This window comes from Ictidomys tridecemlineatus, chromosome 1 (genome assembly GCF_052094955.1).
Source record: "Ictidomys tridecemlineatus isolate mIctTri1 chromosome 1, mIctTri1.hap1, whole genome shotgun sequence".
Classification (NCBI taxonomy): domain Eukaryota; kingdom Metazoa; phylum Chordata; class Mammalia; order Rodentia; family Sciuridae; genus Ictidomys; species Ictidomys tridecemlineatus.
The window spans coordinates 186,731,192-186,803,280 of NC_135477.1; the positions used below are offsets into that span (position 1 = coordinate 186,731,192).

The window sequence follows — 72,089 nt, forward strand, 5'->3', positions numbered from 1 at the left end:
AATAGATAAATTTGGAGAAAATACGACTCTTTGTTTCTTTGATTCTTTGTATTATTTTTTCTTCTCAATTTAATTAATTTTACCTCTAATTTTTTTCATATTGTCTACTGATTTAAGTGTTGTTTGGTCTTCTTTTTCTAGGGCCTTGAGGTTTAAATTAGATTATTTGGGGTCTTTCTAATTTTTTTTGGTGAGTAACTCTCTATTATAAACTTTACTCTTAGAACTGCCTTCATACTGTTCCAGAGATTTTTCACATGTAATATCTCTATTTACACTTGTTTCTACAATTTATTTATTTGGTTTCTCCTACAATCATTTCCTCGTTTAAAAATGTATTATTTAATCTCCAGGTATTAGAATGGTTCCTATTTTTCTTATTGATTTTTTAATTTTATTCCATTATGATCTGATAGAATGCAAGAAATTATCTCTATTTTTTTTGTATTGGCTAAGACTTGCTTTGTGCCCTAAAATATTATCTATTTTAGAGAAAGTTCCATGTGCTGCAGAGAACAAAGTGAATTCAGTTGTCAATAGATGAAATATTCTACATATGTGTATTAGAATCATTTGAATAGTAGTATTTTTTAGTTTTGAAAAGTCTGTCTTAGTTTATGTCTGGATGACATATCTCATAATGAAAGAGGTGTGTCAAAATCAACCAGTATTGTTGTATTTTTGTCTATTTTATTCTTTATAGAGAGAAGGGTTGTTTTTATGTACATAGATGCACCATTGTTTAGGGCATATGTAGTTATAATTTTTTAATCTTGTCGTTGGATGATTTCCTAACCAGTATGTCTGTTTGTCTCTTCTGCTTAATTTTGGCTTGAAGTCTATTTTGTCTGAGAGTAGCTACCTGGCTTGCTTTCAACTTCAGTTTGCAGGAATCTTTTCCCATCCTTTCACCTTCAATCTGTGAATGTCTTTGCCTATAAAGAAAATTTCTTATAAAGAACCTAGTGTTGTGTCTTTTTTTTTTGGTGTGTGTGTGTGTGTGTGTGTGTGTGTGTTTTGTGGTGCTAAGGACTGAGCCCAGGGCTTCGTGCATATAAAGGAAGCACTCTACCAACTGAGCTATATCTCCAGTCCTGATCTTGTTTTTTAATCCAATCTTCGAATCTCTGTCTTTTGATTGATGAACTTAGACCATTTACATTCAATATTATTATGGAGAGATTATTTTATTTTCTGATATTTTTATTTATTTTTAAGGCTTAATTCAGACTTGATTCTCCTTTAATTGACTATTCTTCCAGTGTAATGCACATCTATGCTGGATTTAATTTTAATTTTTCATTTCTTCTGCATGAAATATTTTACTGAGCATATTTTTTAGTGCAGACTTAGTAGTTATGAGTTATTTTAGTTTCTGCTTAGCATAGAAAGTTTTGTTGCATCTTTAATTCTCAAGGACGACTTTTCTGGGCATAGTAATCTTGGTTGACATTTATTTTCTTCCAGAACTTGGTATATATTATTTCAAACTTTCCTGGTTTTTAAGGTCTAGGTTGAGATATTAATTGAAATTTGAATTGGTTTACTTCTAAATGTGACCGACCATTTCTCTCAGCTTTTTTTCCTGGTTCTAGGGATTAAACTCAGGGGTACTCAACCACTGAGCCACATCTCCAGTCCCATAATTGTATTTTATTTAGAAATAGGGTCTCACTGAGTTGCTTAGCACCTCACTCTTTTTTGAGATTCATTATATTCTTTTATTTTTTATTTATTCTATTCTGTTATATATGACAGCAGAATGCAATGCAATTCATATTACACATATAGAGCACAATTTTTCATGTCTCTGGTTGTACACAAAGTATAGTCACACCCTTCGAGTTTTCATACATGTAATGATGTCTGTCTCACTTCATCAGCTTTCTTACCTCTGAACTCTCTCCCTGCTCCTCCCACCCCTTTTTCCCAGCTAAAGTTCCTCCATTCCACCCATGCTGCCCTCCCATCCCCATTAGAAATCAGCCTTCTTACATCAGAGAAAACATTCAGCATTTGGTTTTGGAGAGATTGGCTTTCTTCACTTAGCATTATCTTCTCTACCTCCATCCATTTACCTTCAAATGTTATTCTCTTTTAATGCTGAATATTATTCCATTGTGTATAGATACCACATTTTCTTTATCCATTCATCTACTGAAGGGTATCTAGGTTGGTTCCTAGGTATATAATATATATGAATATAATATAAATTTAGCTATTGTGAATTGTGCTGCTATAAACATTGATGTGGCTGCATTGCTGTAGTATGCTGATTCTAAGTCCTTTGAGTATAAACCAAGGAGTGGGATAGCTGAGTCAAAAGGTGGTTCCATTCCCAGTTTTTTAAGGAATCTGCATACTGCTTTCCATATTGACCGCACCAATTTGCAGTCCCACCAGCAATGTATGAGTGTGCCTTTTCCCCCACATCCTCACCAATTCTTGTTCTTGCTTGTATTCTTAATAGCTACCATCTGACTGGAGTGAGATGAAATCTTAGAGTAATTTTGATTTGCATTTCCTTGATTATTAGAGATGTTGAACATTTTTTCATATATTTGTTGATTGATTATATATCACTTTCTGAAAAATGTCTGTTCAGTTCCTTGGCCCATTTATTGATGGGATTATTTGTTCTTTTAGTGTTAATGTTTTGGAGTTAGTGCTCTATCTGATGTGTAGCATCTCATTTTTGTTAAGGCTAGCCTTGAACTCACAATTCTGCCTCGGCTTCCCGATCCTCTGGGATTACAGACATGTGCTACTGTGCCTAGCTCTTACAGCTTTTAAAATTTTATCCTTATTCTGTATATTATGCATTAGCATCTTGGAGAGGATCTTTTTTGATTTTGCCTATTTGGAGTTCCATATGCCTTTTGTATTCAGATCTCCATCTCGTTCCCAAGACTCAGAATTTTTTTCTAATAGTATTTCATTGAAATGGTTATACATTCCTTTAGTTAGTATTTCAAACCCTTTATCTACACCAAAAGTTCTTAAATTTGGTCTCTTGATGTTATCCCAGATTTCTTGAATATTCTGGACATGGTCTGTTAATATCTTTATTTTTAGCTTCATTTTTAAGATTGTGTGGTTTTACTTCAAGACTTGAGAATTTATCTTCAAAATGGTCTAATCTATTAGAGATGCTTTTATTGAATTTTTCATTTGATTTATTGAGTCATTTCCAGGATTCCTATTTGGCTTTTTCTCAGAATATCTCTTTATTGAAATTATATTTAACTTAACTTTCTGTGCTTTCTCTTGAAGTTCACTCCTTACATCCTTTGGTAGCTAGTTGAACTTTTTTTTTTTTTTTTTTTTTTTTTTGGTGGTCGGTGGGGGCGGGTAGGATACACGGTTTGAACCCAGGGGCAGTCCACCGCTGAGCCATATCTCCAGCTCTATTTTGTATTTAATTTAGACAGGGTCTCACTGAGCTGCTCAGTGTCTTGAATTTGTTAAGGCTGGCTTTGAACCCACGATCCTCCTGCCTCAGCCTCTGGAGTTGCTGGTATTTCAGATGAGTGCCACTGTGCCCAGAACTAGTTGAACATTTTAACTATGGACTTTATAATTTTTCTCCCACATTCTCCACTGTGGTGTTGATGGAGTCAGTTGTTGATTTGTTGTGAGCTGTTTGGGGTGGTTTGTTCCCTTACTTGTTTATATTCCTTGCATATCTGCCTTTTGTTTGTTGTTGGTTTGAGTTTTGGTATCAGGGATTGAATATAGGGGTGCTTGACCACTGAGCCCCATCCCCAGCACATTTTTCACTTTTTGAGACAAGGACTTGCTAAGTTGCCTAGGGCCTAAGTTACTGAAGGTGGCTTTGAACTTCTGACCCTCTGTGTCAGCCTCCCCAGCTGCTGGGATTACACGTGTGCATGATGGTACACAGATGCCTCTTCTTTCATGCAAGGGACTAGTGAATTTCTCTCTTAAGTGCCCTGGGCTGGGCAAACATCGTGATATTGATACTGTCACTCAATGTGTGTTCTCTGCTGATCCCAGTGTCAGCTCCAAGGTGAGAGAAGACACTCTACCCTATTCACTATGAACACTTTATAGTAAAGCCTCATACCAGTGAACTCTGGAAAAACAAAAACTTGCTGATAGTGTTCTCCACAGTTCTTCTAATCCAGAGGTGAACTTCTCCTAATGTTCCAAAATGAGTTGAAAAATAAGTCATTAGATATAATAAAATTGTTATAACATGATACAAAAGCTAAAAGGGGGAAAAGAAAAAAATGGGGGAAAAAAGAAAGAAAAGAATACAGAAAAAAATTCATGATAAGGTAGAAAGAAGAAAAGGATGGAGTGGGCATTTGAAGCTGTAGCAGATGATGCAAGAAGGTTAGAAGGGATAAGAGGAGCAAGTACAAGCCTGAGCTAAGAAACAAAAAAGAATGATTCTAATTAATAATTCAAAAAATTAAAATAAATATGATCAAATCAAATACTAGGGTCACAATTATCAAATCAAACTCAAGAGTGATATTTACAAGATCAAAGTTGACATTAGAGCTATTAATAGTAAACCTTGCCAGGGTGAAGAAAATTCTCATTGAGTGTTTATGGAGAGCAGTGACTTGGACCATGGCCATTACTGCCTCAGAGCTATGGCTGCACTTTGCCCTGGGAACATTCTGTGCAAAGATGCAGGACAAGACTGCCCAGGAGCTATGGTAATGCCATGCCTGAGGAAATTCTGTGCAAAAGCACAGAACTATATCAGTCTTGACCTTGAGCTCAGACATCAGCTGTCAGGGATAGAGAATTCTGAGCATAACAAGACAACCACAATGTCTTGCAAACACTGTGACCTTCAAGCCTGCCTGTTTTGCAAAAACCCTGGACAATGGGCTTCCTGGGTGCAGCAGGATAATAACAGGATGTTCCTAGCACTGCAACTGTAGGATAGCTGCAAAAATGTTTCTACCTCTGTAACTTTTTTGGGCACAAGGAAGACTCTTGATGACCCACAAGCCTTGAACAATTTACAAGAGAGAAGGTGTCTCTGATTATTAGACCCTCTCCCTCTATAATAAACGTGTGTGTTAGCTCTGGGTCACTGCTCCTCGACCATAGGACATCAGAAGTCAGTGTCCCATCTGACCCCCGTTTTCTCTCTTTAAACATTTATGTATCTCTCTAATCTCCCATTGCCATTTGCCAGTTTGTAGGGTTTGGCAGGTTGTGGCATGTCTTGGTTTGGATTTCATTGGGATTTGGGACCTTTAGAAGATGTCTGTCACTCTTTAGCTCTGGTGACCCTCAGAGTTGTGGGGCACAGGAGCCACTATCCTGATTACCTTGGACTTCCCAGCAGCTGGATTTGCTTTGTCATCCCAGGGCCTGAAGCTTGGAGGGTGTGGTGCTGTTTCAATTGTGCCCAGGAGCTCAGGATGCAGGGCTCTGGCTGTCACTCTGACTGCCACAGGTCACTGCACACCTGCTCCCCCCCACAGGGTCCTCTTCAACTGGCATAGAGCATGGTGGCTGTCTGCAAGCAAGGACCTGTGGTTGTGGGTTCTCCATGAGTGGTCTATGGTGCAGAAGCATCCTCCTTGACCAACAGAACCCCAGGGAATTGCCCCTGCTTCTGGATAAAGAAACCCAGCCATATCAACTGGACTGCAGCTCCCACTGCCTAAGGTTATGAACCAGGGTCCTGCTCCCCTGCACTGATTTGGACCACATCCTGCCCATGTCCAAATGCCCATGGGCTGCTGCCAGTGGTCACAGGTGCCATCCATCTCTGCTGCCTGAGACGGAGATAGCTGTCCCACCTTTTGTCCAAGTCCCCTCTGGGTTGTGACAGTGATGAAGGTGACATTTTTCTCCTCACTCAGGACAGAGGCTGTCTTCCTGATGGATCTGAGCTCTTTGTCTACTGCTGTGAATGTGAGTCCCTGTGTCTGAGCTCCTCTCTGCCCTGGCTGTGCACTGTGGGTTAGACCAGCACATTCTGCATGGGGCTGCTCCTGCCCACTCCCCTTGTCCACGTGGGGGTGCAGTGACTTTGGGCCATAGCAACTCTCTACAAGTTTGTCATAGTTGGATCAGTGAGCTACAGGGGCTATTTGACAGCTGCTCTCCCAAAGTAGAAGGCGCACTTGATTTAAATTCTCCTCAGGCAGCAGGCCAGATGCAGGATCCAGGGGATGGCTGCCTGTGGGGCTGGGCTGTCTGTCCATGATTGGGTGGAACTGCTTGGTCTCTTTCTGTGCCTCCTGCTCCTCCCACACTTACCTTGGCCTGCCTTCTCCAGCTGCGGTGGGGAGGGAGTGATGGGCTTCTCCCCTCTCCTGGTCCAGGTTTGGGGCTGGGGAACTCCGTCCTCATTTTCTGTTCCAGGATCCCAACTTCAAGCCCCACCCCCCAGGCCTCAGAATGTCTACTACTGGGCCTTGGCCCTTTGCTCTGTCACCCACCTTCCTGGCCAGCTGTTCCTCACTGCCCCTTTCTGTGCTGGGGAGGATTGGGGTCACCACTGTGCCTTCTTCCCAGACTGTCCTTTACTTTGAGAATCTGAACACACTGTGTTGACAGGTACTGTTTGGATTAAGCAAGCTTGCTGGTCCTTCCCCTTCCTGTACCGTGTGGCATCTGAGGAAAGGGAGGACAGTGAAACATCATAATCCTGAGCTGGCCCTCTCAGTTCCCCTAGCCAAGCCAAGGGACCACAGAGAGCACCCAGGTGGCGAGGTCACCTTGGGATCGTTGGGGTCTTGAAGGGTCTTGGCTTTCCTGCTTGCTCACTGGGGACGGGGACAGTTAACATGATCTGCACAGGGTAGGTCTGTGCAGGTATGCCAGTGGGCTGCTGGTCACACAAGGACACAGCACATCAAGCAATCTGGGTGCTGATGATGTCCCTGCTCCCCCAGCCCAGCTTACAAAGCCCTCTCCCAGTGGTGACTGGAGCTGAGCTGGGGGCACTGTGGAAGAGACATGTTCATCTGACCTGCCACCACCACACAGCCACTAGGGAGAGGGCAATGCATGGTGGCCTTTCACCTTCAGACAGATTGCCACCAGAGAGGGGTGCTGCCTGGAGAAGCACACTGAGAGCTTGTCACCTCCAGACACTCTGTCACCAGAGAGGGGGCGCTGCCTGGTGAAGCACACTGAGGGCTTGTTACCTCCAGACACTCTGTCACCAGGGAGGGGGCGCTGCCTGGTGAAGCACTGAGGAGTGCTAACGCAAAGGTAGTCACAGAAAAGCAGAAGACATGTGGTGACTGTTTAGAAGTTTTTATTTTGTCCATCTCCAGTAGCTAGAATGCCCTGTGCCCGGTGGGAGGTTGCTGTGAACTCCACTGTGGGTGTTTTTCCCCAGATACAAGAACAGATGACTTCTTTACATTCCTTCAGTACGAGGAATCAGTTGTTTTTGATATTTTGCCAAAAGGACCCAATGAGTGAAACATCCTGGTGCCAGAGTACCAGGCCAGAGGCCTGACCCTGGAGGTCCAAAAATCAGTTGCCCAATCACCCAAAAATCCAAATGGGAAAGGCCATGGTGACTAAGCATGGCCATAGTGCAGCCACATGGGGAGGACGAGGGGACACAGGACCTCAGCCCTGTCCTCCAGGCTGACTGTGACTTTGAGATCTGATAGAAAGGGAAAGGAGGGCAAGATCAGGGTTTGCACAGCTGGAGGTTTTGGTGCAGGGACTGAACCCAGGGGTGCCACACCACTGAGCCACACCCCCCAGTCCTCTTCTTGTTTTATTTTGAGTCAGAGTCTTGCTAAGTTGCTCAGTCTGGACTTGAGCTTGAGACCGTCAGGCCTCTCCTCCTGAGTAACGGGGGTTACAGGTGTGGCCATCCTACCCTACAGCTGGAGGCTTTTCACAGCTGCCAAAGCAGGTGGTCTTAGTCAGGAATGGTTTGTCCATGGTTACCTCAGCACTGGCCAGGAGGGCCCTGCCCCAGATGAGGAAGCTGCTGTTGCCCAAGGGTAGCCTCCACTGTTCACTGACCTGTGGCTCCTGGACTCTAAGGAGACACAGAGCAAAGATGCAAAACAGGCAGAAATGCTGAGCTTTGCCTCCTCCACTGACCCCCGCCAGGCCTGTGCAAGCAAAAGGGAAGGGTTTGAGCCCTCCCCACAGCCAAAATCCAGACCAGGTGAATGCTCTTTTTTTTATGAATTTTTAAATTTGTTTTAATTAGTCATACATGATAGTAGAATGCATTTATGCAATTTGATATATTAATTGTAAGTAGACTTTGATGGCTGACAAAGCAGTCTAGGGAAGCCAGGCACATGGAGAGTGACCTCTGGAGGACCTGTCCTTGTGTTACTGAGTCTCTATACCTTATCTGCAACTACTTTCTGAGCAGAGGAGCAGTGGGCAAACACCCTCTCCAATGCCCCCAGGACATCCCTGTTTCTGAGACTGTAGATGAGAGGGTTAAGCATGGGTGTGACAATGGTATAGAAGGCGGACACTGCCTTGTCCTGTTCCGGTGTGTGGAATGACCGGGGCAGCACATACGTGTAGAAGGTAGCCCCGTAGAAAATGCTGACCACAGTCAGGTGGGATGAACACGTGGTGAAGGCCTTTTTGCGGCCCTCAGCAGAGCGCATGCGGTGGATGGTGAGCAAGATGAGCGCATAGGAAGTGGAGATGATAGAGATGGGGATGAGCAGCATGAGGACGCAGCAGAGGTACATCAGCGTCTCATACAAGGACATGTCAGCACAGGCCAGTTTGAGAACGGCAGGGATCTCACAGAAAAAATGGTTGATCTGGTGGGAGCCACAATAAGGGACATTCATGGTGATGGGCGTGAGCAGAAAGCCATCAAGTGAGCCCCCAAACCAGGCACCAGCAGCCAGCAGAAGACACATCTTGCGGTTCATGAGAACTGGGTACCTAAGGGGGTTGCAGATAGCCACATAACGGTCATAGGCCATGAGGCCCAGCAGGAAGAACTCTGAACCAGCCGTGGTCGAGTACAGGAAGATCTGGATGCCACAGGCCACAAAGGAAATGGTCCTCTCTGTAGAAACCATGTCCACCAGGAGCTTTGGGACAGTGGTACAGATGAAAAGGGTGTCCATGATGGACAGCTGGCTGAGCAGGAAGTACATGGGGGTGTGGAGGCGGGAGTCCACCTGAATTAAGACTGTCATGACCACATTTGCAGTGAAAGCCACCACGAAAATGGCAAAGATGACCGTGAAAACAATCCCCGTGGCCTCCGCGCTCACCAGAAGCCCCAGGAGGACAAAGTCGGAGGTAGAAGTTCTGTTTCCTGTTGACATTGCGGTGTCAGCTCCAGGGGATCAGGGACAGCTCAGGACCAGGAGGAAGGGTGGGAAGAGCCAGGTCAGGATAGGGACACCACTCTGCACGGGGGCTGGCGTGGAGGGATTTTCCAGGGCAGGAGCTGGAGAAAAACAAACCAGCAAACTCATCCCAGAGCAGCCGCAGAGGTGACCCTGTTTCTTGTTGGCAAGTGGCCCTCCTGGCACTGCCTGTGGTCACCCTGCTGTGTGCAGAGGATGGCGAGAGTAGAGATCTCTCGCCCTGGAGCAGAGACTCACCACGTCTGTTCTGCTCACTCTTTCTGCAATTCCCACAGCCAGAGAAGGACTAAGTGAATGCCACTGGAGAACAAGACCAGCTGGCTGATGGACTGACCCGCTGATGGTGAGTGAAATGAACAGCTGAGGACATGAAGGTGGGAACATGCACAGGGCTTCCGGGAATGGAGTGCCCCGGACGTTTGGTTCCTGTGTCTTACTGCAGGCACCTCAGCGGGGCTACCCTTCTCTACTGCACTGACACCCTCACCTCCTAGCACAGCTGTCTGCAAACAGCTTCCGGATCAAATTCTAAAAGGCAGTTCTGATTCTGCCCCTGGGCTGCTGCCCTTTGCTCTGGTCCCACTCGGTGCCTTTGTATTTCTTCACAGTCCTTGGCACCCCCTGATGGACTTCAGGTTTATTTTCCTGTGTTTGACTCTTGGTTCCAGAAAGTGAGCCCCATGCAGGTGAGGATCAGACCCTAGTTTTGAAATTGCTCTAGCCATCTAAAAAGAATGACTGGCATGTCGTAAATACGTGTTAAATACATCATCAAATAGATGGCTTTTAAACACATCAGTAGAAGAAATGCAGATGGCTCACCTCTTGTGCTTTTTAGATGGCACACTTCTAGAAGTCCTCAGAAGTCATCAAAAGTTTGATTTAAGAAATGCACTGAAGAGAAAGCCTTTTTCAAAATGCAGTCCTTTGTGTTTATCCTCACTCCAAAATAAAATTAAATAAAGTAGGATCCACCTACATTTTCTAAAAAAATAAAATAAAATAAAACTCGGTTCTGGAAAATAAAAAGAAATCACCAGTTTCTGAGGTGGAGCAATAATAATTAGCTTTTATGTCAGTGAGATTTATATATTCAAATTTGAGACAATTACTTCCTGGGACTTAAAATCAGGTTACTGGGTTAAAGAGCCACTAAGATGTGAGCAAAATCTTTAACAGAAGGGGTCCCTGAGGCTGAAGTGTGGCTTCATGGTAGAACATGTGCCTGGTGGGTTCAGTCCCCTGCACTGAAATCAACCAAGGAGAAGAGTCACTCACCACTTCTCTGCCTTCTGAATCTTCCCTTGCTATGATGGCTCTTCATTCACTTAGGTGCCAACCATTGTGAAAAGATGTCTGTGGTCTCAAGTGATTTCATACACCCAGAGCTTATGTTGTAGGTGCTAACAATATGGTTTGAATTCACCCTATGTTAAACAGATAAAAAGACAGAAAATCAGTATACGTGGTGTGTCTTAGCACCAAGCTTTCATCTGCCTCTCATCAGAAAAATGGTGTCTTAAAAATGCCACCAGGTTTATTATTAGTTTGTTACTTTATTGAATTTAATAAAGCTCTAATAGTCTTAACTAGTTAAATAAAATCAATTGCCAGCAGAATAATCCCCTCCAACATACACGCACCCTAAACCCTGGAACCCATCAATGTACTTCCTTATGTGGCAAAACAAAAATAAAAAATCTTGCCAACATTATTAATGTGAAGACTGAGATGAGATTGCTCTGGATTATGTAATCACCCAGGCTTTATAAAGAAGGAGTGGGCAGAGAGTCAAAGGCACCAGGCATGGGAAGCAGACTCGGGTGATCTGCCCCTAGCTTTGAAGCCCTGCAGGACCACCCTCCCAGACTGAGGCGGCCTCTGAGAAACAGGAAACCCAGAGGCCACCTGTTCCCAAATCCTGCATGAGGAAACACAGCCCTCCAGATACTAGGGCGTCCAGCTCTGACCTCCAAACTGAGCCACAGTAAACAGAGTTTGAGGCCACCCAGATACAACAGCCATAGGAAACTAATGAGCTAGTAGATGATTGCCTCAGTTTGTTAAATCAGGTCACTTCCAGTGCACCTGCCCGCACTCACAGTCCCTATGCTTGTGTTCTACAGCCGCTGTTCAGACAGCCACAGGGCCCTTGCTACATTATCGCCATCCTACAGCTGGGGAAACTGAGGCACAGGGCCATGGGCATCATCCTCCCAGGTCTCTGCTTCACACAGACTGTTCCGGAAGACACAGAGCCGTCTCTGCATGAGTTAAGTTTACCACCAGCTAAGAAAAGTTAAAGCAAGCGACAAGGCTGAAATCACACTCAAGGAAAATGTGAATTTCTAATCAAAAGTATTCAATGAGGTAAGAAAACAACAGAATAAAGCTGATTTCTCCCCAGAAATTCACAAGTCTCCCTGGCTCCCAGGCAAGACGCCCTCGTCAAACGCCCGCAGGCTAAGCTCCCTGAGAAGGATTCTGCACAACTCTGTCTCTAACCCTTGCCCGGGCTTCAGCACACAGGGAACCTTAACCGCCCCACAAAGCAAAGAGCACCCACCCTCTGGAGCTCTCCCCAGCCCTTCACCAGCCTCTCCACCATGCGGGCATGCTGCAAGCTACCCAGTCCCATGGCAAAGGAACCACATGTCAGCAGGAATGACCCCAAATGGGAAAGAGACCTGTTTTCCTACTTAAACAGCATTTGGAAAACCCTTCAAGGGAAATGGCCACCTGTGTGAGCTGAATCCAGTGTCCTCACATGGTACCTGTCTGGTCCTAGCAGCGCACCACACCGCTCTCTCCAACAGACTTCCTGAATGTGTGGGTGCTCAGAGGTGCAGGCCAGCTCCCCACCCTGGGCATGGATAGCAGTTACAGAGGACTCATTCAGTCTGATGATTCACTGCTGGGCTGACCTCAGTCTCCAGAGTTAGTCTCTAAGCGTCACATCTTGGGGGAGTGAGGGGCGTGGGCCTCCTTTACTGCTGGGTGGTCTCCTCAGCCCTTCTGGGGGAGTCATGGACACAGCCCTGGGCTCTCCCCCAGCACTGTCTGCCACTACTGGCCTGGTGCCACCTCCTCTCCTCTCCGCCATGTGCCCTGTGAGGCCATCAGTGGAGGGTGGCCACAGGCACAAGCTGGCACCTGAGGCTGTTCCTCCCCAGAGCAAGAGCACGAGGAGTTTGCTCAGCAAGATGCTGGGAAGCAGAGGTGCTTGTTCCTCTGCTGCAAAGGCCCAGGTGCAGGGTGAAGAGGCTGCAGTAGAAGTGGGTCCTGCAGTCTGGTCAGCTTGAGCCCCAGGGAGAGCAGGACTGTGTCAACATTAGGGACCAAGGGGGGACATGCAAAGATTGCTGGTAGGAGTGGGCACTGAGTCAGTATAAAAACCTGAAAGACAGTGAGCATAAATTTCACTAGGAAATTTTAATACAGAGATAATCAGGTGAGTGGCAGCTTGTTCTATTATTTCTCTTGGCATTATTTCCAATAAGAAAGCCAGGAGACTGAACATTGTTGGCTGCCTAAGTGATTCACATAGGCTGAAGCCTATGTGAATCACTTAGGCTTCAGCACATCACGGTGCTCCAAGTGGCCATTGTGACACGAAGGAGGTCTCCACATCCCCATGGTTTGACAGTTTCATTGTGCTTTAAGAGAAAGGGGTGGAGTGTGTACATACTTCATATCCACAGCCTCATGGACACAGTCTGACACTCTCCATCTTCAGGCTGAGAGCACTCGGTAGCTTCATGGCACATGTCATAGCTGATTTCTTAGAAATACTCAGTGTGCATTATTTTCAAATGAGAACCATTACTTGCAATCAACCCTGCCTTGGGTCAGAGTGATCTACCTTTTCTCCCTTTGAGGAGATTCCGTAGCTTGCCTGGGAGAAGGGAAAGTCGCTGTCTGCAGAACCCCGTCAGCTGTTCAGAAGCCTCGGCCTTGGCCCGTCTTACCTGTGTTCAGAGAAGCCTCCTGCTTGCACCTCCCCAAAGGCACAGCCTGAGCCACATGGAGCCCGTGTCCTCTACAGCCCCCACCACCTGTCTGCTCCAAGGAGAAGCACCCCCTGGGAGGAACCTGGCCGAAGCCAGCGGTGTCCCTTCACCTGAAGTCACTTAAGAACTAGTGAAGTTGGACAGAAGATAACTACAGTTCTTAGCTTTTAGCTCAGCATACAGTTCTATGTGAATGGCCTGGAAAAATTTTTAAAAATATATTAACTTGAGATTTGTATGTCAGAGTATCATGCCTTCTAAATGAAATGGATTTCACTCATTCATTATCCCAATATTTACTGAAAACATATTTTATGTCAGGAAAAATTCTAGGTGTTTGGGATACAGAACAAAATGAACATCCTATTTTGGTTACATGATAAATAAAATTTAATAAAGTCAAACACCTGAAAGGGCTGATCAAAGAAACAAAAGAAAACAATTTCTGATAATCATAGCTGATGCTGCAGATGTTTACCTATTTATTGTCTTGATACCAACAGCTAGTTAAAACAAACTCTGGGTATTTTCTTAGCCTTTGAATCTCTATAATTTTGAATTAATCTCAAGGATGGGATGTTTGTAGAAGCAAAGTTTCAGGTATGTCCCTGCACCAAGATCCCCACAGGGCATCCTGTTAGCCTCCCGATGGTGGTCAGCTCCTGGGTAGAAGAGCTTAGCTGGCATCCAAGAGGAAATAATATGGCTTTTATCTGCATGTTGCTCCTCAGGGAACTTTGTCCTCAGGTCCTTGTGCAGGTTAACAAGCTGGTAGACACAGCTGTCTGTCAATCATTATAAGGGTTGGTACCAAGACACCCGACCATGGGTTCTGAGACCCATCCACCTCTTGCTGGAGTGAGGCAATAATTTATTCTGAACACCAGCTTCTGAATCTCTCAGGGGAGGGGACTTTATTTAAATACTTCATAGGAAGCCAGTTTGGTGACGCATACCTATAATTCCAGCCGTTCAGCAAGTAGAAGCAGAAGTATCCAAAGTTGGAGCCCAGGCTGGGCAACTTACCAAGACTCTGTCTCAAAAAAAAATGAAAAAATAAAATTTAAAAAAGGGGGTTTCTGGGGATCTTGTTCAGTGGTAGAACACCCCTGGGTTCAATCCCCAATACCAATAAAATAAATTTTTAAAATAAACAAATACTTCACAGGCCTTTGTAAAGATTAGAATCAAAATCAGATATCATAATTGAGCTTTTTTTTTTTTTAGTGGGTAACTGTCTTTATCTCTCCTTCTTCATCTGCCTCAGCTCCTCATGCTGGGAGAGTGCAATCACTAACACTAAAGGTGATATTAAAGGTGTTATAATTTAAAGTGTTTATCCTCAGGTTACATATTATTTTAACAAAGGAGAATCTGGCAACCACAAACTACCTGGCTCAGGAGCTTGGTGACTCCCTCCTAAGGAAGGACCCTCAGTGAGGGGAATGGGCGGCGGCCACCTATATATGAGGAAATGTGAAATTTTTATCAATCGTATCATAGGGAGCCTATTAGCCAGAGGAGGAGGGGCTTTCTTGTAGTCTCAGGTACTTGGAGGCTGAAGCAGGATACCTGAGCCCAGGAGTTCAAGGGCAAATACTTCAATCATTCCTCCATCTCCTGCACAGTGATTCCCTTGCGCCTGCACACACCCGGGTGTGTAGATCAGCCACAGGGCCCGTGGTCCCACTGTGCGCACATCAGTGGACCACGGTGGCCGCTCCCCTTGTGCAGGGCAGCTGACCTAGGCAGGAGGGCACCCTGGGGAGTTGAAGGAAGGTGGCTGGCCCTGCAGCCCTGGGAGACCTAGGGCGCACACTGGCTTTCCATAAGGAGCGCTCCCCTGCGGTTTAAACCAGGGCAGTCACATGCCTTCCTCCAATACACCTGCAGGCAGTACCTCCCTATCCAAGGGCATGGCGTCTGTCTGGGCCTGGCTCCTGCGAGCATGGGCAAGCGGTTTGCCTTCCTCCATCTCCGCCCTTATCAAACACATTCACATCTTTCCACAGTGTCAGAATTTAATGAATAACTATAAATTCAAAGGCTACCCCCCTTTTGGCAGTAGCAGGTCACTGGATACTCATGGATCACCTGGTAGTCACAAGCTGGGCAATTGTGAGTTCTTTCATTCCAGTCTTAACTACTAATGTCTGGAGCACTCAAGTCACTCATCACACTTCATACAATGATAAACAGAGGTGACAGAAAGGATAAGAGAGGGTTAAGGTGGCCACAGGGGTCCAGGAGGTTGAGCTGAGAGCAAAGGCAGAGGGCAGATACAGATGCAAAGAGTCACCACAGGTGGTCAGGTAGGATTAGGAACTAGCCAAGTACTTGTTCAGGCACAGAGCTGCAAAGCCCAGAGCTTATTTTAGGCCAGAGTTTAGAGGGCAGAGGTTCCACAGGGCCCCTGGAGATGTCAGCTTGGAGTGGGTTGTACGTGGTCACACAGGCAGGAGAAACCATGCTGGGCTGAAGCAGAGATCCAGAGGTCTGTCTTGTGGTAAATGTCCTGGGCAAGGCTCCTGAGGAGCAACCAGGTGACTGGTCAGGCTGCTTCCTTGTCCAGTCTTGGGATGCTCCTCCTTTTACAAGCCTCAAGTGAGGGGCTGCTTCATTTGGTGGTCTGGTGTTTTTGATAAGCTCCTGGCCTGGGTTTCCTGGTGTAAGTCTGACACGCCCATGCATCCCTGTGCTTATGATGAATTCACAAGTGGTGCATGGGTGGTCATTCTTATTAGCATGGTTTCTTTATCAGTTTGTGCCTCATGGCTGTGCCAGGCAGGTGGTGACTGCTTACTTGTACAAATAAGATGTGGAGTCATTCTTAAACTAAAAATAGAATTGCTTATGGCAAACTGCTTTGCAAAATGGAGTAACCCAGGTTTAGGCCTGAAAAGTCCTTGCTGCAATCTTGGCTGGGCACAAGATCACGAGCCGCTCACAGCTTTGTAGATTCAAACAGCAATTCTTTATTCCCGAAATCACACCGGCCTCTACACACGTTCTGGGGAAATCCAAGTTCTGCCCTCCTCAATTCACGTCCCAAATACTTTCTGAATTCCAGAGAACTCAAGGGGAACTCAGGCAGCAGGATACGCCCTATTCCCAGCAGGAATAACCTTAAACCTTGAACTGCCTTAAACCCAGATTGTCTTAAACTGGGAATGCCCTAAACCCAAATTGTCTTAAACCGGGAACGCCCTAAACACAAGGAGCGGGATATTTCCTAAAACCTGCAGGATACACCCTAAACCTGGATCCACCCTGGTCCTTGAGCAGAGTCACCTTTCTCAAACACACATGCAATGTCACAGCGAATTTCCAAGGCAAGTCCATTTAACATGGGGTACGCTGGCAAGGAAATTTCGATGCGTCACTCCTACTTGGCAATGGCCCTCAGCAGTCCTGTTCTGTACTTCAGCAGAAACCAGAAGAGGACACAGCCTGTTCTCCACAGTTGGGCACACACCAGCACTTCAGGTGACTCACATAGGCTAAGGGGCAGCAAACAGGAAGATGCCCTGCATCTGCTCCAGCAGTGTCTGTCAGAATGCTGGACCTGAATGGCCCACGAGGGCTGGAGAACCAAATGCCTTGAAAATGCAAGACACCCCTAAGCAATATGAAAACCAGCATGGAGGTGCCTCACAAGACTAGGAAGGGTGTCACCACATGACCAAAATATGCCACTTCTCAGTATTTATCCCAGAGAGGATAATTAAAGTTCGCATGCTCTAGTGAGACATGCATACCCACGTTTTAGCAGCACAATTCACAATAATCAAAATATAGAACCTGCCTAGGTGTTTGTCAGTGGCTGTAAGGCTCAAGAAAATTTGCTCTATATACACAGAGGTTCTAGTCAGCCATTGAAAAAGCATGCAGTTGTGCAATTTGCAGAAAAATGGATGGAACTTGAGAGCATTATGTTAAGACAAATAAGCCAAACACAGAAGGTCAAGAGTGGTGTGTTTACTTTCATGTGCAGCAGCTAGAGAGGAAAGAGAAATAGAAAGTGGGGGTAAAGATCTCATGAAAATCAAAAGGCGTTCAGTAGAGGAAAGGGACGAGGCAGAAGGGTGCCAGGAGAGGAAAGTGCTGGGAAGGATACTGGCCTAATTACGCAGCTCCCATTGCCCCATTGTGGGAAGTATAGTGTAATACAAAAAGTATTAAACATATAAAAAGTTTGAACTTGCTCACTTTTCTGAAACTGAACTCTGGGTGTGAAATCAGCTTTCCCATTAAGGAACAGAAATTAACAGTTCCCACCAGACGCCTGTCTATGTGCTGTCCAGCTGCTGATCCTCCTAAAATGTGGGAAATTTTGTTAGCTCTCTTTGACACAGTTGTACTGTCTGTGACTCAAGTTCACCCAGCGTTCATGAGATTAATCCCTATGATTATAGGCAGTATTAGAACATTTCTGCATATTATATAAACATGTCCCACGTGTTGCTATGGTAGCAGGTGCAAATATCCATGAGAGACACATCTCTGAGTCAAGCAAAGGTTTATTGACAGAGGATATCTTCTGGGCTGCCCTTTGCAAGGCACAACAGTCTGCTAGAACAAACTTCCTAAGTATATATTCATGTATAATGGAGTACTAAAAAATAACCTCTCTGGTTCTGTGATTGTTAATTGTTACTTGGCATCTTTATTGTGGTTTTGATGGTTAGGAACTCTTTGCGGGCAGGCCTAACAAGAAGGTCATGCCTTTGTGAACAGGTGCTGATTTTCAAAATGGAGTTACTTTTCCCTAAGGACCTAACACGTGCATTTATCCATTTCACTCTCCCTGGGTTCTGGGCAGCTTCCATATTTGGTGGGCTATTGTACATCCTTTGGTGAACATCATGCACAGGTGTCTATTAGGAATCCACTCAAGGATGGCCATGCTGGGTTCAGGGCACAGATATGTTCAGCTCTCTTCACGGCTACTGCTAGGTAGGAGCTAGCAGTGGGCAGTGAGATGCATGGTAAGGTCACAAAGTGTTCTTTAACTTACCTCAGTGTCCTTCTTTAAACTATCTTAAGATATCAAATGGTGGCAGTTAATCTATAGAAAGCAAACAAAAGCAAGAGAGCTATTCGTAAAACATGGCAAGAGAAAAGGATTAATGGGACTAATTATTGACAGGGTCCACTGAAGTTGATGTGAAGCTAGGAATTATGGCCATAAGTGTCTTCAATTTTCTGGGATTGAAGTTTCCATTAGTAGCACAGGTACATTAAGATGACTTCTGGCCAGCTATTGACCCCAGTGCCCACATTAACATGGGATTGACTTGTAGATGAAACCTCCCTAAAAAGAATGGCCACTATGACAGTTCCAGAGAGGACCAAGTAAGATCCATAACTCCATCACCCAACATGAAGGAAGAGTTGAACACCGGACTGGCAGAGAGTACAGAAGAGGGCCCCCAGCTCTCCTAGTGAACATCAACAGTAGTGAAATTGGGGACAGCATTGTCTTCTCTGTCATTCTCTGATTGGAGACAGCCCACTCTCTCCCTTGAGAGTGCTCTCGGCTCAAGCTTCACTTTTGTTTTACTGTCACCTATAATAAAGTTCTCCTGCATGACTTTTGATGTCTGACTTTAAATTTTCTTTGGTCGGAACATAAAACTGAGATTGGGAGTTTTAGCTCCCTGCTTTCCTGGGACACTACCACACACAAACTGGCTGGGGTACTAAGTTACTCCCCTTGCTTTCCCGTTTGGGTTGCTCTCTTTTCATAGTCTTTACTATAACAACATTTCCTGAGTGCAGGTGCTTTGTTTTGCTCACAGCCATAAAGAATGTGAATAAATGCCTGACTCAGGGAGCTACATCTGCACACATGGTTCTATCATTCAAGGTCCTTTAAAGGCAGCAAGGTGTGTGTCCCCCCAGACACACATACCCCAGAGAAGTCCCTTCCTTGCTTGACACATACTGTACTGCACCTGCCTGCAAATGAGAACTCATAATCATGAAGCTGGGGGGAAAAAGGCAGTCAATATAGATAATAAATAATTGTGTTCAATCAGGAAGGTTGGGGCTAGTTGGAAAGAAAATCAAATATTTCCCTTTCCCCCTCCTCTTTCCAAGACCCTTCCCCCTGCTCCTGCTCCAACCTGTTGCCGAGGTAACCTGTCCCAGGAATAGCTGTTCCTTGCAGGGAATCCTAAGAGTTGGCTCTACTTTAAAGCCTGAATCACTCTACCATTTGGCCCTCCTCTTGCCCATCTGGCTCTCACCATTTGGCTCACCCTGGCCACTGTTCATGGATGCAGGGTGGTGAGAGATAAGGAGGAAGGAAGGCATGAGGCAGAGAAAATTTAAGATGTATAAAGGGGCAGGACATTCCCACTTCTTTGGATACCAGCTATGTTCCCCTTCTCCCTCCAGGGAAAAGTCTGTTTCTGTCCTTGAAATAAACCTTGCTCTCTATACTCCCCTTGGCATTTCTCCAGTAACCAGAGGTATCAATAAGCGCTTCCTTCTCATGCAGTGCTTAGAGGATGATGAACTGACAAGCATGTGAGTCGTTACCTTTCACAGAGAGCCTGACCAGTGTGCTTCTAGCTATGTCCTTGGTTAAGTTCCTATGACGACACTTCCACCTGGACACTGCAAATTGAGCAAAGTCACCCCTTTTCCCCAAGAGTGAACTCCTTGTATAGGCACATGATGCACTTCTCATGGCCTGCCACATGTTTTTCGGGGGGTGCTGAAATGGAACCCAGGGTATGATAGGTGAGCACCCCACCACTGAGCCATTTCCCAGCCCCTGCCACAGGCCTTCTGTCCTCAATTGCAGCATCAGTGGGGCATGGAGAGGAACTTAGCTGACCTCTATCACCTGGGCAGGTTAACTGGCGATCACTTAATGCACTTGAAAGGTGATTTGCCATCTCCCCAGCCCAAGCTTGCATATTTCTCCAATGTTTTGAGACCCCTCCCGCGGTATGCTCATGTGCCCTCTGGGAAGTGCCTTTTGCATTCATACATCAGCTGTAACTTACCAGATAAATCATTTTCATTCATGTTCTGCAAACAAAAATTAAATGCTGAATTTTTACTGGAAATAATGAGCACCTAGTGATTGTGGTGCAGACAATGACCACTGGAGGAAACTGTCCAGTGGTTCTTCTTACCACCTATGAATGAGCCCGGAAGATTCTCAGAAGATGATGTTCCTCTTCTCTTTCAACAGTGAGCTAGACTTACACCCAATTGTCTAGATCTCAAAGAACCATCTTCCCTCCTGTACTCCCTTTATTTATTTAGTACCAGGGATTAAAGCCAAGGCCAGTTAACCACTGAGCTACTCCCTAGCCCTTTTTTATTTATTTCATTTTGAGACAGGGTCTCACTAAGCTGTTTAGGGGCTCCCTAAGTTGCTGAGACTGGCCTGGAACTTTCCATCCTCCAGCCTCAGCCTTCGTAGTTGCTGGGATTACAGGCAGTGCACTCCTCGCTACTGCCCATGCCATTGACGATTCCGAGTGGTTTAATATCCTCCAGAAGGTAAAACCCAGGGGAAATTTTCCAACTTTTGTTTCTGGAAACCACTGGGTATTTATTTTGCATACATGTGAACCGAGTAGGGCAAAAAGGAGGTGTAAGAACAGAAAAAGAGCTGAGAGAGGAAAGTACAGGGGACACACTTTCAAGTTAGCTGCTTTCCTCCTGCACAGCTGAACCCTTCCCTCCAGTTCATTCCTGCAGGGGGAGCACGGCCACCAAGCCAGGGTTCCCATTGCCATCCCCAACACCAGAGCCGGCTGTCAGAAGGCCTCTCGGGACACTCTTTGAGAGCCCCGGAGTCTCCGCAGGGCCCTCTGCAGAGCGCCGGCCACGTCCTTGTTCCTCAGGCTGTAGATGAGCGGGTTCAGCATGGGCGTGAGGATGGTGTAGAAGACGGAGAAGACTTTGTCCTGCGCTGGCTGGTGGTAAGCCTGCGGCACCATGTAGGTGTACATGGCGGCACCATAGAACAAGGTCACCACGATCATGTGGGAAGAGCAGGTGGCGAAGGCCTTCCTCCTCCCCTCGGCCGAGCTCATGCGGTGGACAGCGGCCAGGATCCGCGCGTAGGAGGCGACCACCACCGAGGACGGCGTCAGCAGCATCAGCACGCAGCACGCGTACATCACCGTCTCATAGAGCGCCGTGTCCGCACACGCCAGCCTCAGCACCGCGGGCGCCTCGCAGAAGAAGTGGTCGATGTCCCGGGAGCCGCAGAAGGGGAAGCTCATGGTGATGGGCGTGAGCAGGAAGCCATCCAGCGAGCCCCCTAGCCAGGAGCCCGCGATGATCAGCCAGCAGACTCGGCGGCTCATGAGCACCGGGTAGCGCAGCGGGCTGCAGATGGCCACATAGCGGTCGTAGGCCATGAGGCCCAGCAGGAAGAACTCGGCGCCCACCAGCGTCAGGTAGAGGAAGTGCTGCGCCGTGCAGCCCGCAAAGGAGATGGTCCTCTGGCCCCGCAGGTAGTCCACCAGCATCTTGGGCACGATGGTGGAGATGTACAGCATGTCGATGAGCGACAGGTGGCTGAGCAGGAAGTACATGGGTGTGTGCAGGCGCGCGTCGGCACGGATTAGAAAGACCATGACCCCATTGGCCGTTAGAGCCGTGAAGAAGACGACACAGACGACCGCGAAGAGGAGACCCCCAGTCTCCTCGGTGCCGAACAGCCCCCCGAGGGTGAAGTCCGCGAAGGACGCGTTGTCCCCTGCCATTGAGGCTGCGGTGGCTGGAGTAGCCCAACGTCTTCCAGGTAAAAGGGTGGCATTTCCCACGGGATTAAACCAGAACATTCGGATTAGTAGTCAAGCATCAGACTTCTAAGAGATGGAAGAAACAGTCTAAAATGGCTTTCTTAATAATTCAGAACTGATAAGCAACAACTAATCTGTATCAGAATGTTAATCTATACTGATTTTTAGTAAATTTGATCACTATTAAGCCATAAATTCAGTAACTATATTGGACAAGATGTCAGCAGATACTACTGTATAACGATAATACTTGTGGAACAGTACATAAAGTTGTAACTCATGCTCTGTGGCAACTGAGTGTACCATGATTGTTGCTCCCTCTGTGTGTGTGTGTGTGTGTGTGTGTGTGTGTGTGTGTGTGTACACATGAGTGTGAGCACACATTAGTGCAAATCAACTGGGACCGTTGTTAAATGCCCCTCAGTCATGGTCAGCATAATCATCATCTTCAAATCGTCTTTATCTGACTATGAGTTGTCTGCCATTCAGCCACATGGGTGGTAATCTCCCACTCTGTCCAGGAGTCATGGTCTACATCTCAAGGGTCACAGGAGTCATGTTCTACATCTCGAGGGTCACAGGAGTCACAGGCTATATCTTGAGAATACACTTAGTGTAAATTCACTCACGTTGTGGGCAAATTGTGTGGGATGAGTGAATAGGGGAATGTGAACCACTCTTGCAAATTCAGATGCAAAAGGATCATCTACTATAGGAGACTATTGCTCACTTTTCTTTGTTTATTTTTAAGACAGAAATGTTAATGTTAATTTCAGGATAATGAGGAATTGATATTAGGATTGAGAAGCATGAGAATTAGCAATTAGTGCTATCAAGAATGATTCAGAGTAAATACACAGGGAAATACATATTGAGCTATAAATCACATGCACTTTTGGAAATTTTAATATTTTAAGTATTTCTTGATTAGGAAAAACTGAGTGTGTCTCTTGTAATTTCAGGTTTTGATGAAGAAAAACAAAGAAATCCCTTATGAAAGTAAAGAATGGCCTTCCATGTGTTTTAAGGCTGAATGCATGACAGATAATTTTTCTGAACAGAGTTAATTTGACCAAACTAATTCATGACTCCTCTAAACACTCCAAACCTCCGAGTCATTGGCACTGAAGCACACCACTAAACAGTATTGACACCATTGTGAAATCACCCTGTGCAAAGTTGAGCTGAAGGATCTCCATACCTGTTGGCTCTTTGGTCTGCAGTCAACCCAGGAAGTGAGGAGCTGTAAAGCCCCTCTTCCACCAGTTAACCAAGTGTCAGCAGCAAACCATCAGTTAGTGGGGAAAGGGTGCCGTGAGTGGTCTCAGTTCCCTCTGTATTCTCACCCATCACACAGGACAATAGCTAGATAGTGACTGCAGCTATCAAGTAAAACATGACAGCCAAGTGGTCTATTACATTTTTAGCTATATGCAATTGAAACAGAGTCCCTTTAATTTTATTTTTTATTTTTTGGTACTGGGGATTGAACAGGGACACTTTACCACTAGGTTGCATCCCCAGCCCATTTTAGTTCTTATTTTGAGACAAGGATTCACTAAGTTGCTAGGCTGGTCTTGAACTTGCCTTCCTCCTGCCTCAGCCTCCGGAGTTTTGGGGATTACAGGCATGCACCACTGTACCCATCTAAAAGTAAAAGCAATTTCTGACAATTGTTTCTCTGTATCTGCTAACGTCCTCATGATGAGAGCCAAAAACTGAAAAACTAACTATGGCCCCTGAGGGCAGCCAGGAAACTGAGACTGCCATGATGTCTGGCCAGCCCAGCCAAACTAAATGTCTGTACCAGGAACTCCTGGCTTTGGTTCTATTAAGTTATGCTTCTATGGGACCAAGGAGAAATGACATAGCTGCTTCTCCCCAGCTTTGTCAAAGTGCACAAAATTCATTTTTTCCTTTTGTAACATTTTCTTATGCAGATGGATAATTGAATCCTGCCAATAGGATCCAGGCAGGGTCCCTGGCTGGGCTCCAGATAACATAATCATTCACTTGATCTGTGAAAATTATTCATAATTGAGAGATACCATAAATTATTTTAATCAGAACTGCTGTTTCTTAAGAGTGCAAACAATGTTGACTACATTTATTTAATTTTTCTAATTTTATAATCTTTAGTGCCAGGTTTCATAAATTTGCTTGATACTAGGTACAGTTTTATAATTATTTACAATCGGTCTTATTTTCTTTTTGCATTCTCTAGCCGTCATTAATGGAGCCCATTATAATAAATATGTGAAGGGAAATGCTGTCCACTCATGGGATGTCCTAGGCTGCAGTCTTGGTTCACTTAACTCCTATCATACACTAAAACCTCAATAACACAGAGAACCGAGTGTTGTAGTATAGTCAAATGCCATTCTCTGCTCTGTTCCTACTCACTCCTAAATATTCTTTAAGACTTTGTCTGCTGTGCCTCCTTTTTCTATGCCAGCTTGCTGTGTGTGCCTAGAGGTGAAATGTCAGGGCTAATTCTAAGGGCTGGTCCTTCCTCCAGCTTGGCAGTCTTCTGTTGCTTGCTCACAGAGGTCTAACTTGTCAGAGAGCATTCTTCCTCAATGTGAACTGGGACTCTAAATCAAACACCTGGTTAGATCATACACTCTGGGGGAGCATAGGATCTGCACTGGTTGAAAAGCTGGGTGTCAGTTGCTTTTGATGTGGCTTAGTACTTAAGAATGTATCAGGAAGCATCTGGAGTAAGCCCCTTTACACAGGATCCACTCCTGCAGTCAGGGAGCAGACGTGCAGTGAGACAGAGTCATATTAGATGAACCAAGTTCTTCTGTCGTGACACTGATGAATCCTGTGGCCTTGGACTTCCCTCAAGCACTATGAACCTGGTACCTGCTCCTATTAGGTTGGGATCACAAAATATTCAGGCTGATTTAGGATTAAATTAAGAAATTTTTACCTACAGGTGAAAATATTTCCTACAGCAGAAAGTAAAATGTCAGGTCATACATATGTGTGTGGATTATTTCAAAACTATTGGTAAGTAAGTGAGAGCCCCCAGTCTCTTCATTGAAGCAATCAACATATGCTACTAAAATGCATGGATTTGAATTGCAAATACCTGCTGTTCTTCAGGTATATAAACCCAGACAATCCAGAGAGTGAAGAAACATCCACAGTCAGATCCTGTAACCTTTCCCACAGAATATTTCTTTACTTGAAGGAAATGGTGTTTCACAGAAATTCTCAGGAAACTCAATATATTGTTATTAAGCCTGAAGAAAATCTGAATGTCTTTCAAAGGCATAGATATGCTCAGCCTGCAAATAACAAGAAAAAGAGAAAAAACATACAGGACAACATTGGCAAGCATTTATCTGATAAACCTCTCAGGCTGACTTCAATTACCTCTCATCACACAGTGCCACACACCGGGGAAGGGGATGCATGTGTTCCACCCTGACACCCACAGATGGCCACTCCTGCTTCACAAGGGACACATGGCTGCTTGAGCTCCTGTGCCACAAATTTCTTCCTCCCATGTTGCTGCAATTGGAAGTTGTAAGGTCAGGCATGGGTAACCAAAAAGAGGCAGATTAAAAGGCTGCTGAACGAGGCTTTATTGAGATTCACTCCCAGGCAAGACCATCTAGTCCAACAGAGCAAGAGCGGGTCTGGGGAATCACGTGGGGCTCAGCCCAAGTGGAATTTTTATTGTGCTTAGGGCAGGAAGGGAGGGCTTGGGACAGGAAAATGAGGGCTTGGAACAGGAAAATGAGGGCTTGAGACAGGAAAGAGAGGTTAATTTTGGAGTCCCTTGTCCTACAGGAGTTGGTCTGGGAAGCTTGCAGATTTCTTCCCTATGAATGTTGAACATTCATAATGTGAGTACCACTGCAGTCACCCTGTGTTCTTTGGCAGGTTCTGCACCCCCAATTCTCACGTGCATTTATCTATGGCTTCTTTGCCAAAGTCCTCAAGTCCTGGTACTTAGAATGGTTTCTGCAATGTTCAGTTTAAGATGCAATCACAACAGTTAACTGTAGGTGCAGTTTTCCAGTACTGAAAAATTTCCTTGATTCTAGGTATGGTTTCATAATTACTTTCAACCGGCCTTATTTTCTTTTTGCATTTTCTAGCTGTCATTAATGGAGCCCATTATAATACATAGGTGAAGGAAATGCTGTCCGCTCATGGAGAACATTATTTTCTGTTTTGATATAGACACATCACATCGTTGACTCATTATATGCACATGAAAACAGTTATCTTCACAGAAAAGTTGTGTAATTGTCAAAATTACAGAGTTGTGTAATTTTGAGACAAAATATAAATACATGTTGCTAAAGTTACAGGGGACTCCATAAAACAAAACTTACCAACAAAACACAGGAACCTCGTGCACCTACACTAGGGTCAGAGAATGAAGAGACTTTTTAAAAGAAGAGGGAGTTTTTTGGTTAGAGGAGAAAACAGTACATTCAGAGGTCATAGTTTGTCCTCCACTTTATACTGAGAGGAATTCACAGTTGTGAGAGTCCTTCAAGGTCTGGTTCATCCAATGTTGTCAGAGTGCAGTACAAAACACGAGAAGTCTCCAGCCTCCTAAGAATGTTGATACACTTGCTTCCCATCCTCACAAGGAAATGAATGCACATAAAGGGATGGAGGGTGGTAAAAGGAAAAAAAATTTAAAAGCATGAAAAAAGTCTCACTTATGAATGCTGAATTCACCTGGATTTTCCGCATTTGGGGACCCTGGCATGACAGGGAGTGCTCAGAGTGAGAGGGGACAGGAGTTTACATAGTTTTCTGAGAAGGCACGGAGAGCTCCTGGGCCGAGCAATTTTCTCCCTGCTGACCTCAGGAGTCCGAGACACACTTGTCACAGTTAATGAGCCTGGCACCCCTGGGAGTGCACAAGTGGCCCCAGAGTCACACGGGCTTTGAGAACAGCACTTCTGCTGGGCTCCAAAGTATCCGACTCTGTTTCCTGAGCACTTCATCAGAATGTTCCCTGGCAGCTCTTCCTCACAGAGAAATGTGAACAAAGGTGCTACTTAAACATGCAAATAAAGACTTAAGACTGAAAATATCCCAAATTGGTTGAAAAAATATTAGCCTACATATCCAGAAAATGGAATAAACTCCAAGTAGGATAAATGCAAACAAATATCTACATCCAGACACATTGGAGTCAAGGTGTTGGAAGTCAAAGGTAAGAAAATCTTGGAACCTGTCAGGGAAAACAATTCATCACACACAAGTGAAACCCAGTGAGATTGACATCTGACTTCCCATAACCCACGGAAAACACGATCAAAGTGTTGACAGCAAAACCCCTTGACTCCACAAAAATACTTCCATATTTCTAACATGAAGAGCAAATAAAGATATTTTCCAGGAAAGCAAAAACTGATAACATTGATTGTTGTGACCTCTCTTTTATTAAATACCAAAGGAAGCTCTCTGGACTGAGAGTAGGTGGCCTCAGACAGTGATCTGAACTCATACCAAAGAAAACAAAGTAGGCAATTTCATAAGTAATCAGGAGATAGTCTATCTGCATATTGCATTTTCTGTGTTCTCCAAGATGTCATGAAAGCAATTGCAATAGAAATGTTCAAATTTCACTTGCTCATTGTGTCTCCTAGTTTCTTTAAAATACATTATAGGGTATTATAGGGTAATACCCCAAACAATGCTTTGTTGTGCTTATAGTATATAAAGATGCAATATGCACAACATGCTAGCCCGGGAAAGGGCCAGACTACATGGATCCAGGGTAGGCCAGGTTTCTCTCCTCCAATGGAACCAAGTGGGACCACAGTTGGAGCTGGTGGTTTATCTTTCTTTCTGAAGTTGGTTTTCTTTTTAATCTGTTAATTTGGTGGAATACATTGGTTGAATTCCAGATGCTGAACCAGCTTTGCATTCTTAGAATAAACCCCACTTGGTCATGATGTATAATTATTTATACATATAGTGGACTCAGTTTACTTGCATTTTGCTGAGATTTTGAGTCTGTGTTCAGGGGGTTATTGATCCATAGTTTTCTTTTCTCTTTTTATATTGCTTTTATCTGGTTTTGGTCTCCTGGTAATCTTGGTCTCATAAAATGAGTTAGGATGTATTACCTCTCTTAATGTCTGGAAGAAATTGTGTGGAATTTCTTTTAATTCCTCTTTAAATGTGTGTGTGTGTGTGTGTGTGTGTGTGTGTGTGTACCTAATTCATAACTATTGTGTATCTAACGACCTCTGTCTATTAAAAACCACAAATTCACACTGATGCCTCTAATTTCAACCCAACCACAAAATTTATTCTGGCCTTCCCCCTTTTCCAAATCTGTAACTCCCCTCACCAACAGTGAGAGACCTGCCTCTCAATGCACTAGCTTCTCTTACTTTCCCAGTAAGTAACCCATCTCCTGACACCCCTGGCTACCTCCAAGGGCACCTCCATGACCTCTGCTCTCTTAGCCAGATCTTTAGCCATCTGCTCAACCCTATCTCTACCCCTTAAATTACATTTTAAATAAAAATACACTTAAAATATAGTGGCCAGCAGCATCTCTAAAATTACTAATTTTAATAGTTTATTTGAATATTCTTTGAATTTTCTTCATGTGCAATCATGTCTATGATAGTTTTATTTCTTCATTTCTTTTTTTAATTTTTCTTGTCAGGACACTGTAAAAGGCCAATGGAAGGCATAGGTTTGTTCTCTAGCTCAGAGGAAAAGTGTTCCTAGTTCATTGATTAGATATACTGCTTGTTGTAAATTTTCTATAAATATCTCATATATGACTTAAGAAGTACTGTTTTTTTCCTAGATGGTTAAGAACTTTAAAAATCATGAATGGAGGTTAATCTTATGGATTTTACTGTGTCCACATTTCTAGAGGTGAGCTGGTGGACTATCTTATTATGTTAATGTGTATGGTACCTTAATTAATTTTAAAATATATAATAACCTTGCATCCCTGAATAAACCCAACTTGCTGATGGTATATTCTTCTTTTTACATGTTGCTGCACTAGCTTGATAGTTTTAAGGACTTTAATATCTCTGTTCATCAAAAAGAGTGGCTTATTGTTTTTCTTTCTTGTGGTGCCTGACAGGTTTTGGAAACACAACTAGGCTGGCCTTGCAGAACAGTACCGGGAAGTGCTCCCTCTTTTTCAGTTCACTACAATACTTTTTGTTGTTGTTTGTAAGATTAGTGTTATTTTCTTTTAAATGTTAAAATAATTCTCCGGAGATCTGCCTGGGTCTAGCATTTTCTTTGTGGAAGGTTTTCAATTATAGATTCAATTATTATAGGAATTTGTCAGTTTTAGGATAAATTACAATTTACTTGCATACAGTCATTCAAAATATGCTCCTGTGATACTCTTAAAATCTGTAGGATCTGTGGTATTGTCTGCTTTTATTCCTCATGTTGGTTATTGGTACCTTCTCTCCTATTGGTTAGTTGTACCTTCTCTCCTATTGGTTATTTGTGTTTTCTCTTCTATTAGTTATATGTGCCTTCTCTCTTACTGGCTATTGGTACCTTCTCTCCTATTTGTTATTTGTGCTTTTTTGATATTTGTTACTTGTATCTTCTCTTTATTTTGGACAATTCTAAGGCATTGTCTATTTTGTGTTTTCAAAGAGTTGAGTGTAGGTTTGGATCATATCTTTTGTATATTTGGGAACACCCACAACACCCTCCCTACCATCTCCATCCTCATCTCCTTCCACAACTTCTTCACCTGTGGAATACAAATCAGGTCGCATTATTCCCTGCCCTGACAGTCATCAGAGATGTTGATCCACAAGGAGGGTGGAGAGTGAGGTATTTGAAAGGCCTTCAGGTTTTCCTGTGTCTGGGCCCCTGTGAGCCTCTCCAGTCTCAGCTCACCCCCTGCTCCCTCCTGATGCCTGTGTCCAGCCCAGAGCCTGCTGAGTTTCTCTAGCCTCCCTTGCCCTCCCCTGTCTCTGGGTCTTTGTATACTACAGTGATTGTTCTACTCACTGCTCCAGGATCAAGCCACTGCAAACTCCCAACCTCTTAAGCCAAAGCCTTCATTATGTTCTGTTCTGAGAGCCTCATGTTTTCATTTTGTAGACTGCATGGCAATTAGTAACTAATTTGTCTGTGCATTTGTTTTATTGTTTCTTTCCCCAAGGAGGTAAAGAACACCATGAAGAAAGGATCACTTATCCTGTGTCCAGGCACAGTGGCCCCTTGTCCCTGTATACCTCCTCTCATACACCATCCCTGCATGCACTCTCAGGCTGTGATGTCCTCCAGGCTTGTAATGGTAGAATTGTGAGTCACATTCTGACTGCAGTGGACAGGTGGCCTCCATAGGGACACAGCAAGAGAGGGGCAGTCTAACCAGAGGCCACAGCCAAGGTTAGCTTTCCCAGAAGAGTCCAGGTGGGGACTGCATGTGGGTGGTGGGGTGTGCCAGGGACTGAGAGTGGCTGATAGTTCAGATGCTGTCCCTGTTGTGTAGGTGGCACCAGCCAGGATGCTGACACTGGTCCCCAAGCTGCTTCAATCACAGATCCCCAATCACAGAGCCCTGTTCCATGTGTAAAAGCAGCACTTCAGAATGGGAGGGTGGGGGGTTGAGTCCTGACATCACCATCTTGTTCTGCAAGTCACTTGGGGGGCCTTGTGGCCTTTGTACCACTTCTCACTGAATTTTAATGCTTTCATTAGTGCATTAAAGTTGTGCATAGTGGGGTTCATTTCCACCACACATAAATGCATGTAACATAATGTGCTCCATTTCAGTCCCCAGCAGTTCCTCTTTCCCTTCTGTCTTCCCTCTCCAACCTCTTCCCCTCTCTCTGGGTCTTCCTTTTGTATACTTTTGTTTGTTTTTAACTGTTGCATTATGGGTATGCATAAATCGCAGCTCATTGTGGTATATTTGAACATATACACAGCATTATCAGTTCCCAGCTCCTTCCAATCTCCATTTCCACCATCCCAGCTGGGAATTTCATTCTGAGAGTCTCTGTTTCAATATTTGTCAAGACTCCATGATCACAGAGCAGACTTGTCACAGATTCTAGATTCAGTGAAATATTTTGGGGAGCATGAGAACACAGGGATAGGACCACACACCTAGTAGTCAGTGGGAGAAATGTTGCATTTCTGAGCTTCTGGAGTTCTGTAAGACAGGCTTTGTTCCCAGGTGTTAGTTCTTGATATTTCACCCCTGGCTTTCTAGGAAACTGGGCCTTTAACTCCAGGAGTCTTTACCTCTGAGTCCCCTGACAGAAAGTTCTTTGAAAGAAGCTTATGACCTACAAGTAGATTCACAGGGCAGTTTGTCAGTAAACCACACTGCAGTGAATCCCAGATGGGCAAAGGCTGATTGGACATACCTCTGTGGTGTTCCTTAAGTACTTCAGAGAGATGTGAAAATCTCACTGAAGTAAGAGAAAGATCCCTGAATCCCTCGAGTCCCCCACTGTGCATGCATATTCTGCTACCACAGCATTTGGGGTACTTCTGTGCCTACAGTTACTGGCTGCTCTTTCCTAGGTTCTGGTAACTTGAGGGTAATGTCCAGCACTGCATGTGGCCACTGGGGAAATGGTCAGGGGATTGTGCAGTGACACTGAAAACACAGCTCTGTTGATGTTCCAAGAATCACAAATATCACAGGAGTGTTTTTCCAGCAGTTCCAATGACTGTGTGCAGGAGCAAAGCAGTACAGGTCCAATCCAGAGCCTCAGGAAGCTTCACCAGAAGAAGTGGGGGTATTTGGGGGAGTGATGAGAAAGAGGAGGAGCAAAGGGTCTAGAGAGCCCCATGAAGCTAAAAGAAACCTGGGTGATGGGGGAGAGGTTGTTGTAGGGACAGATGAGGCAAGACACGGAAGACAGCAGGAAACAGTTTTATTTGGCTGCAGCCAGGTTCAGAGGGCACAGCTTTTGCTGTAATCAATCAATCCCCTGAACCCCGAGTTCAGGGAGTTTCAGAGTTTTATACCCAGCATGTAAGGGGAGGGGCTCAGAAGCTCACAGTCTGCAGAAGTTCACATAAATCAGCTTTTTCTTTCACTGTTATGGGCAAGTTAATTCTTCAAGGACAACACCTGAGAAGGAGAGAGCTTCTTCTCCCCTTTCTTTCCTCCCCCTGCCAGTTGTTACCATGGAGCCTAGTTGGTAACTTATCTTAAAAATGTAGACATCTCTGTGAAGCCCAGCTTAAGGCCAGAGGCCATGTTTGCACATTTCTACAAACTACTATACTGGATATGTTTGTGAAAAACTAGTAAGGGGGTGTCCAGCACCTGGAGTGCTGATTTCTTCCTGGCCAGTGGCCAAGTAAACAGGGCAGCGCAAAAATAGAAAGTTTATCTATATTGAACTCTTTTGCAGAGACTCTTTTTCTGACAATCCTAAAATCAGCCATGGTGAAGATTTCTGGAGAAGCCCAGTTAAGACTTTTCTGTGGAGAAAGGGGGTGCCACTTCAATTGGCGACTCCACCAGGACCAAACCTGGAACCTTTGAATTAGAAATCCAATGTGCTATCCATTGCGCAAGGTGAGTTGGACATAAACTAAGTTTATGTAACAAGATGAAGTATTGAGGTGCAATCTTCATACCCCTTCTGTCTAGCATGTGTCTAGTACATAGTGAACATTTAATAAGACACAAAGTAATTTTCTAGCCCCTGCAAGAGTGAGAAACTGGCAGGTTGACTGGTTTGATTAAAAACATTAACAACATGTTTCCAACTGAAAGCTTCTAAAGAATTAGAACTCATGTAAACAAATTTACATAAACAAGTTTACCACCTGAAATTCCATGTTATATAGCAGCAAAGACTCTCACTCACAATTCCAGAGGCAAATGGATCAATCCAGACAACAGGTGGCATTGAGGGGCCTTCAGGTGTTGGTGGCTGCACCAGTGATGGATGGATGTAGTGGGTACATCAGGTGCTCAGGTGACACCCTGAAGAATGCAGGCCAGTAGGCAAGCATGAGACTGGATACATACTACAGTGCTAGTTAGTACCAGGGCATTAATCAGACTGTGTGCACAGAAGTCAGGCAGTGACAGGCAGTTTTCAAGTTATATACACTTTCCTAAGTTGCCTTTAATTTTAGGAGTTATTTTAATGGCAAGAGAAAGTTTTAATCTACAAGTATCCTGGAATTTAATTTAACCATTTCTCTAATGACATTCCAATGACTTCCAATTTTTGCTCATTGGGAATTATGCTAGACTACATCCCTTTGCATCTGAGTCACTGGGCACCTCTCTGATTACTTTCTTACGACATAGTTCCAGAACTGGAGTACTGGGTCCAGTGGTACAGTGCCTGTGGGAGTTTTGAGGAGTGCTGCCGAGCTTCCCTTCTTGGAGACTGTTCTGGAGACTCCACCCTTGGTGGCAGATGAGGGTTGGGTGAGTGATTTATATTGAAATACAACATCCTACGTGGATTGTGTCAAGTTCCAGGTGTCTGCTGTCGGAGACGTTGTCCCTGGGACAGCTGAATGAGTTGAGAATTTAAGAGGTGCATATACTTTTGGTCTGTTCTCAAGCCAAGACAAAGGCTGAGATAGGAATTTCCTCAAATTCTGGCCTTCCCCACTTAGATAAGGGTCCATGTGTCCACTCCACCCCTCTTGCTCTCAAAAAGAGGTGCTGTGCTGGGTGTGGGGCAGCTGACTACTTCCATTCTTTTCCATCTGTTGTCTCTTTTTTCCTCCAATATCTTCAAAGTCCCTGTCTCTAATAGTGCACTCCCATTAGCTTTTAAACACACTTGATTCTTGCTTGCCTTAAAAACTAAAGCAATTCCTAAAAAACTAAAGTAATGCCTAAGTTGTTGTGTGATGAAGGAGAATCAGATAAAAAGGTCTATTGGTTTTGCTCAGAATCCATGACCACAAGCCACTGATGGCCACTTAATACTGTCTGGTAATGTTTGTCAGTTTGCTTTCGGAATCTCCAAGATAGCTATTCTATGCCATTTAATTCTTTCTCAAGATGCTTTTTGATGCTTAGAAGCATCAAAAGAAGAATGACTTTTTTCTTACAAGGGAGCCCTGATAAGATTAAAAACAGACTTCTTGGAAAAGTCAAAGAAAGCCAGAGGGAGTGGGATGTGTTATAATTTCTGGGGATGGGGAATGAAATCCTAGAATCCTACATCTAGCAAAGGTAATTTTGAAAAACGAAGGTGAAATAAAAAATTTCCATCAAACACTGAAAGAAACTGTTGCTATCTGTGCTCATCAGCCTTGTGTCACTATCAAATACCCAAGATAATTAACTTGCAAAGAAAAAAGGTTTAAAGTCAGGTGTGATGGGACACATCTATAATCCCAGCAACTCAGGAGGCTGAGGCAGGAAGAGTACAAGTTTAAACCAGCATCAGTAACTTAGCAAGACCCTGTCTCAAAATTAAATAAATAGATAAATAAATAAATAAATAAATAAATGGGTTGGAGATATGACTTAGGGGTTAAGCACCCTGGGTTCCATCCCCAGTACACCCCCCAAGAAACACTTATTTTGGCTTACAGTCTTGGAAGTTCCAGACAATGACTGGTTGTCCCCATTGCTCTAAGCCTGTAGTGAGGCAGCACAACATGGGAGAAGCACGTGATGGAGCTAAGCTGCTCACCCGTGGCTGGGAAGTGAGAGGTGGGGGAGAGAAGGTCCCACAATCCCCTTGGAGGCCATGTGTCCAATGACCTAAAGACCTCCCACTAGGGTACACCTCATGGAGGCTTCACAGCTTCCGAGAGTGCCACAGAAGGGCCCAAGCCTTTACACGTTGACTTGGGGACAGTTCAAGTCCAGCCTCTGACACTAACAGACCTTCTTTACAGGAAATACTGAGGGACATCCTTCAGGCTGAAAGGAAGTGACCCCAGACAGTAACCTGAATCCACACCCAAACACAGGAGCACCAGGAAAACTAACTAAGCCATGTAAAAGGCACTGCTAATGCCCTAAATGTTTTCATTTGTGTTATTTTACTTAGAATAAACCATCTTTCTTGTTTTAACTGATTCAAAATTAATGGCAGAAAACAACATGTGTGTGGCGTGTTGTTAGGCATGTAGCTTATGGAAATGTAACACAGTTCCCAGAAGCACACACAGATGGGTGGGTAAGAACTAGAAATGGTTAAGAGGGTTAGAATAAAACAGCTCTAAGTATGCACTTGCTCCACACTCTTCCCTTGGCTTCTGGAAAAGACAAAAGTTTATAAGGTATATAATTATAACAGCATATTTTTGTAGGTTTGTACAATTCTTATGTATAATTTTTTTAATAGTAACACCATTAAAAGAGGAAAAGTAATGGAGTCATACAGGAATGACATTTCTGTCCTTCTAGCATGAAGTATAAATATAAATAGCATTATGACAAGGTAAAATGCATATGGCCAACCCTGCAAGATAAATAAACATACATAGTGAAAGATAGCTGTGGAAATTAAAATAGTACATCAAAATTTACTTAATGTGGAAGAAAGTAGTTGAGGGGGAATAAAGGAACAACAACAACATAAATGACAAAGGAGAACAGGTAAAAAGGCAGAAAGAAATCCCCCTGTACCATGATCACATCACATGTGAATGGAATATAAAGAGAATCCAGGACTCAGCACGGATGTCCTGGGCTCCATCCCCAATACAAACAAAACCAACACGAAGAAGAAAAACCACCACAGACCCATTGAATGCAGTGTGTGGGAGAGACAATTTAGAATCAAAAACACATTTGGACAGTAGAAGGATGGAAGAATATGTGTTGTGCCCCCAGGAACCATAGACAGTTGGATCAGCGGTAGCAACGGGAGACAGAATGGAGTTCAAAAAAAAGTAAAACTAGAGAAGCATTTCTGGATGAGTAAAGGGCTGATGGACCAGGAAGATACTTTGCTATAAACACGTACACCCAGCAACAGCTCCAGAACATGTGAAGTAAAACCCTCAGGAATGAAGGGGAAAGGGCAGTTCAACAGTAAGAGTTGGAATCTTCAATACCCACATTCATCATGGATGGAACAGCTAGGAAGTCAACATGAACAGGTGACTCAGCAGCACCACTGACCAGCTGGATGTGATGGGCATGGGCAGAGCACCTGCCCAGCCCCAGGGCTCAGGGAACAGCCTCTCCAGTAGCTGCAAGGCAGATTAAAAAAAAAATTAATAAGTATTTTTCTTCTGGAATGAAGCTTCAGAAGACTGGAGGTGTTCGGGTGGACACATATGTCCCAGGCAAGAGTCAGCACAACCACAGATGTGTGCTCCAGGTGGTCTTCATGGAGCCAGCCTGCTAAGGCTCAGGAGGATGAAGCTTCAGCTGGGACCCAGGCAGAGGTCGCCCAGCTCAGCCCAGCCCCAGTCGCCCACTCATAGACAAATAAAATGGTTGTTTTTCAAAATAAATTTTGGGTCATTCATTACATATAAAATGCTAACCAGTGTCTCTAATTCCCCAGTTTTCAATGTTTTTACCATATTAAAGATTAGGGGAGAAATAATTGAATGTTGCATCAAACAAAATCAATAGAACTGCACAGGCACATGTAGAAGTTTTCATAAACACAGGAAGTGAGAACCAGGTGACCCTCACAAGGTCACGGGCACCAAGAGAGGTTGTGTGAGCCCCCCAAAAGTGGCCTGCAGAGCAGAAGTCTGCATTGACTGTTCCCACAGCATGAGCCGGCCACCTACACAGGGGCATTACAGTGTGTTTCATTTACAGTCAAATAGACTAGTTAGTAGCAATTGGGGAATTCAGTTTAATTTCTCCCAATTGTTTTTGGCAGGGAATTTGGGATTGAAGCTTCACTAGTGGTGCTTAACCACTGAGCTACATCCCCAGCCCTTTTCTATATTTTATTTAGATACAGAGTCTCACTAAGTTGCTTAGGGCTTCACTAAGGCTGGCTTTGAGCTCATGATCCTCAGCCTCCTGAGCTAATGGGATTACAGGCTGTGCCACTGGGATTACAGGCATGTACCACCACACCCAGTGATTTCCAAAATTTTATTTTTTTATATTTTATTATTATTATTATTATTTTGTAGATGGACACAATACCTTTATTTATTTATTTTTATGTGGTGCTGAGGATCAAACCCAGGGCCTCAATGTGCTAGGCAAGCACTCTACCCCTGGGCCACAACCCCAGCCCCTCCCAAATTTTACATAATAGAAAATAATTTCCTTCTAATTGGCTTTAGAATTTATGGTTTTCCAAGGAAAGATTACAGATATTAAGTGGGAAAAGTTGGTGTTATTAACTCCCTGGTCATACCAGCCACAGAAAACACTGGGGTGAAAGGAACAGGCATATTCAGTCAGTCTGATGAAGCAACTTTTCTCCCAAATTGACTGTACTTCCTAAAATTGAGCTGAAAACATGGAGAAGTTTTCACTTAAGTGCAACAAAACAGATAGCACTGATCCAGACATCGGGATGCCTGACATCCACAAATCATGTGACCTGGACATTCTCACTCATCTCTTCAAGTCCAGTGCTTTCCTTCTGTCATATGGGCCCCAAAGACCTGACACAGCTCCTAGGCCACCAGGAAAGGCCATCTGGACAGGTCTCCAGACACCAAGTGGGGTGATATGCTATGCTCTAGAAAGCCCTGATTCTGGATACAGAGGGAGCTGTCCCTCACCCTGGTCACACCTCCAGACAAACAGCACCCCCCAGACTGATGCCTGTCTTCACTGGCCCAACTCTCATCCTCCTGAGCACTGGTCTACACCTTCTGACCTCATGGATTCCGTGCTGGCTCCTGGATGAGATGCTGCCACTCCAATTTCCCTCACTCCGGGCATTGACAGCACTACTTGCTTGGGCCTTTCAAGCCCAGGACATTCGTCTGTCTGTAGCCTTTCTGCTGGTCACTGGGTAGATGGTCATCTGTCTATAGCCTTTCTGCTGGTCACTGGCATGTTCTTTCCAGTGCAATTCATTTTCAAGAGGTTCCTCTTTCATATTCCTAAGGACTACTTTGATCCAAAGAAAACAGGACCCTCATCCTGTCCCAGAGTGTCCCTGGTAGAACTTCTTGTCCCAGGAACAAGGTCTTGTATCAAGTTCTGCAAACTCAATCCAGGAGTGCTAGGTAGGTAGAACATGCTGGGTGGAAGCGGAAAGGTCACTAGTTCTAGAGATGTCAAGAAGTCAACCTAGTATACCTGCCTTGAGGCCAGGCTCAGTGGGCATGGACTTCACTTTTCAGTCTCTCCTAATATGAAAGCCCTTCTTCAGCCTGGGAGGGAACATGTCTAACAGCTAGGGAAGCCAGTGCTGCCTGGGACATGAGGATGCTTCAGTGACATCAGGGACACACACCTCAGCACACACCTCCCAGGACCACGCTACCGCATACACCACAGCACACACCTCAGTGCACACCTCCCAAACCACATCACAGCACACCTACAACAAACACCTCCCAGGACCACACCACTGCACACACCACAGCACATACCTCCCAAACCACATCACTGCACACACCTCAGCAAACACCTCCCAGGACCACACCACTGCACACACCTCAGCACACACCTCCCAAACCACATCACAGCACATACCTCAGCACACACCTCCCAAACCACATCACAGCACCCAGCACACACCTCCCAGGACCACATCACAGTACACACTACAACACGCCCCTCCCCAAACCACACAGCACACTTGCCAGCCTGTGTCCCCTTGGAGACAAGCCAGGGGACCTTAGCTCCTTCCTCTTTTTCTGTTGTCACAAGCTGCCAACTGGAGTGGCCTGGACCCAGACTAGAGGAAACAGGTCTCTGCCTCCCTTCTCACTGGGGACACGTAGGACGGGGTGTAAACAGCTCTTAGTCTTTCTTCTCACTGGGGACAGGTAGGATGGGGTGGGAAGGGCTGTCAATGGGAGCTTGTCTGGGAGACCAGACAGATGCACTCCCAGGGCAGGACAGACACAGTTCTTAATGGGAAGTCCCAGCAGCTGGTGCTCAGCTCAGATGTGACTTGCAGAACTTAGAGGCATGGCCAGTGCTCTGGGGAGATTAGATCAGCCCACCCCAGAGGCCAGGCAATGAGAGTCTCCACCAGTCTGCAGTCTCTCTGCAGACCCACTCAGCATGGGTGACCAAACCTGCTGAGGTGTCACACTCCTCTCCCCACAAACATGGCCTCCCTCTTCCTGAGTGCAGTAGCACTTTATAGACCCTCTTCAGCTGGTTGTGTGGGCCACCAGACTATTCAGGTCATTTGCTTATTTTTCCATTGAAAAAATTATGTTGTTAATTTTTATGAGCTCTTTGTGTATTCTGGATATTAATCCTCTATCAGATAAATATCTGACATTTTGTCCAATAAAGTTTTAGCTTCATTTTAATGATTGCTTCTTTTTTTGTGGTGCTGGGAATTGAACCGAGGGCCTTACGAATGCGAGGCAAGCACTCTACCAACTGAGCTATATCCCCAGCCTCCCAGCCCCTAACAACTATTTCTTTTTCTGTACAGAGCTTTTTAATTTGAACAGAATACCCTGTTTCAATTCCTCATTGTTCTTTCTGAGCAGCTGGGGCTGAGGGCAGGTCATCAGTGCCCACACCAATATCTAGAAGTGACCTCTGGGGTTCCATCTGCTTTCCCACCAATGTCAGGATTTCAGGCTGCTTCATGACTGTTCTGAAAGAGACTCCCTTGGTCAGAAACACCACCATAGTTAAGAGTGATGTCTGAATACCAGAATTCAAAGTGGGACAGCCTGTGACATCCACTGGAAGGCACCAAGCACCTGGCAGGTTCTGTGGACTGATGCTCATTCGCTGGCTGTCAATCTTCAAGTGCCCTGTTTTATTATCATACCTGAGCCTAGGGAAGGCAGCAGGTGGATTACCCTCCTCAGCACAGCAGTGACCACCTCTGGCCTCCATGTGCTCATGCTACCGAAGTCACTGAGGGCACTGCAAACAAGTCTACCTTGATCCACAGGCACAATTCACTGAAAGTTTAAGTGCTTTGTTAAGTACTGTTCTCAGCACACAGAGTCAAAATAATTCTATCTCCCTATGGCAAAGATTATCAAGCTTTCCCTAGAAGCCTAGCAGACAGTAAGTAATGTAGGCTGTGATACATGGCATCTGCTGCATGCACTCAGCTCAGCCCTGGGAGATGAAGATGGCTGGTGTGAGTGAGCAGTCAGCAGGCCCTGAGCTGCCCGCAGTCCTGGGAGGCTGCAGAGGGGGGAGAGTGGGGAGCACAGGCCACAATGAGCCTCACTAAAGAGCTTTGGCAGGTCAGGCACAGACTTGATACCCCCCAGAAAGCCTGGCGCAGCAGCTATGTGGGCCGAGCACATCTGCTCTCTACCTGAAACCCCAGGAGCCCCTCCAGGGCTGCTGCTGTCCCTGCAGGAATGTGGCCTCCCAGGATGGGCTCTGTGGCAGGAGAAACACCCCAAGGGTGGGGAGGAGTGCCAGCAGATCCTTCTGCTCCTTGGATGGACTAGTCTCCAGCAACAGAGGGATGTCCCCCAGCTGAATGTGGGGCCCTGGATGTGTCACCTAGATCTCATGACCCTCTGCTTGGAGGTCCTGAGGGGGTGGACTTCTCTAAAGGACCCTTCTAAATCCCAGGCTGCTGGTCGCAGTACCCCAATTCACCAGCTGTTCCTGGGGGTCCCCATTATGCTATCCTGCCCTCTGGACTTCCTTGGCCAGGTCAGGAACCTTGGGGCCAAGACCCCCTTGGAGACTTGGTGCTACTTGCTGGAATGCATGTGCCTCCCCGCACTGTTCCTCTCTCCGGTCCTCTCACCTCAAGCTGTCTAAGCTAAAAGGAGAGCCCCTTCCTCTCAGGGGCTCAACATTTTTTCCTCCAGGAGAAAGGGGAGGAGGATATGAGCTTGGGGCAGGTGGAGGCACCTCAGGACTGTCAGCTGGAGGGGCCTAGAGAGGGTCATTGGGAAAGCCACTGGATACTTGGAAGTGAGGCATGGAACTGAAGTGAGTGGCAGGTTGACCAGTGGGGGTGGAAGCAACAGTGCTTTGTGGACTGGGGATTCCCTCTCGCTATCCTGCCATCATATCTCCAGTGCAGAAAACCTAACAGTTCAACTGCTGAGGATACAAACTCACTTACTTTGAACAAACACCGTCTCTCTTCTGTCCTTGGTGCTGGCCCCTCAGGCCTGGTAGGTGGCCTTCCTGTGGCTGACTGAGCCATCACCTCCTGGCTGTCACATTAGCCTTTGTCGTCCCTAGAAAGGTGTTCAGCTGAGGGAATAGGCTGCGAGGAAGAAGGGAGAAGGCCCAGAGACTGAGAGCATGGAGTGTGTCCTTTCCTTTTCATTTCCTCCCCAGATGAACTTGGTATCCCTGGTCACCAACCACAGAACTTGGCATGCTCAGACTGAGTGTTTCTAAAATAAGTAGGCTACAGCTGCCACAGCCAGGCCTACAGAGATTCTGAGGACTGGGCTTGGACAGAGCATGGGGTGGGGCTGCCAGTGTACCAGCACAGGGGAAAGGGACGTGGTCAGGCCTGGAGCTGCTGGAGGACACCTGCACCAGGCCCAGGAGCATGCCTCTGGCTCCTGTGCTTTGTTCAGCGGCCCTGAGTCAAGACTGAGGAGGCCTCTCTTGGTGCCTCAAGCAAACCATGGGCCAGGGGAGAGCTATGTGCATCACCATGCCTGAAGACGGGGGACTTGCATATCTACAAGGACAACAGTACTGCTACCCAAAGAAGTGGTCTGAGAGTTTCAGTGCCCTCAGAATCATCTGGAGGGCTCTGTGAACAGATCAGTGATCTCCCCGCCCCCAGTGTCTGAGACGCTCAGTATGCGGGGAAATTATTGCAGGAAAATTATTTTTAACAAGAGAGTTAAAATAAAATACTGGGAATAGCAATTTGGAACTACTAATAAACCCATGGACACAACTCTCTTAGTTTGAAAAAATGTACTGAGTCTAGAAACAAAGATCTACAGTAAAATAGAAATGCAAATCTAGTTCACCCAGATCCTTTCCCTGGGACATGATAACTAAAAGCCTTACAGTTCGGCAGCATAGAAATGGAGCCATAGAAATGGTCCCCTGCCTTATCTTACTCTCAGAAGTATCTCTGAAGTTGATATTGAACAAATTCTATCTACTACTCTCCATGTGAGAAATAAAAACCCAGATTCTCCAAGCTCTCACAGCAAGATTGGGCAAGGGTCTGAGACGGGGACTAGAGACAATCTCCCCAGTTGCTAGTAAGCCAGGGCTGGAGGTGGCATCTTGAGAGAGGTCCTGCAGCTCCATGGTGGCACCTCCTCTGGACCATGGGGCTTATGAGAGGCACAAGTACCCCTGGCTTATTTTCCAAGATTTGGAGAAAGATATGCTGTTTTTTACATTTAAATGCACATTGATGGACCTTCAAGTTAATATGGCAATCATTTCAAAGACAATGTAGGACTCTGAAGGCAATTTCAGGAGGTAGTAGTCCTCTTGCTGAGATCTTCAGCAGGAATACATCAAAATCCAGAACATGACTACCATTCATTTTGTCTAATATGGCTTTAAAATTCTTGAAACAAGTGCAGAAACATGCGGATATGATGGACACAGGCTGTGGCTTGAGTCTGTTTCCCCTCTAAAGTTTTTTAGAGACATAAAACCCAGTGTTACAGTGTGAAGAAGTGTGGCATTCTGGTGACCAGGTTATGAGGACTCTGGGTGGGATGAGTAACTTATTGTCATCTAGGACATTTTTGCCCTCTTTCCCCTGTTAAAGGAAGACACACCCAGCAGGCCCTTAGAGCAGAGAAGTACACTTCACCATACACTCAATCTACCGGCTTCTTGACTTTTGACTTCCTGGCATCATCTATGAGAGATCAGTTCTTGTTATTTGTGAATTTCTCAGTCTTGGAAAGTTTTTATACTACCACAGGAGGGATAAGACAACACTGAAGGCAAAAATCAGAAAATAGAAGCTATCTTGAAGGTTTCCACTATGCTTTAATTATCAGGCAAGGATGTGAAAGGAGCTATTGTATACACATTCATGGGTGCAAAGAAAAACAGTCTCACAATGAATTTTATATGTGGACTATCTTCAGAGAAGTGATAATTATAAAATAAATGAAAGAGATAATAAAATGATAAAGTTTGATTTTGAGCTTATCAGAAAGTTAAAAATAGAAGAAAAATCTCTAAGACAGAGTAAAAGAAATTTTCCAGAAGGAAGAAAATTGGTGAAGAACTTGAAGAATGCACTTCAGATACCTGTGGACTACTTGATTTCCAGAAGCAGAAGGGAGAGAAAAAATAATGTGGAGAAAAGAAAAGAAAAGCAAATAAATGAGAGCATGCAAAAATCGTAGAAAGCTTACAGTTTTGCTCCCAGCAGTGCCAACATTCCCAAAGAAAACAATCAGAAGCAGACAGGCACATCATAGTCAGACTAGAAAATCTAGTGATGGTGTCATATAAGTTGTGTAAAGAAAAAAATAACATGAATGGTGAGGCATCTTCAAAACAAGGCACACAGTTAAAAATGTGGTTACACTTTCCAGGGGCAGAGAGAAAGCTAATGTCAATACAGGAATCTCTCTTCTACTGTGATCATTCAAACATGAAGCAAAATTCATGATGAGATAGCAATTAGCAATGGAAAAGGTATAAATGAAAAATAAAATTACAAGTACTAAATTATAGTGTTGATTTGGAAAATCAATATTGATATGCAAAATAGAATAGTAATAGTTTTGAAAAACAGTTTACTAGTATTTTATGGAATTCAAAACACTGAAGAATCAATCACATACCTAGGTATTCACCAAAGCAAAATAAGACCCACGCAGAAAGACTAGTACTACATATCATACGTGGAAACTACGGAAGTTCAGCTGGAATGTGGAAGGTGATAAGTAGAGGCTGGGCAGTTTGTGGGAGGAGGACAAGTAGAGCACGGCATGTTCAGTGAGTGCAAGCTGAGTGCACTTGTGGAGACAGCACCCAGAACCACACGAATGTGAGCAATTGACACATTACCAAAATACAATAAGATTATTACAAGTAAATACATGATAAAAAGATACTGAAATCTATACACATATAAAATATGGAACTTTATTTGTTTACCTGTATTTATATCTTTCAGCCTGAGGTGTTTCCTCATGTTAAGTAAAAGAGAAAACCTTAATTGGTAGCAGGTGGTGAGGGGCACCTGAGAGCCAGGCCTAGCCCTGGAAGACCTGGCTGTCTCCAAAGAACCAACCCAAGTGCTAGGCCCCACTAAGAGACCACCATGGTGCTCACAGCTGAAGAGCACTCCAAAGCAAACAGCTGAAAGAGCAAACCCTCTGTGGATGTGAAGAAGAGTCCTTAGGACCCCTAGAGAAAAAACAGTAGAAGACCAGAGTGGGCAAAATACACTCAGCAGCATCGCAGAGCAGAAGCAACATTTCCCTGCTGAAGGGTAACTGGAACAGAGGGACTCCTCTCAGGAGTTGGGGCTTGGTGCTCAGAGGCTGTGCCACAGGACATTGTGGAGGCCAAGGTTTCATGGGAAAAAGAGTACTGCTCCCAGGGAGACAGCAGGTCACCTGAGCCCTTAATAATGAATAAGACTCTAAACGTTTTAATAAACAGAATTGACCTGTGGAAGAAAAAGGAACACAAAGTAGATGACTCCTCACCTGCAGATAAGGGAATGTTGCTGTGAACCAGATACCAAATGAAGCTGGAGGAGAAGAGCCAGGACCAGACATTACTATATCAGCAGAAAAGACAAAAATAAAGAGTCAGGAAAAGAAGCCCAAGAAAAGCTCCGAGGAGGTTGGAGCTGAAGAACCAAGTGATGGAGACGAAAAACCTGAGTCCAGGGCAAAGTCAGGAACAGAGAACATGCTTGAGATCTGGAAGATAGAATCCCAGCCTCCCACAGCAGAGGAGTAAGTGAGGGAGAGAAGCGTGGCAGTCCCCACAAGGAACCAGGAAGAGAAAGAAGCAACTGCAAATTCAGACTTCAGGTGTCTGAGGTCCAGGAAGTCGGGTCTGCAGCCTAGAATGGAGAGTGAATCTAAGGGTCACTTGAGGTGCCAAGAGATGTTCGGGAAACCTGAAGAAGGATAAGGACACAGTGGGCACCAAGAGAATAAGAAGCAGAAGTCACCGGGAAAGGGAAGACACTTTAGCAAAGAAATTTAAGAGGGAATAAAGTATAATAAAGTTAGTTTAGTGATAAATTTTTAGTATGATTTTTGATACCTGTATAAAAGTGAATTCTGTAAATAATGATATTGGTATGTTTAAGGGAAGAAAGAATTTTCAGGCTCTGATTTATCTTTAGAACAAGGGGCATTTATGGCCAGTTCCTGAGTGGTAACAATTTATGTCTGGGGTAGGTGGGCAAAACATGTTTCCTCCATATTGCAGAATAAAGCCCTGCTTCCTAGAAAAAAATAAATAAATCTGTGAATATGCTGAAAATCAAATGGAATGCATATAATAGAAAATTAAGACAATTGTATTACAAACATGATATAACTCCAAGGATAATGTTGGGAATGGAATGTCTTTAGGTAAGTAATATTGGACCAGCATGTTGAGTATGCTCAGACTCAAGAACAGTGTGCAAAAACTATACCTAGTTGCTAAAAAAATTCTATATGTTGGCAAACAGATTATAGATAATTATGTCTATTTTTTCACAATAGTAGAAAAAAGTTACAGGAAAACAGAGAACACAGGAATAAATCTTATTGTCTGGATTTTATTGTGAACATCTGTGTGTTTTCATGTATCTGTCCAGAATTAAAGACAAACAGAAAAAGAAAAAAAAAAGAAAGGGAAGAGTTATGCCCGGGTTTGCATTCACACATGCATTTCCTGCATACCCAGGTTCATCTGCAACAACAGTCAAATTAGCTAAGCCATGAAATCAGTGTGTGTGCCATGAGTGAACAAAGGAGAAATGGTGTGAATACACACTAGAGTGTTATCCTACCAAAAAATTATGTATTCCTGTCCTTTGTAAAAAAAAAAAGAATAGAACTTGAGGATACTATGGTAAGTGAAATAAGCCAGTCACAGAAAGACAAATAGTGCATAAATGTTTTGTCTCAAATCTGGAAGTTAAGGAAAGTCAACCTGGATGTAGACTTGGGGTGACAAAAGGTTGGTAGGGGCTGGGGAAGGAGAGTGGATAAATGGATAAAGTTTGCCAAATGTGGTTTCTAACAGTGAGAAGTCAGTGTCCATAAATTCTCCAGCTCTCAGACTATGGTTTCTAAATATAGTTTGTGTCATCCTAAAAAAGAATAAAACTTCCTGTCTGTGAAATGCCCCTTCAGTTGCCCAGTACTTAGCTGAGTCAAGGGGACAATGAAGGCCTACATGGGCTGGAATGCCTAGACATGCACTGTCTTACAGGAAAGAGCTTTCCCTCACACATGTGGGGAATTCAGGCTGCTTTCTGGCACGCACTGCAGGATAGATGCTCCGTGGGATGCTGGTCATACAAAGAGCAAAGCAGACTAAGCAGACTAATGATGTCACTGCTTCTGCAGCCTCGCTTATGGAACTCCTCTCTGCAGAGACCAGTGAAGAAGTGCACAGTGTGGAGGCTAAAGGCTCATCCAGTCTGTTGCCAGGGACAGAGTGCAATAAGGGGGAGCGGTGCTGTTTTCTGGTGAACCGCCACAGGCAGTGTGAGAAAGGAAGGTGCCACCTGTCATCCATAACCGCTGCACCTTCTGCAACATGGCCTCCCATCCTTGCCATAGCACAAGGGAACTGCAGATGCCACATGTTCACACCCAGGATGGCCTTCTGCCTCCATGTGGGGGTACAGCAGTGATTATGGAAGTTAGGGACAACTGTGGGTACAGTGACACCATAACCCCCATATTGGGGAGGGTTACTGTCGCTCATTAGTTAGCAGTGAGCTTTACAGGAAGGGAGCAAGCTAAGATCATTGCAGCCACAGGCGGCCCCTTCCTGCAGCAGCACAGTGGGCTAGAGAAGGCTGAGCTGTGGGGAGCTGCGCACAGCACTCTGCTTTCCTCCCTCCCGCCACCATGGCTGACTCCTGGCTCAGGACTGTGTCAGGCCGGACAGACTCCTGCACGTGCTGCCTGGGTGGGGTAAAGTGTCAAGGCTCCCCCTGCCGCTTCCTCACCCTGCTTGGAATCCACAGCTGTGGCTGAGAGAACAGCTGTCTTAGTCTTCTCACCTAGAGAAAGCAGTTTAAATGCTGGTGACACATCCCCAAGAGAGAGGGCAGCTCACCAACACCTCCAATTGCAAGGACCTGGGCTTTCTGCAAACCACATTGATTGGTTAAAGATAAGGCAGAGCCAGGTGCTGCTGTAGGTGAAGTCCAAGCTTTCCCTCCCCTCCAGGACTACTCCCACACGGGTGCAGACCTCCCTATGCCAAGATCCTGACATATCCCAGTTCCACACTCTGAAAGCAGAGGCTGGTGGGCCTGGGAGCCTGGGCACCTTGAGGCTTATTCCCAAATGCACACACTTAGAAAGCAATTGTGAGCCATGGACACATTCATCAGCCCAAGAAGGATCTTGTGAATTGTGTGATTCTAGCCACCCAGTGGGTTTGGGTGGAGACCATGGCAGTGATATGGTAATAAATGAGCTATTCCCTTAGGATCAGGGTCACAGCTATGGTTCAGGGTCTTAGAAAAGCTGAGTGCTATATAGCTGGTGGTACAAGTTGAGACCACCACTAAGACTATTGCCATCAGAGTGAGCACACATCTGCTATCTTTATATGGTTGCCAGATTCTTTCAAAAAGCCTCATTCTGAATCACCACCAACAGGCACAGCTGTCCAATGGTGAGTGTATTTTACAGCAGGGATACCACACCAATATTCAGCCCTGTAAGTGCAAAGGTACATAGTACACTACACAGGTATACCAGTGCAAAAAAAGGAGATATTAGATGATATGCTGGAACACACCCCTCTACCCAAGGTAAGAGGAAAGAGAGACCAGAACTTACCTGGTCTGTGGATGGGTCAGTCAGAGGAATGGCTCTGAATTGGATGGTGCTGGCGGTCTTCTACTGCCACCATGTGGTTTGTTTGAGAACTGCATGGAGTAGCCCCTCTGTGTTTACACAAGCCAGACTGGAAAGTCAGCCTGGGCAGCTTGGCCAGGCCCTTGGCAACTTGGGATGATGATGATGATGATGATGATGATGATGATGATGATGATGATGATATATCATATAGCAGTTGGGTTCTTTTTAACAAAATCACACATGCAAGAAGTTTGGTTTCAGTCCCCATTTCCTCCCTGCCCACCTCTCCTCCCTCTTCTGCTCTATTGATTACCTTTGGCTCTTTTACTTTCTTGTTTTTTACTGGTACTTTCTGCATATGCATAAAGATGAAATTCCACATGGTGCATTTACATATGCATGTAACATGGCTTTGTGAAATGCATTCTGTATCCTCCCCTTTCCAATCTCCCTAAAATTAAAAAAAAAAATTGAAGCTATTCCAATACCTGAAGACTAAATAATATGTTACTGAATGACACATGGATAACAGAAGACATCAGAGAGGAGTTAAAAAAATTCTTAGAGGTAAATGAGGATTCCGATACAACATATCTGGGACACTAGGAAGAGAGTACTAAGAGGAAATTTCATAGCATTAAGCTCATTCAGAAAAGGAATAAAAAGTCAACAAATAAATGACCTGACTTACATCTCAAAGCCCTAGAAAAAGAAGAACAAACAAATAATAAAAGTAGTAGAAGACAGGAAACAATTAAAATCAAGGTGGAAATCAATAAAAATTAAAACAAAAGTAACAATTCAAAACATAGACAAAACTTATTTTATGAAAATATAAAATTTCCAAACCATTAGCCACCCAGTTGAAGAGGAGAAAGAAAACTCATATTACTAAAATTTGTGATGAAAAAGGAAATATCATGACAGAGACTACTAAAATAAGAGGACAATTAGAAACTATTCTGATGGATGCCTTGCTAAGTGAAATAAGGCAGGCACAGAAAATCATACTGTGTGTTGTCACTCATATGGGAGAGCTACAAGTAGATTTCACAGAAAGTACAAGAGTAGTCACCACAGGCAAGAAGAGAGAGAAGGGAGAACAGGGTGGTAGTATTAGGTACTAGTACACACTCAGGAATGGCCAGCAGTGCTGCCCTCCAGCACAATAGGTGACAGGGGTGCCCAGCATGTCCCTGTGTATTTCATAATAAAGCTGGGGGAGCAGTTCACAGACAACCAGAAATGATAAAGGTTAACAGATGGAAGAGCTAAAGCCCTGATCTGATTATGATACACTGGAACAGCTGTGCAACTAGCTCACTGCTCCTCATCTACACGTGCAAATTAAATGTAAATCAACACAGAAACAAAAAATGTTGACCTTTTTAGGACACCCCAAGAAACTGTAGAAAACACCTGCACATCATGCATCTGGAGAAGTGTAAATACATGGAAAGAATGAAAAAAAAAAGCAGCCTACAAAGCTCAAGCCATCAGCATGACACAAACACACAAATACCTGGAAATAATGAAAGTCCCTAATGGGCCACAGGTCTACAATATATGAGGTTAACATTAGATTTGAGGCTGAAGGACAAAAGGCTCTCTCCATGACAACAGAAATAAGTCACGGATGCCTGCTCTCACCACTTCCAGACAAGACAGCAAAATGAGAGCTAGGGATGTGGTTAAGTGGCTGAAGGATCAATTCCTGCTATCAAAAAAATAAATAAATAAATAAGAGTAATCAGATGAGCACACTGGTGCATGGCTCATATTCCAGAATTTAGGAGACAGAGGTGGGAGGATCACATGTTGCATCCTACCCTGGGCAACATAGGGAGAACCTGCCTCAAAATGAAAAATAAAAAGACCTGGAGATGTAGCTCAGTGGGGGAGTGCCCCTGGTTCAATCTGTACTACAGAAAAAAGAAGAAAGGAATGTCCACCAGCACCCTGTGTCCCAGGGAACTGAGGAAGCCCATGCAGGCCAGAAAAAATCCTTTCAGAGAGGACCAAGACTCACATGCCCAGCACTGGCTGTCCTTGAGGCTCAGGTCTGCAGAGAACTGAGGCTGAAGGGGTATAAATAGCACGACCATGTGTTAAAGCAGCAGCCCCAGCTCCACTATCCACAGGCCCTGGAGGAGCTGAGCTCTTGCTGTTTCTTCTGTTTTCTTTCCAGCTATTTCCTCACAGAACTCCATCAAAATTCAGGCTCAACACAAGCTAAGAGAGACCCTCTGAGTACACAGAGCAACTAAACTACTGTCTCCAAAATTACTTTGGAAAGTCACTCACACAAACATGGTGAAATCTGGTGGCACGGGGAGACACCAGAAATCATGTAACAGTGAGTGACAGATGGAGCACACGGAAGAGCACTTACGATGACATTCTGGCTCAATAGCACACCCACCACAGGTATGTCATGGATACATCTAGGGCACTTCAACTGAGAATAGTAGAGCACACAGCCTTTTAAACATCACAGGAAAGTTGTCAAGAGCAGCCACATTTAGCTACAACAGGCATTACTGTAGAAAGCTAGCAAATTCCAACAGGTGCACCAGGAACATGGAATTACCATGGGTGTCAGTAACAGTAACAGAGCTGGGTAACCTCTTGATAACTGCCAATCAAATCCCAAAGTTCTAAACAGCATAACAGTTCAAGTGTATCTCAAGATCAGTCTGAATATTTAAAAGGAAAAGAACTGAAACTGCATCATAAGAAACTTTGTGGAACAGAGCACAGGCAGGGCTTAGGGGGCATTAGAGGTGCTGAAGGCTTACATTAGAAAAGAAGAACAAAAATTAACCATTCAACCTTCCACTTCACGATCTAAAGAACAAAGAGCAAGGAGAACATACATCCAATGCTAAGCATATAAGACATCAATGAAATTAAAATCTTGAAATTAATAGAGAATCAAAATCAAAAGCAGGTTTATCATAGATATCCTTATAATGATAGACCACAGCTAAGTTAAGAAAAAAGACAAAAACTTATGTAGTAGAAATAAAGGAAATCATTATCAATTCTACAGGGAGTAAAAGAACCAATAAGAAATATTATTAATAACTGTATGGCCACAATATGAGAAATTAGATATACTGGACCAACTCCTGGAGAGAAACAATCTACCACAACTCATACACAATGAAGAACACACAACATGGACAGGCTAATGAAGTGATAATAACTATAGCCAGAAGAAAGGCATGGCTCAGTGGTGTCATGGTGGATTCTGTACCAAAATAAAGAGAAAATGAAAACTATCCAAATCCCTTCTAAAAGGAAGCAGGTAATACTTCCAATTCACTCCTTGAGGTGTGGCCTATATGATATGCCATGATGTGAATGGTTTCTGGCAGCCAGGCCAAGGAAACTGCCTGGACCACAGATGGCTGAATTTGTCTCCCTGGGTACAAAGAAAATAAGAAATGATGATAAAAGGATAAATAAATTGCATGCACTTTGATTAAACGGTGGAGAGGTAGGTCGATTGTTTTTCTAGCTTCATTTCTTAAATTCTGTGAAATCCAAGACCAGGAAGGGTTTGTTGAGGAAATTCAGAAAACTACTTCTATAAGTGGAAAGACTAGAAAAATATCTAAGAGTAACCAAATGTTCAGGAGTCTTCAGCAGCATATAGATAACATCATCAGGTAGTATTATAGACAGAAGGTCCACGCAAACCCCAAAATTCACAAGGTACAAGGTGAACTCCCATTGGGATGGTATTAGGAGGGGGCATCTGAGAGGGACATGGAAGTAGATGAGATCATGTATGATGCTTATGAATTATTAGTAATTTCATTAAAAAGCTGTTCTGTTTAGAAAACAGAGATGTTATTTAATAACAATTTTCATAATACTGAATCAATTTGTTTAAAAAAGATTACATTTTAATATTTCAGGCTATTGCCATGTTTGTCTAAGAAAATTTATAGTTAATCTTGCAGTTTCAGAAAATAGAAATAAAAATAGATTTATCCACCATCAGTTCTTCATTGTTCAAAGAAATTAATATTCTTATGAATCCTTATAGTTCAAATTCACCTATCATTCCTTTTTTGGATATGCAATCACTTTCTTCAGCAACAAAAACAGATTTTTAAAAAATCTCTTCTCTAGAAGCATACTTGATACTAGGACCTGTAATTCCATTAAATTATAAAAAGGGAGAGATCGCAGAAATGTTTTCACACAGGCTCAGAGGAAGCAGAAAGGTAAACAAAGTTTGTATCAAATATAAAAAAAAACTAGGTATTATCTTTAAATCTTTTTATCTATTCAGAAAATTTAACTTGCTCAGCTCTGAATACATACATTTCACATTTGACAAAAACCTGGGTCTCTAATAAGTGAGCAGATCATTTCAAAGTGAGAAAAACAGAAAGGGCTGGTGCCGAGGGAGCACAGATTTTTCTGCTCAAAGGGCAGGGAAGGTCTCTGCCAGCTGGACATTCTTCCACCTGGTCCTGCTCAATGAAATATTCCTTGGTGTATCACCCTCCAAGGAGATCTAGACCATGACTACAGTCTATGAGGCTTTTCAGGATTGAAGAACACATTAATGAAGTGGGTGGTTCTTATGCTCTGGGAGAGATTTTTTTTTTTCTCTTGCACAACTGTGAGAGAATGCCAGGGGAAGGTATCATATTTAACCTGACTCCTCAGTACCAGCATCTACAGGCTGACTGTTCACCTGTCCCCAAGAAATGGGGAAAGGGCTTAGGAAGATAATGTTCCAACAAGGGAGCTGTCTAGATAAGGCCTACTCAAAAAGGTTCCTCAGGCCCAGGCCCAGGCCCTCCAGATTCTCTCTTGAGATTTTACACTCCACAAATCAGGCTGTCCTCTAAAAGAAACTACCCCAGGGCCTGAAATTGTCTGCACCTGAAGTAAACTGGGCAGCTATGGACACAATTTGGTAGCCCCAGGAAAGGACAGGAAAATGGCAGAGGACACAGGACCCTGTGAAAAGTCAAATGGAATTTCAAACCAAAGTTAATACATTACCTGTGCCTGGGAAAGATAAAAAAAGGGAGGCACAAAGTATTTTAACACTGGCATTCCAGGTGGCTGTTCTCTGCTTTCACCACATGGCAAATTTCCAAGCAGAAAACAAATCTTTCATACTGGGCTCACCTGAATGTAATGTAAGGAGCAAAGAGTTGATAATACTGTGCACTGGATAGGGAGGTAGAGTATGGAAATGTGAGGAGAAAGCAAAAATTTTAAGGATCCACTCACCGCCCAGGCGTGAGCTAGTTTGGAGAAAGCAAGGTGACTACTGGGCAAAAGATGGTACACAGACTCCTCAGACCAGTATCTTCTACCCAGGAGCCCCACACCTGAGGCAGGATCCCTTGAGACCCTCTGCCTTTACTTCACACTGAGAGCCCAAGGCTGGGGTCCACCTGTGCAGAGAGGGTTCTGCCAAAGCAGCTGCAGACCACTGGGAAACCCAACCTGGACCAGCCCACACCATGACCTGAAGGAATCAAGGGCTGAGCTGTAGCAGCATCTGACTCAGGTCTGGGTTGGCTAACTCTGAAGGTGAAAGTGGGAAGCCAGAGTCCAGCCATAGCTGGTTCCCACCAGTTCTAAACAGCCCACCTCCTTCCTAAGCAGTGCTAGCCCCAGTACTCACCATTTCCTGCCTTCTGGGGAGTCCTGACATCCTTCCTGTGGACCTCATGACCTCAAAATACTTGCAGGTCACAGGGAGACAGATATGAGCCAGAGCAACTTGACCCTCACACAGCAAAGAACACACAGTCCTGGAGATGGATTCTGAGTTGCACAAGGTGAGAGATAAAGGTCTCTGAGACTGTGGAAGGTGACCCCCTCCCACCAGCTGCCTGCTGACTGGCCAGGGTACCACAAGACCCTCTCTCACCCCAACACAAATATGCACACTCTGGGGCCCTGACTGACAGGAGATGCATCACGCTCCTGGATACATAGGCCAGGAAGACAAGGTATTGGCAAAAGCCCTTTTCAGGCAGGACTTCCTCCCTGCAAGGGGACCAGGGGGACATTTCCACTCATGCAGAGCTGAGCCTGGCTTTCCACAGCAGGTCCTGATGGCTAGGAAGCTCTTCTGGGCACAGAGTTCCAGGCATATGTGAGGAATTACAGCCTTGGTTCCAAGGCAGCCTACCATGACCTCAGAGAAGGTGTGTGCCTGGTCAGGCCTGACTGGGAAGGAGGGAGCCAGGCATAAATCACTTGGGAAGAGGCCGGGGCTTCATGGGCAAGGCCTCCTCACACTTTTACTCTGTCAACTCATTTTAAGAAAAAAATAAATAAAAAGGCAATCAGGGAATACAAATATTAAGTGCATAAAAGCTAATTACATGACAATAATTAAAAGAATTCAGTGAAAGAAAAAACAAATAATTGCACCAACTCACGTAAAGAGCTTGCCTCACTCAGTTCAGAATGAATACCCACTTGCAGAGAGGTAAACACATTCTCATGTTGGAAGTCACACTCTGCTGAAATGTGACCCCAGGAGGGTTCATTCCTGTGTCCAGGAGGGGACACCAAAGGATTTATCTCTCAGAATCCACCATGTCCCCTGTCCTATAGGTTTTCTTAATGAGAAGATAAAGGGAATCAAATAGAAGAAAGTGATACACTCAAATCTAATAAAAATGAGGCTCCTTCATGAAACTGCAACAGGGTGCAAGATGGCTGCTCTACCTCTGGGTAAATGTCTGCAGTCTTTAAAAGAAAATTGAATTTACATAAAAGAAATATTAAAAGAAAAAAATGACCTCACAAATAAATTAAACATGAAAAAATTACTGAAAAATTTTCCAAGAACATTGAAATACACAGAAAAATGCCCAAATTGTACTCAGTAAAAAGAAACATATAGCAATGTGGAAATAAACCAGGTTAGACAGGTGTAAGACATAAACACACATATATGGACAGTCAGAGCTAATCCAGACATTGCACTGGAATTTTCTAGTAATTTGAATTTATCCATAGTCTATAACCTGACAATGTTTTTCCAATGTGTATAACATTATAAAGTGTGCTCACTTGAGGGCCAAATTTTAAAAAAAGAATGAAATTACCAAGAACAATAAGTTAAACTGGAAACAAGTGAGGTTCCTGAAACAGGAACATGGAAGGGACCTGGGAGACCCATAGCCTCAGACAGCAATAGGAGTCCAGCCAACTGAGGCAGAGAATCCACGCAATGCATGTTACAGCACCACAATGGTAGAGCACTAATGATAATATTCAGTTACTGAAAATTCAAATAAGACAAAACCAAGTAAAATTCTCCTTCCTTGCTGATGGTTAAAGTATAAGGAATGACAGAAAGAACTGGCACTGAGCTTATCTCCAGGCAGAGGTAGGGAAGGGCAGTGAGAGAGAGAAGTGGGCCCAGGGCTATTCACCTCTTTTTGGATGGGGACATATGGGTGTTTACATTCATACTAAACTGAGAATTTTTTAAAAAAAAATTATTTCAGCGGGATATGGTGGCTCATGCCTGTAATCCCAGAGGCTCAGGAGGCTGAAGCAGGAGGATCAAGACTTCAAAGCTAGCCTCAGCAACTTAATGATGCCTTAATTAACTCAAGGAGACCCTGTATCTAAATAAAATATATATATATATAAATGGCTGAGGATGTATCTCAGGGTTTAAGTGCCCTTAGTTTCAAACCCCAGATTGGTCAAAGGGGAGGGGAAGGAGGGGAGAGGACCTGGGAATAGAAAAGATAGTGGAATGAGATGGGCAACATTATCCTAGATACATGTATAGTTGAACAAATGGTTTGACTCTACTTTGTGTACAACCATGGAAATGAAAATGTGTGCTCCATATGTGTACAATGAATTGAAATGCATTCTGCAGTCATGTATAACATTAAAATTTTAAATCATGAGTGAATGATAAAGTGTGTAGAATATTAAGATTTACACACTATGTAAAACCTGAAATCACTGACTGTTCAGAAACTACACAGATGGATCATGGGTGTTGGTGAGCAGATGAAAGGGATAAGAGATCAATCTGCATTGTTCCAGTGGCTCCCCATGTCACCTCTCTCTGAGGAAAGGCTGAGCTTGATGAGATTCTGAGCCAGGCTAGTGCTGGCAGCAGATTCAGTGATGGTGAGCTGCTATCAGTAGAACTTCCACTGGGCTCACAATATTCACCTGTGCCCCAGACATCTGAAGGATCTCATTTGTTTTGGCAGCCAATCAAGTTGTTTGGGACACTGAGTTTAGGAGTAGCCTGACCAGGTGCATGCAAACCTGTCAGACAGCCTTTCACATCTGAAGAGCTGGAATCAATGCTGCTGAATCTGTTATGATCATGTGTCATGGGACAATGAGACTATTGCATTGACAACTTGTGCAGCTTGGCCAAGACTAGCTATGAAATTGCAAACTGTCCTTGAATGACACAGGTCTCTAGAGGGGTCCCTCTAGATAGGGATTGAAGCAAATGGATGAGGTGCTATGGGAAAAGGTTGCACTCTCACTGCCTGTGCTGTACTTCTCCTGATCCTTTGTAAATAGGACTGCAGAAGGTGGCATCTTGGCAGTAATGGGATGGCCAACCCTACAGGGAGACTCCAACATGACCATGCACATCTGTTTGACACACTCAGTGATGGATCGTGGAATGTCTGTAATAGCAGAAGCCCACCTGCTACATTGGGGAGCATATCCTTGTCACCTGGGATTGAGCCCCTGGGCTCTCTCAAATCTCCTTCATCTTATAACCACCTTTTCCAATAGGGGAGCCACACTGCAGGGACCACCAGGCTCACAGTGACTGGGGTCTACTGGCAGCTGTGCTACTGTTCACAGTGTTGCTGGTGTCCTCTTCCAGTTTGTCAATGATCAACAAAGATTTCAAGGTGGCATTAGTGGGTCCAGCCAGTGTGACCATTCTCTCAGGACAATTTCCTCTGCAACATCCATAGGTGCAGCACTCTCCTCCCACATCTTCTTAACTGATTCTCCTTTCAGGAAGATACTGCCATATTCCTTTATATGCATCAGTAGCTGAATGCTGAGAGTGACATTTCATCCTCCTTTAATCCCACTGGTGTCCATGTTGAGCAGAGTTATAGGGAATTGAACTTTGAGTGCTGGACTTTAGTCACTGGTGGGGGTAAAAGCAGGTGTAGTGCCACTGAAGGAGCAAAAGATTGTGCACGAAGAGAAAGGAGGGGCTGGGGATGAAGAATAAAGGAGCACAGAGGAGAAAGGGGGTGGAGGAGGAAGGGGTGGAGAAGAAAGGAGCCAGGATTAGAAAAAAGATGGAGGAATATAAAGGCAGGAAGAAAAAAGGGAGTGAAGAAGAAAGAAGGGAGGGCTGAAGGGGGGTAAAGGAGGAAGGGGAGGAGAAACAGGTGAAGGAAAAAAATGAAGGGGTAGAAGACTGGAGAAAGAAGAGGGAGGATGAGGAGGTGGAGGAATAAGAGAGGGGTGTAAGGAAGGAGTGGAGGGAAGAGGAGAAGGTGGAGAAGAAGGAATGAAAAAGGGGAGGAGGAGGGTTGGAAGAGAAGGGGTGGAGGAGTAGAAAAATGGTGGAGTTAGAGGTGAATATGGTGAAGTTAGAGGCACAAATGAAGAGGAGGGGTTGGCGGAGGATGGGGTAGAGGCAAAGGAGGAGAAAATGGAGGAGAAAGAAGAGGGAATGAAATTGGAGGGGGTGAAGAAAATGAATGTAGGAGGAGAAAGGGGAAGGGTGTGGAGGAGGAGGTGAAGAATGGGGGAGAAGAAAGCAGGGAATAGGAGGAAGAAAATAGAAGTAGAGGAAGGGTTGAACAGGAGGACAAATGTGGACAAGGGATGAGGAGGACAGAAGGAGGAAAAGAGGGAGGAGGAGGAAGAGGGGGAAGAGGAAGAGAAGGGAAGGTGGAGGAGAAGGAAGGGGAGGAGGAAGGGATTGAGGTATTGGAGGAGGGAAGGAGCAGGGGTACAGGTGAAGGAATTAGTATGGAGGAGTTAGAGGGGTGAAGGAAGAGGGGGAGAGGTTGGAGGAGGAGGAGTTATAGGAGGAGTGGGTAAAGGCAGAGGAGAAGGAGATGGAAAAGGATGGGGTAGAGGAAGAGGAGGAGGAGATAAAGAAAGAGAGGTGGGATAATGAGGAAAAGACCTGGGGCAGCAGAGGTGCTCCTGGATGCTACCTATGCTGGTCTGTATAAATCATATATATATATATATATATATATATATATAAACTGTACCAGGAAAGAAATAATTTACATACAAAAAAATCCTAGGTAAGCTGGACACAGTAACACATGCCTATAATCTCAGTGGCTCAGAAGGCTGAGGCAGGAGGATCAAGAGTCAAAGCCAGCCTAATTGAAAAGTGTGGTGCTATGCAATTCAGCAAGACCCTGTCTCAAAAAAAAAGTACAAAATTAGGCTGAGGCTGTGTCTCCATGTCAAGTGCTTCTAAATTCAATTCCTGGTACCAAAAGAAGAAAAAAAGTATGTGTATGTGTGTGTGTGTGTGTGTGTGTGTGTGTGTGTGTGTGTGTGTGTGTATAATACATATAATACACACAGACACAACATACACATACTAGGTAGGACACTGATCAGCACCAAGCATCATTAATTATTCTTATGAAAGAACTTATGTAACTAGGGATACTGCCACACACATGTGCCACCAATTTTTGCCAGGGAATAAAACTACATTCTTCTATCTGGTTGTTTTATACCAAAATGCATTAAAGAATCTTCTTGAAATTATTCAAATAAACATGCTGATTGGAATAATAGTCAATGTCATTGTAAGTGGAGTTTAAAAAGTAGTGTTCTAGTTCACAGCCCACTCATCCCTCACACTCCTTCGCTCAGGAAGCAGTTCAGCATGGGAGATGTTACTTTGATGGACACTCACAAAGCAAATTGTGGACGCATGGTTATAGGATTTTAGATCTGACATGAAATGATTGAAGTCATGATTTTAGTGTAGGAAAGTGAGTGGCACTGGACAAAGGTCACAACAAATAGTTACAAATCTGAGAACACAGAGGGATGAATATATTGAGGAGAGGTTTGAAGTGTCATAAGGCAACCCTTATTTTCAAAAGTGAACTGATGGCTCAGATACAAAAGTGTGTCACCAGAAAAACAAATACTGAGTTTTCTCAATCAAATTGTGAAATAGGTTTAGTTGTTGTTGATTTTCAGTATTAAATTTACTAGCATGAATTTAGTGGGAGAAATGATGTTTTTGAGTCAGATGTTCTCAGGACTGTGTATACCCTTCTGGCTGGTCCAACATAAGTTGAAGCATGGACCATTTCTGACAATAAAGAGATTGACTCAGACCTTCACCAAGGCTGGCTGTGTCACTACTGCCTCTCAACCTTCCCTTCCTCATCAATTGACCCCACCAGTGTGAAGTGGAACAGCCCTGTTAGTAACAGCACAGGAGACTGAAGGAGGGGATCAGGACTTCCACAATTAAAGAAGGTATCTCGGGAAGGCATGTGCACATCCCAACCTCTGTGGCCCAAGGAAGGGAGTGGTCATTTCCACCCTCCGTCAATGCTCCTGTCACACCAGATGGGGCCTAGGAGGAAATGCCACCTGCATTCTTATTTCAAGGCATGTCCTGCCTCAAGGCTGCATCTTATCAAGGAAAGTTCTGTCAAACTGAAACACAATCTCACACAACCATGTAAGACAAGCAAATTATTTGAGCCAATATTGAGGATGATACTGTGGGAAATCAGGTATTTCAGTTGCCCAGAAGCAGTGTCCTGGGATGGTCTCCACAGGGTCTGCCTCTTTCCCTCTTTTTCACAGGAGCAGCCTCCAGAACTTAGCCTTATAGGAAGAAGATGTGGCATGTCTCATTCTATAATTGCTTCCCCACCCACCATCCTCTGGCACCCCATGCTTCAGTGGAGACACGAGGCCCTCTTTCAGGTTCCAAAATCAGCTGTGTTTTAAGTTCACCCTTGAATCTTTCACTTGGTAAGAATTGGAAAGGAAGCTTCTGTGCATGGGCTCTTTCTCATCTAGTGAGGAGGTCCATGGAACATGGTAGAGGAGAGTGTGGCTGTGGAGCCACTAACCAAGACCTCCAGAGACCAAGCTGGAAGCGGGTCTGATTTTATTGCATAGTTACCATGTATATATACTCAGGCAGTAGCTAAGCAGACTACAGGCAGCCACCAATACAATTTCTTGCCAACTGTCCTTGTAGTGACCAATTGAGGACTGGGCCATGGAGCGAGTGTGGGAACTGCAACATGTGGCCTCACGCCCAGGCTGTGCCTACAGGGTAAGCAGTTTGCAGCTCACATACCTAGCGCAAGGGAGTGGTTTGCTACTCAGCCACCCTTAATGTATGCCATGTATGCAGTACTATATGCATTTATCCCCATACTTCCATATCTAAGGGAGGCTATGAGAAAAGATCCAGTTTTTGTGTCTACTGGACTGTGTTCTTGCTTCTACATTAGAAAACCAAAATTCAAAGTAGTTTAACTTAATTCTACACCCTAATTAAACACCAAAGACTCCCTATACAATTAAATACTTAATATGCCTTTCTTCTGGACACACCTTTTAAGTGTTTTTGTGTAGCCCTTTCATTGAGCACTGAATCACCATAGGTTGATTCTGATTTGTGTGTTGATATTATTTCAAATAACCAGTCAAGGGAAACCTGGGGAGTCCCTAAACTCACTGATGTCTCATTGCACATTGATGTGTCCCAAAGGTGTCTCTTAGATCTCAGTTACAAATATTTTTGTGAGTTCTGAATTTACATGAGTATTTTAAAATTCAGATTATGCCCAGAAGTGGATTTGAGATCAAAGTCAGTGAGAATGGGCCTGAGACAAACTGGACTGTGCACAGCAGCAGGTCTCAGGGAGGTAGTTAAGGTCTAGAAAGACAGGAATATATATATATATATATATATATATATATATATATATATATATATACACACACACATATATATGTATACATGCATGTATAAATACTCATATTTCTATATGAATGCAAGTATTCTAAAACTTCTCCACTGTGAAACCTGTACATTTCCAGAAAAAGAAGTCATTCTTACTAAAGATCAAATAGAATTATAGTGATGAGATTAGAGATGTTTTAACCTAAAAAAGTTCTAAATCTGTAGAATACATTGGAGAATATAAAAGAGATAACAAATGCCTCTGAATCAATGAGGTGCAGTTTTTGTTCTAATAAAATGCTAAATGAGTGAAATGTCATCTCACTAAAATCTACTGACAAAGGTGAGAAGATTACTCACACACACACATACACACACACACACACACACTTTCTTGCTTTTAACATACATATATACATGTGACTGAGATGGATATATGGATTAAGAGGACCCTCCATACATTTTTATACCAAAATTGTAGGTCCAACTTAAAGAATCCTCTGTTTTGAGAAATCACTAGAGTGTTGGAAGATAAACCCTCCATTGTAATGCTAGACTTCCGAAGGATGCACTTCTCAACTGGACTACTCCCCTAAGAAAAAGAGATCCTGAACCTTAGGACAATACACAACAAAACTCTGAGTTAAGAATATGTCTCTGGTTGGAGTTTCTAAAAAGTTCCAAATTAATAAAAGTAATAGCTAATCATTTGATACTTTCCCTATTCCACCAGAGTCCCCCTTCTCAAACTCCTGGTGACCATGTGCTCCGCTAACACTGTTGATCTCTTTCTTATTCTATTTCTGCTGCACCACTAATTTCTTTTTGGGAAAAAGTGTAAAAAGACAAATAAATGTTTTACTAGAAGGCAATATTATAAGTGCCCATGCTGAATCCAGGCATAGAAAGTACTCCATAAATACCATGGTACTCACTGTGATTTTATAAATGGAGTTGAAACTGAGCAAAAACTGAATAAATCTTCTTTCATTACCAATGCTATTATCACCTGTTCTAGAGGTCATCAGGCTGAGTGTATAACCCTATTGACTTTTCTATAGATAATACCTCTGCCACATAAGTCACAATGGTAGTGGTCAACTAACTTGTTTTCATGAACTTGTGACATGGGAGTCTTAAGCCAAATGCCTCATTATGGGGCTCTCAACTAATCATCTGGCCATTCACCACCAAAATCAAATAGAAAATATAATTGTGCAAAGTATTTAAAAAACTAATAAGTATGGTCACAAAGGGAGATCAAAAGGAAACCAGCAACTCTGCTCTGTCTTCCAGCTGCTGACATGAGATTCCGGTGTAGAGGTATGAATGGGGCAGGGCTGAGAGGTCTGTATACTTTAGTAGTCATGGATCACCTCTCAGTCTTGCTTCTGTGAGGAGGCTCCCTCCAGATTTTTTTTAATTGCTAAAGGAGCAATTTCCCCTTGGTACTGAGGATGCTTGTCTATCAGACCTGTGATCCTGGAAGAAGCAATTCAGTTCCCTTGAGAGAACAGCTCCTGCTTAGGAAACCAGTCCCACTGTGGGTGATCTGCCTGCCTCACATCATTCTTGGAAGCTGCATGACAAATCTTAAAATCTATAGATGCCACTCCAGGGGTCTGAAATGGAATACCCCAATTTTGCCCATCTTGAGGGGAAAGAGAGATTATATAAATTTAGGATTGATAAAACTTGTATACCTAGTTTTTAGGTGAACACTTCTTAAATGATTACCATGCATAGATGCAGAGAAAGGAGTGAGCAGGGATCTGACCCAATGTTTACAGTAACAAAGGACAAAGAAGAAAAATGAAGGCAGATATGCCAAGCTTTATTCTGCCTGGTTACCACAGGACATCTTCAGGCAGAAGTAAAGGGTTATGGCTTTAGCAAAGCACTCCCTGTTAATTTATTCATCTCAAACTAGTAAAAATTAATAGTTCTTCATTTGGGCCTGCATATGTGTCCTGTGGGTGAACTTTCTATAAAAGAACAGAATAACAAACCACAATTGACCTCAACTTCCCGATCCTCCAGAGGCAAAGTGAAGGCTGCTCCTATCTTCTCACATCTGAACTCTCCTTGGATGAGTTCTTTCTCATTTGCACAGCTCATTCTTCCAGGGATTGGTCTACTGTGTGGCAGGGAAAATGGAACTAATTTCTTAACACAGTTAAACAAAACAAACAAAAAAACAAGAAAGGAAGGAATGGAGGGAAGGAAGGAAGGAAGGAAGGAAGGAAGGAAGGAAGGAAGGAAGGAAGGAAGGAAGGAGATAGCTGAGCGTGGAGCCCCATGCTTAAAATCCTGGAGGCTCATGAGATGCAGCAGGAGGATCATGGGGTCAAAGCCTGCCTCAGCATAAGCAAGGTGCTAAGCAACTCAGTTGGAACCTGTCTTTAAATAAAATACAGAATAAGGACTGAGGATGAGGCTCAGTGGCCGAGTGTCCCTGAGTTCAATCCCCAATACCAAAAAAAAAAAAAAAAAAATTGAAAAACTAATGACTTACACAAATGAGATTTCAAAAAGTAATATTTTCAGGATATTTTAAGACATTGTTGTCTAAAAATGATATCTATAAGGGAAATTTCCACTTATACAGCATGTCTAAGCCTCAGGATGGGAAAGTGGACTGAATCTCTAAAAAATGAAAAAAAAGGTATCTATTTAGATGTAATATTAAAAAAAACTTATGTCTGCTTAAGAAAAGTTTTCTTCTCATCTTGTCTTTATTTTTCAATGTCATATATATTTAGTTGTAGACGGACACGATACCTTTATCTTATTTATTCATTACTATTTGGTGCTGAGAATGGAATTCAGAGCCTCATATGCTAGGCAAGCTCTACCATTGAGCCACAATCCCATCCCCTTCATTTTGACTTAGTAAGTCTTTACCTATACTCATGTTTATTTTGCTTTTTTTTTTTTGACAAATGATGATATTTGACACAATGCTTAACCTGCAGCATAGGCTCTGAGCTTTTAGAAGTCAATTTTCTACCCTGCATTTCTAGCTGTCATTCCTACTGTGTAAACTTGAGGGAATTGACTCAGAAGGGAAAGAGGAGGAGGAAGGGGAGAAAAAGTTGCTAAAAATAAATTACTTTTGTGATAATTGGTCACATAAAATGTGTTACTCTCTAGTTTATTGTCATCTTACCATAACATGTACCCTTTGTATGCCTTGGTGATGAGATTATTCTTGGAATACTTTGTTAAAAGTTAAGAATAATGCTATTAACTCAAAAGTTTCAGATAACTACAAGTTATAACATTATGTCCTCATATTAATCATGTTTTGTTACAAATGTTTTTTTTTAACTCAAATCTTCTAATTTACTGGAACCAAATTTAAAGTTTGAAAGATTCAAATTTTACATTAACCCCAGGTAATAATTATCTTTATTATTCCATTACATTTAACAAAACAAATCCAGGTTTTATTTGGGTAAAACTACATTTTAAATCTACCATTTTAATCAGCTTTTTTTGCTGCTATGACTGAAAGATCTGACAACAATTTTAGAGCAGGTAGTTTAATTGGTGCTCATGGTTTCAAAGGTATCAGACCACAGACAGCTAACTCCACTGCTCTGGGCCCAAGGTGAGGCTGAACACCATGTCAGAAGGGCCTAGAGGAGGAAAGCAGCTCTGAATATAGCAATCAGGAAGGAGAAAGAGACTCACCAAAGACAAAACATTAAACACTGAGTCACATTTCCAACTATTTATCTCCTCCAGCCACACCCTACCTGATTAGTTGCCACCAAGTTAAGTGGATTAATGAGCTTATTAGGTTAAAATACTCATCACCCTCCATTTCAACTCTAAACTTTCTTCTGATGTCTCACACATGAGCTTTTGTGGGACACCACAAATATAAACCATGTCTACTAAAAGGAACTATATTTTGGTCAGTTTTTGTATCACTTTGATGAAATACGCAACAAAAACATGTAGAGAAGGAAAGGTTGATTTGAGGCTCCTGGTTTCAGAGGTCTCAGTCAATAGATGGATTGACTGTGTCTCTTTGGGCTCAAGGTGAGACAGTAGGATTTGGTGAAAGAGCCAATCTGATGGAATCTGCTTGTGTCATGGTGGGTCAAGCAGCAGAGGAACTGTTTGCAGGAAGAATAACCCTTCCAGAACATGCTCCCAGTGACTCATTCCACCTACCCACACCCCACCTATCTGCTTTTACCACCCAGTCAGTCTATCCAAACTAGAATGGACAGATAAGATCACAGCTCTCATAATCTAATAATTTCACCTCTGGATATTTCAGCATTAACAGGAAATTTTGGGGAATACCACAGATCCAAACTATAACAACTCCCCTTTGGAAATCTCTTTATTTTATATACCAAACCTTTCCAGCAAAAACAAACTTTCTTCCTATGAAAAAATAAAACATGTTAACATGTGTCTAGTAAACTGCATGACAGTTTTATCATTATTCCTGAAGACAATAAGTTATGACAAATTTCCTATGACAAATATAATGGTCAGCTTATTGCAGCTGAACCCGTTTCTCAGTGCAACAAATCTGTGTGGATATCCATTCCTTGTCACTGTGGTAAACATCCCAAAATCTGGACCTAACCATATTGATAAATGAACTATTATTTATGGAAACAATTTGATGGACTCAAAATCTCAGATGATGTAAATGCTATCATCAGATGCAGAACATGCTTGGGAGCACGATGGCATATTGACTTAACCTACCTCACAATCACTTCTACTCTGTTGACTATATATATGGGATTCCCTAACATTTTGAATCTCACAAAATAATACAAATAGAAGGAATGAGAGTTACAATAATTTGGACATTAAAGATCAACCTTTCTTAGACCCAGCCACTGAACATGACTCCATGTCCATTGACTCAAATTGGCCAGGAGAAAAAAATTAGAAATTTTTCTAATTGTTATTTTAAATACTCCAAACATCAATGGAAATCACTTAAACTGAGAACAAGCTCACAATGGCTAGTATCACTAACATCATGCAGGGATTGCTTCCTTAAAGGCATTAGAACTATTTCCCTTTCCTGAAGACTACATTCTTTTCTCTCAGACTCTTTTATCAAATACTTTGATCAAGACTTTCAAGGTCTGCATGCACATTTTTGTGCTTAGACCAAAGGGTCTGAACTTCTCTGAAGCTGGATAAGTATTGGAGATCCTGCACAGTGCAAGACTTTGATCGAGCAGGCCTTCATGACTCTGGAGGGAGGAATATTGCATGTAAAGACATAATTATATTATACAGGACTATGAGTGCCTTTAAAATGTGTATTTTCACATATTACATCTGATCTAACATTCTCATGCGATTATTATGAAACCATATCACTAAGTTTAGCTAACCTCTTCCCTACAACAATCTTTAAAAATTCTACAAGATAATATCTGACTCTATTAAGCACATCTCCTTGCCTCCTATATAAAGACTCCAAGGAAGAATTTGGTAAACCTACTGATGCACAAAATTCATTCCATGGGATCAAAATCTCACCAAAACTCTTCCATGGTTAAAAAAAAAAAGTCACAAAGGTTAATATGAAACTGTGCCAAGGCCATGGTAATTCCCATATATGCCTCAGAATACAGTAATTTCTTATTTCCTTAAAGCAAAGTTCTCATTTTACATCACCACTTCCTGAGTATTTTTCTTGTGAAATAATCATGTGCCCTATGTATGGAGGACTGGCTTGGAACACCTGCTTAGATGCTCATAGCACGTCCATGAGTTTCCAGAGCCAAGTAGAGGAAGTAGATGGACAATATAACCCAGCATAGATAAGGAAAGGCCCATAGGGAATAACTTTCCTGGAACTGCCTAGTGTTTGTAATATGGGATTGAAGTTACCCCAGAGGGAATATGCAACCTTCACTCCCTACCTGCCTTCCCATACACTCCTTGATTCCTAAATAGTACTGGTCATGAGAGGAAAACTATTCCTTATGGTTGTCTATAACAGGAGAGAACAATGAGGATGAAGAGAACTTCAGACACTGAGACTGAAGATCAGAATAAATGGACCTTTTCTTTTTTTCTGTATTTTCATTAGTGAAACATACTTATGTATACTAGTAGGGTATATTTATTAGGTAATCATACATGCACAAAATATAACAATGTAACTGCCATGATGATTTATCAGCATTTATTCTTTCTCCTTATTCTTCCCTCCTCCATGTGCCTGATCCTTATATAATATACAATTGTATTTATTCTTTTAATAATATTTACTTTTCTCATTTATTAATTGGGTTTTTTTATTATAAGATTTTTAGAGATCTTTATGCATACTGGATATTACTCCTCTCAGAAGTGTGGACTAAGACTTTCTCTTCTTCTATGGATTCTCCACATTTTGTTTGCTTAGCCTTGCAGAAGATTCTAAATGTGATGTCATCCCCTTTATTAACTCTTCAAATTATTTCTTCAAATTATTCTTGGCCTTCAGGGATTCTACCGAGGAAATTGTTGCTTGCAACTATGTTGGAGTTCCAACAGAGTTTATTGTCTAATTCATAGCCTTTTGATCCATACTAAATTGGATTTTGTGAAAAGTGAGAGATTGGGATCCAGTCTTGTTCTTTTATAAAGAAATAACCTATTCTCCAACAGCAGTTTTTTTCATAAAGGCTGAACTTTCTCCAATATGTTTTTGGCACTCTTGTCAAGAATTAAATCTGTGTGGGTTTCTTTGAATTCTAGTTTGCTCCATTGATTTGTCTCATTTCTCTTGTTGAACATGTTCATGTTTTAAGAACATTATATCCTGAAATTTCTCAAACTTATTTTACAAATTTGTTAAACTAATTTAAGTATTATTTCTTAAGTACTTATGTAGGGGTTCTGTGTTTGGGATTGAGGTCTCTGATAAACTTTGTGATTGTGGCATGCTTGGTGGCTAGGAAGTTTCTGTGCAAAGGCACCGAATGCCTACCTGCTAGAAAGTTTTTGTGCAAAGATGCAGAATGCCCGGCTGCTGGGAAACATCTGTATAAAGACATGGGATGCCTGGCTGCTGTAGTGTTGACCCTCATGTGGAAGCTTTATGTTAGTCTTGTCAGCTTTGACCTTCAGCTCAGGCACAGAGCTCCTGATAATACAGGGACTCCCTTGTTAGAAAAACACAATGTTTCACTGAACCTAAATCTATCCATGTAACAGTAACTACATACAATGGATTTTCTTAAAAGCTATACAAATCTCCTGACATTGCATATGTAACTGTGAATGTAACTGTAGAATAAGCAATTTTACTGAAACAACAAGTTGGTTATGGTACTAATGATCTTATGTACCTATTGGTATAAATAAATGTGGCCACTTGGACAAGCAGTCACTTTCCTGCCTCTGCATCTCCTTTATTATATTCCTTACATAATTAGCACTTTCGAACTTAATGATTCATTTTTTCATATTAATAAATTACTGAAATGTGAATTCAATGAATCACTGGATGATACAGCATATTTAGTCAAAATAAATTTGCAATAGTTCATCCACCAACATAATTTCTGATTGCAATAATCTGCATCCAAATATACTGGAAAAAATAGTATATAAAGCAGATTCCATGATACAAGGAAGTGGCATTCAGGATTTGGACATGGATCTTTTCTTCTGGGACATTGTTCCCCATTGCCATGAGCTCAGTGACCACACCAGGAAACTGAAACACCAGGTCAAACATACTACAAATATTTATATCTTCCTTTCCACCTACCCTCCAGATTTGAAAATGTCAATAATTTTCCTCCAAAACCCATCCCAATATTGTTCTCACTTATCCCTAGGAAATTCATTGAAAATAAGAACAGAGACATTTACTCTGATGCTGACACATAAGACCAAACCTTTAAAGACTCCAGGCCATTGTTCTGACCCCAGAACCAGGGAAGGGTATGGTCTGTGAGCTCTCTCCCCATCTCCTTCCACTTTCCATAGCTATGGCCTCTTACCTTTTGCCTTCCACCACTTCACCTTCTCCATGACACAGAAAGTTTGGCCAGTGGTGCATTGGATTGCTCTTTATTCTTCTATGTCCACATGTCACAATTATTCTTGACACTTACAAATAACAAAGAGGAGTGGGGAAGAACTGGGCTGGTTCAAGACCAACTAAAGAACCATCCTGTACCTTGATACCAAGGGATCAGCATAATTGTTTTCATATTGGCATAATGCAAGTAGCAGTCAAGATATTTGACATAATGCAAGTAGCATTCAAGAACATTGGTAAGCCAGGTCATTTGTTACTAGGTTTCTAGAACTGCACACTTCACATGATTACTCTTCTCTCTACATAAATTTCTTCTGAACATTTTGGGGGTACTCTTGCAAACTTGCAGGTTGCACAAATAACCTCTTCCTCATGTTCTGTGTGGTTCAGTGAAAGAGTTTAGGTGCCCAGTAACCTACAATGGAAGTCAATACCTCAGTCTTCGGGAAATGTGATCCATTCTTGTTAGGGTTAGTACAAAATGCAGAGTGATTTTGTCTAAGGCCATGAAACCTTCTCATAAGACCTTTGGAATGCTGTTAAACAGTCTGCTAAGAAAACCCCACAGACTGACTAGGGATTTTCCCCTCAGAACACTTGAGGTAGCCTTTCCCATGCTTGAGTAGAAACTAGCAACATTGCTTTTTCTTATTTTCCAAATCAGGACCTGGAACACTAGGCACAAATGATGTGAACTCCATCACAAGTGCAAACTACACTATCAAAGGAAGTAGAAGCACTGAAAATAGAAAGGCCACAACTACAGTCTGTACAATAAAAACTGGTTAGCAATTAGTGATGTACTTAATTCACTTTCCATCTCTCTCCTTCCCAGCTGCCATGAGGTAAGAAGTCCTTCTCTCCTACACCATCGCATATTATGTTCTGTTTCACCTCAGGCCTAAAGCAAGGGGGTCAGTTAATGATAGACTGAATGTTATGTGATCTTGAACCAAAATAAATCTTCCCTCCTTTAGGTTGAATTTTCTTTGGTATTTTTGTCAGTGCAATGAAAATCTGACACATAAATCAAACTGGAATGTGTGAAGGCTCTATCAGATTTCTAGTTCAGTTTCTCAACCTATGTAACTGTTTTATGTCCTTCAAAGGAACTGTAAAAATTGGACATTTCCACACATTTCTTTGCTCCACTACCTTTCCTGTAACAGAAGTAAATATTACATATTTAGGCAGTTTCTCTTCCACCATGAGTGAAATGGCTTTGAAAGCAACAGGAAAAAAATGATTTACCACTTTCTTAATATTCAAAGTTTTCTCAGTGTGGATCCTGTCATATATTTGAGGATAACCAGGAAAACTGAATGATTAGCCAGAATTTTTGCATTCAAATAGGATTTCTACATTACCAATTCTTTAATGCTTATTAGGGGAACTGCACCAAAAGAAGGTGTTTCTGATTGTTTAAATTAAAGTAACTTTGTTCTAATACAAGATATTTCATGTTTTTGGATATCACTGTACCAAATGAAGGATTTAATACATAGTTTATACACAACAAACATGTCACCAGTATGTTTGTTCTTGTATTTGAAGGTAGAAGATCAATTGAAGCCTTTTTCACACTGTTGACATTCACAAGTCTTCTATCCAGTATGAATTTGTTTATGATTTGAAGCTAATAATCAGAGAGGTCAGGAGTTGTGGCTCAGCAGTAGAGTACTTGCCTAGCATGTGTGAGGCCCCGAGTTCAATCCTCAGCACCACATAGACATAAATAAATTAAATAAAGGTAGTGTGTCCAACTACAACTAAAAATAAATATATGAAAAAAAAGAATAAGAGAAACATTTTTTACATTGCTTCCATTTACAGATTTTCAATGCAGTATGAGGGCATTATGCAACTGAAGGTGAGTAAAAGCCCTGAAAGCCTTTCCAGGTTGTTTTCTTACAGCCTCTCCCCAGTTAGTGTTTTCAAATTGAATTGGAATAAGCAAAGGTTGTACCACATTGTGTATATTCAGGAGGCCTCTCATCAAAACTTATACTCTCACCAGTGTAAGATTGTTAATGTACACGAAGATAAATACAACTTGTGAATGTTTTACCACACTGTTTACATTCACAGAGCTCTACTCCAGTATAAATGTTTTTATGTACATAAAGTCCACAGAAATAAGTAAAGGCTTTCCCACGTTGTTTACATTCACAAGGTTTTTCTCCAGTATGAGTTTTTTTCATGTACTTGAAGATAAGCCATACTCCTAAAGGCTTTACAAAACCATTTACTCTCAGAGGGCCTTTGTCCAAGGAGATTGTTCACACATTTGAAGAAAAAGAGAGGGGAAAAAAATGAAGATTTTTCTTTTCTTTTAAAAAACATTTTAGATGTTGATGAACCTTTATTTTATTAATTTATACGTATTGTTGAGAATCAAACCCAGTGGCTTACACATGCTAGGCAAATGCTCTACCACTGAGCCACAACCCCACCATGAAGGTTTTAATACATAGTTTACATAGAGCTTTGCTCCAGTATGAGTCTGTTCACGCACATGAAGATAAGTGGAATGATTAAAAGTTTTATCATGATGTTTACATAGTCATGTAAATATTCTTTCCAGGATGAAATTTTCATGGGAGGGAAGTTCACAGGTTGAAGCAAAGGCTTTCCCACATTGTTTACATTCATTAAGGCTTCTTTCCTATATGAGTTGGTTCATGTGAGCAAAGGTAACTAAATGAAGAAAAAGGCTTTCCCACAGTGTTTACACTGATAATGATTCTCTCCAGTATGATTTGGATTAAGTATTTGAAGGCTAGACGAAGTAGTGAAGGCTTTTCAATGTTGTTTACATTCCTAGAGCTTCTCTCTACTATGAATTCCTTCATGTGCATAAAGGTTAAAGGACTTAGTGAAGGCTTTGCCACAATGCTTACATTCATAGTGCTTCTCTCCAGTATGAGTTCTTTCATGTGAGTGAAGGGAGGA

General features: G+C 43.2%; 3 protein-coding genes, 1 long non-coding RNA gene and 1 pseudogene across 4 annotated transcripts in view; all 5 read right to left on the reverse strand.

Annotated features, from left to right (window-relative positions):
• Positions 1-8,327: 8,327 nt before the first annotated feature.
• Positions 8,328-10,311, reverse strand: LOC101970721 (olfactory receptor 2T11). Its single transcript, XM_078022890.1, has 2 exons — positions 10,155-10,311; positions 8,328-9,412 (listed from the first exon to the last, which is right to left on the reverse strand). The coding sequence occupies exon 2, from the start codon at positions 9,285-9,287 to the stop codon at positions 8,328-8,330; it is 960 nt and encodes a 319-aa protein (XP_077879016.1). The 5' UTR covers positions 9,288-9,412; positions 10,155-10,311.
• A 10,581-nt stretch (positions 10,312-20,892) lies between these two features.
• On the reverse strand, positions 20,893-22,937 carry LOC144366639 (olfactory receptor 2T1-like). The gene has a single exon (XM_078021158.1). It carries the CDS (start codon positions 22,159-22,161, stop codon positions 21,127-21,129), a length of 1,035 nt encoding a protein of 344 aa, XP_077877284.1. The 5' UTR covers positions 22,162-22,937; the 3' UTR covers positions 20,893-21,126.
• Positions 22,938-31,989: 9,052 nt separating this feature from the next.
• On the reverse strand, positions 31,990-51,030 carry LOC144378597 (uncharacterized). Its single transcript, XR_013440441.1, has 4 exons — positions 48,467-51,030; positions 48,133-48,374; positions 41,256-41,402; positions 31,990-36,270 (listed from the first exon to the last, which is right to left on the reverse strand). It is a non-coding gene; the product is annotated as an uncharacterized LOC144378597 (long non-coding RNA).
• Positions 51,031-56,146: 5,116 nt separating this feature from the next.
• On the reverse strand, positions 56,147-58,619 carry LOC106145491 (poly(rC)-binding protein 2 pseudogene; annotated as a pseudogene).
• Positions 58,620-69,150: 10,531 nt separating this feature from the next.
• Positions 69,151-72,089, reverse strand: part of LOC144378599 (uncharacterized) — a 10,574-nt gene continuing 7,635 nt past the window's right edge. The window contains 1 exon segment of the mRNA XM_078053117.1: positions 69,151-72,089. This exon segment is cut by the window's right edge and continues 658 nt beyond it. Coding sequence (XP_077909243.1) covers positions 71,958-72,089 — 132 coding nt within the window. The 3' untranslated portion in view covers positions 69,151-71,957.

Bases quoted from the DNA above. Each gene is read 5' to 3' on its own strand.
- LOC101970721 (XM_078022890.1), bottom strand. From the start codon at position 9,287: ATGTCAACAGGAAACAGAACTTCTACCTCCGACTTTGTCCTCCTGGGG.
- LOC144366639 (XM_078021158.1), bottom strand. From the start codon at position 22,161: ATGTTCTGGTTTAATCCCGTGGGAAATGCCACCCTTTTACCTGGAAGA.